A 72,089-nucleotide genomic window follows, 5' to 3' on the forward strand; every position below is an offset into this window, starting at 1 on the left:
TATCGTTTATCTTATGGGTAATAAGGAAGGGTATTGATTATAGCAATTAAGGTATTAGAATTTATCTAAGAGTAAGAGAATGGGGTTTTGGGTGAAGAAACACCATTAATGAGGGCTATGAAGCTTTATACCCACCAAATGTTTGATAAAATTCCTAAGTGACCAAAAGATGAGTATTTTTGCTAATACGGAATCCCTTTGACTTGTATTGATATAGATTAAAGTTGAAAGGGTTGGTAAATGTTGTATTACACCCAAGAGAAGGAAGTTAAGATATGTGAGACTAACTCTCTATGTTTGTGAATGTTAATGATTCTCCCTACACTATGTTTCTTTTACCACGTTACGAATTGCCTCAGAAATATAGTTAAGCTTAGTTTCTTGAATAGTTGCAGAATTTCTATTATCTAGCTTCATAACTCATTCATGACTTTCATTCTTAATGTTATGAGCTTCGTATATAATCACTATAGACTTGGGTTTGATGTCCATGAGTCTCAGTCTAGATTTCTCAGCATGTCATAAACAATTGAAGTTTTACTTTTCATAATTAGTTCAAGATACATGTCCAGTCTAGTCCTATGAGTATTCTAGTATCATGTAACTCAATATGATTTAGTATTTAAGAATCACATATTTGAGTATGATTCTCAGTTCCTGAATTTAAATTCTTGAATGTTGAACACCTGTATTTGGGCATGAGGCTATAGTTTATATGCTTTATGCATATTTGGGCCTGAGGCCGTAGTTTATGCTTTATGCATGTTTGGGCCTGAGGCCGTAGTTTATGCTTTATGCATTTTTGGGCCTGAGGCCGTAGTTATGTATATGTATACTTGGGCCCGAGGCCGTAGCTTGTGCACATATATATTGGTCCTGAGGCCATAACTTATCAGATAAATAGGTTGTTCATCAATTAGAAGAGAGAGTATTCATATTCATACTTCCTTTGTTCAGTTCAGTTATCAGTTATCATTTTAGTTATCAATTATCATTTCAGTTATCAGTTATCATTTAGCTATCATATCATTTATCATTTCAGTTATCAGTTATCAAATATCATTTCTGTTTCGGTCTCAATAGTTATCATTTCAGTTATCAATTATCAATTCTCAGTTGTCAGCTTAGTTTCAGTTTCAACATTTATAATTATTTTTTTCAGTTGCTTTACATACCAGTGCAATTCAAATGTATTGACGTCCCTTTTATCCGGGGCCTATATCTCATGATGCAGGTAATGATTTACAGGTTGGCGATTCAGAGCATTAGGATTCTCGTACCAGCTATTTGGTGATCCCTAGTTCTTTCGGGGCATTATCATTACCTTATAGTCTTTAGTATTTTCAGACAGTTAGTGTTTCAGTACTTCATTAGAGGCTTCATACACTAGAGTAACAGTTAGACAAAGTAGCAGGCTTTTCATGTTGAGCTATATTGGCTACAAATATATTTCAGAATTGTTTTAGTATTTCCACACTTTGATTTATATCATCCAGAGTTTCAGTATATCAGCATGTGTTAGTTTATCTCCCGCATTCAGTATGTTATGATATCACATGTTGATTCAGCCAGCTAGTTGGTTCGTTCGGTCACAGTAGTCAGGAACCGGGTGTCATATTACGTCCAGGCCCAGGTTCGGGGCGTGACAATCCTCCCCCACTTAAATATACGTTCGTCCTCGAACGTGCCAAGAGTCTCCAAAGCCATCAAATCGCCATGTAACCTTACTACGCACATACCCGAGGGTTATTCCATGTTACCCTATTCCATATAGGCCTCAAAATACAACATAACTAAAGATCATTACTTCAACCTTAGCTCGTAAACCACATAATCCAATTTCCAACGTCCGGAATTTCCTATAAGATCTGAATCTCGCATTTACACACTGTATAAGTTTGAACAAGTTGTATCAAGCCATAACCATAACCCAAGATTTAATCACATGATATATTGCATAACTCGCGTACTTGTAGCAATAAATTCTGACAATAATAACTGCTCAAAACAAACTCGGTACCAGTAATAAACCTCATATCAAACAAAAACTTGTTCTAAAACCTTCGTACATTGCCAATCATTAAAGAAACACATAGAAACTCATAACTACTTATCAGATCAACAAGTCATGGAGCTTCATCTCCTTCGACAAGAACTATAGCCAATATCTAAGCCAATCAGCGACATTATCCTTCCAAATATACCACAACAAATCTGATGGCTCCCACTCTAGGTCCAATGACCTTACTTTATCAAGCCCAACTATCCTATTGACATGCCACTCTAATACTACCTATAATCATGATCTGGTAGAACCACCACAACTGTAATGCTATGAACCCATCATACATGGTAGAACCAAAACTCACGAATCTAACACAAAGGATCATATCCCAACTTAACTTTGCTGCAATGCATGACCCCATCCAAACACTGGTCCACATGCAATACCTCAATCCATAATACTCACAATCAATAACCACGCCCAATTTGTCATCAAGTACCCAATGTGCATGACCGTAACTAGGGAGAAGCAAATAGAACAATATACCACAGTCTAGAGAGAGTATAGCCAAGGTGCAATCAACCATTCAACACCCTAATATCCATCTTGCTCGAATTCCACTATAAGACCTAAATAGGACTGCACCATGTGTGCCAATAACTAATGGAACCCAACCCCTCGTAGCATAGAAGGGTAACTCATAGAACATCTCAGAACATGAATAAACTCAACTCTAACCGAATGGCACATCCCTCAACAACAGTTGTACCGAGTCAACCAATCCGACCCGGTGTCGAATACACATCCTCATTGGGCCTGCTAATGTATCCCACATCCACTCTTGTCACCCACAAATAGATACATAACCCTATAAAAGTCCACCATGCCTAAACCATAACACATACTATCATCTGGCTAGCTTCGACCACATCTTCTCATTCCACAACCACGAAATAATTTATTTCTGAGAACTCCTAGTCTCAAAATTCATAGAACACACGAATCACCATAGCTGCTCCCAACTCCACCGCCCGAATGTCTAACACATCTCCCATATACAATCATCCCATGAGGAACACTTCCATAATTCTTCCGTTCCATATAGCAAAATCTGAGCAGTTGATCAATCAGGCGAGTACCCCAAAAGTATTCTCTCTTAAGCACCCCAAAAGTACCACAACTGAGATACCCACTCTGAAGAGACCTTCAGTGAATCTAAAGTCGTTTCTTTCACCTTCTTAATACTGAAATGTAGAATCCATAAGGATATAGAAATATCGCGAGTTTCAACACCACCGAATGTAAATCTCAGTTTTTAGCCATATACCAATCCACAAAATTCTCAATTTCTATATATAAATCTTGATCCATTAGAACCTTCTCAAGATCCATCAACTCTGCTCGATCCCCAGTTGCACCGCCCAACCAAACAACCTGTACCCCATTAGCTCAATAACACCCAAAGAAGTAATATGCACCTCTAAGCAACCAAGTGAGTCCCTTTACTTAGTACATTAGATCTATTATGAACAACCCTAGATGATTTCCATGACTCCCATATGTCCATAAGGTGTAATACATCAAGCATCCAGAAATTTCCTTGCTTAAGTCATCCTTAAAAACAGTCTCTGCAAGTCGTAACCAATCCACAAGTATGCCTCTGACCGAAACTGATACAACACATAACCGTGCAATCAACTCGTCGATAGCAGACTCTCCCACTTGGTTCAAAGCCATAGGACAAAACACTTGACAACTCATAATGTCCATACTTTATTACTGATATGATCCCACACCAAAATTCAAATCAATCCTTCATAAGCCCATGTAACACAAACCTTCTAATACCTCAAATTATCTACAAACCTCGTATTCATCCTCGTGACGGTCAGGTAAACTATTACAACCGACCCAACTCAAATCGCACAACTACAACCCACTAATAGAATAGTAAGCCTCCACACAACATCATAAGGATCACATATCCGTAGATTACCGCGCAATTTATAATCCACCTGCTTAGCCTCAAACTAACATCTCTTTATACCCTTTCATAGTCATAACTACTATGCAATCACTCAATCTTCCTGAGTCTAAACTCATAACAAGACATGAAAATCTACTTTGTTCCACAGTTAACCAATATGAAAAAAAATCTTTCAACACACTCATAACTCGAGAATATACGTCACATCAAGACAGAAATCAAGCACTAAATAGTTCTTTTAACATCTCAAGAAATCTCTTTTCGCCACATTCAAACCATCTGAACACATCACGCAATCACATCATATCCATCATATAGCCATCCAACCACTCATCGACCCATAAATTTCACTCATAGGAACACTACTAGACTTATAAGTCCAAAAATACATTCCCACACAACCAAAATCCCCGTGTTCAAGCTACAGCTAAAACCCGGCCAGAAGTCCTCCTGATTGGCCCATCATCTCGCACCTCATCCATGAAATCACAAGCCGTCGATGTATAACTGATATTGAGTGCTCACATGCACATACAAATGCGTGGACAAAACTGAAAGAGTTATGCTTCAAGCTGAATCAATATTGCACGATAAGCAAAGAAAGATGGGAAATTTATCCCAAATGCCCTGTAGCCTCTCGTAGATAGGTATGGATGTCATCATACCGATCCGCAAGACTCTAATAGACACTTGCCCATGACTTGTAGAACCTATGAATCTAGAGCTCTGGTACCAACTTGTCACGACCTAAAATTCAACTAGTCGTGATGACACCTAACCCAACCTACTAGATAAGCCAATTGACAATGAACCAGTTCCAATGAAATTTAATAAGACAATAAATAGAAGAAAATATCTAAATCTTATACATTTTTAAAGGACTGGTAATACAAATCATGAGCATCTACGATTTTAGATTTCTTTACAAAACGGAATTGAAATAATTACAACATCTATATAAAATGTAAATGAATAGAATTCGAATCTAATGCTACCAAGAACTAGTGATAGCCATAACTGGAATGCAAGTACATCTTCCATTCCAGCTCTCGCCGTACGTAGCAACATCTGCACGTAAGGTGAAAAAGTGTAGTATGAGTACAACTAACCCCATGTACTCAATAACAAACCTAACCTTAAGTTGGAAGTAGTGACGAGCTAGGACAAGGGTTAAAGTCTAACTCCAATACCCAGCAACAGTTCATAACAGTATAATAAAGATGGTACATGAAATAACTCAGCTCGTTCACAATTATAGAAAAATAGGCATGCTTTTCAAGTATACAGTAGATTCCAAATATTTCACCGAAAACCCCCAAGATATATGAGCAAGTTTGAAAACTGTGATTTTTTCCAAAAACCTTTCAACAATTGATAAGATATTTTATTTTCAGATAGCATGAGGAAAATACATCTCTATGCCTACATGTCAATATATAGGTAAAATCATGAATGTCATAAAATATTGGGTAGTAGAAGAAAATGCATCTCTATGCATGTATTTCAAGTACGCATGTCAAATTATATGCATCTCAGTGATGAACTTATGTACTCAAACTCTCAGAGTACTTAATCACTTAGCACTGTATGGGGTAGGTCCAGCCCAGGGAAGATTCATCCCTCAATATAAATAGCAACTGATAGTTAGTCACTCAATATTGTATAGGGCAAATCCATCCCAGGGAACTCTATGCCCAGGGAACTCCATTCCAAATGTGAATATATAGGTCATTCCTTGCCCAGGGAACTCTATCCCGAATATAATATCCACTGCGTTCACTATAGGTATGCAGACTTCGGAGGGGCTCTTTCAGCCCAAGTGCTATAATAAGCCAAACCCAAGAATAAATAAATAAAAATATGTTGCGGCGTGCAGCCCGATCCGTTAATTATCACTCACAATCAGGTCCTCAGCCTCACTCAGTCAATAATCTCTCCAGTCTCTCGGCTCACAATGCTCATGCTAAGCAGCCCTAATAAATGATATGGGATGTGACAACATACGATAGCCTTGGGGAACAAGAAACTCCAGTAAATAAAAGAAAGACAATAAGAGTCCTCTCAATAGCCGAGGGCCCACTTCCCTATATGCGCTTACGAAAAGGGAAAAACTTGATTCTCATAGGTTAGACAATACATATGTGCAAACAAGAAAATCAAACTATCTTCTTATTGATACAGAGAATGAGATATGATATGTAATGATGAATTCGACTGATACATAACTAAAATTAAGCAAATAACTCAATAGCAAATAACAACCATTATGGGTCCCAATAATACCAGCATATAACCTAAACATGATTTCTAGCATCAATTATAGCTCAGGTGCTCTAAAACATAGAGTACAGTAAAAATATTCAGAGAAGATAGCTACACAGTTCTATGGAATTGACTAAATCACAATTCACATGGTGGACACACATACGCTCGACACCTAGCATGCACGTTACCTCAACATCCATCACATAACATGTAATTCGAGGTTTGATACCCTCAACACCAAGATTAGAAGTGTTATTTACCTCGAACAAGCTAAATCCAATACCGAGCAAGCCAAACGACGATCCAAAAATGCCATCCCAGGCATACCAACCTCCGAACGGCTCGAAATTAGCCAAAAGTAACTCAAATACATCAAATAATGCCAAAGGAAACAACCCAATCGATAAAGGTCGAATCTACAATCAAAAGCCCAAAATCAATCCAAAAGTCCAACTCGGGCCCACGCCTCACAACTCGACGAAACTTATATAATCTGACGACCCCTTCAATTACGAGTTTAACCATACTAGTTTCACCTAAATCCGACTTCGAATCGATGTTCAAAACTCAAAAACTCACTGTTACAAACCATATTCATGTATGTTAGCTCATTCCATAAGGTAGTAAACGTAAACCCATGAAGAGATTATCTTTGAGATGATAAGAAGTTAATCCTATTGGTCTTAAATGATACAAAGGTGTATAAGGGTGGTTAACAAGTATTAGAAGTTAAACGAATCAAGGATGTTGTCAACCGTATTTTCGAATAAACCTAGAGGTGCTTAATACACTCAAGAGGTAGTGTTTTAAGGTATTTGAATCATATAATATCCGTATTATAAGTCTTGAAGTCAAACGAGTTATGAGACAAAAGTTGTCACAACTTAGGTTCATAATTTTACTTAAACATTAGGTCAAATGTTACTAAGCTTTTCTCCCAATTTACTTATAATTATGGGATAATCTATCCACAAAATTGAAGATCTATGAGTCTAGTTTCCAACGCATTAAACTGTTCATCGATACGGTCTCGGAGTAGAGAGATATTTGCGTTTTCGTGAGACTACGCCAAGCACCTCTCTATGGGGCCCACTTAGGCGGTTTAAGACATTTGGGTATATATATGATGCCTCCAACCCTTTTTAAGTCATTTGTTTCACGATATTCAAACCTTAGAACCCTAGGAACACCCTCTCAAGGTTCTCTCAAGATTCAAGACCCAAACAAAGGGCAAACAACACAAATCAAGTGTCGGGAATCCCGTGACGCTAGTAAGTTTCTTTTTCTTCTTGTTGTTGCTCATTTTTGTGTTGTTCTAGCTCGTGTGGGAGGTTGTTTTAAAAGGTTTATGTTCTGTAAATACTCCTTCAAGTTCTTAATATCAACCCTAGGAGATTTCAAGCCTTCTACAGTGATTGTAGTGCCGAAAAACACTAATTGATTGCTAGTTTCGCTTTCTTGTTGTTGTGGTAACATTGGAGGGATATTTCATGGAAAATTAAGGTCAAATTGGAGTTGTTATTTCTGTATAAAGGTAAGGAACCTCTTACTCTGTATGTATTTAAGATTATCCAAGTTGTGGCTAAGTCATTGAAGCTATAACTTGTGGAATATATATCAAAAGGCTTGGTAGTAATGTTATCGGTTGGTGGACTATTTTGGGAGGTTCAATATGATTAACATTGATTTTGTTTGGTCTGTTTGGTGATTTTTTCACTTGTGGAAGTCATGTAAATAGGGGAGGTGTTGTCCGTTTCATCATAAAATAGGTTGTGGTCGGTACATAATAGTTACGACGCTTAAATGTTAACGATAGTGTCATTTCTCCTATTGTAAACTAAGGATTCTTGACATTTGCATAGCTTGAGGTTAGGCAGTACATACAAGGTATGTGAGGCTATCCCTTTCCTTCTTTTGCACGACTCCAATTATACATAATGTAATGAACAAGCTTCCTAAGATACTCTACTTTTAGAAGCTAGCAGTACTTACATTATTTCCACTCTTATGGAACGATTAATGTTGATGTTGCTTCTCTCATTCTTATATTATCAATGTTGTTGGTACTTCCTTATTCTTATACGGTTCATAGTGAAGAGTTAGTCCTAATAACATGTATATAGGATACCGACCTTACGTCATTCCGAAAGGTTTAGAACGTGATTCCATGAGTCGGGCATGCAATATTATATATGTATTTATTTTACTCTACCGAGCCGCTCTATAGTCGGCCGAGTACGACACCTATTATGCAACCACTGATCAGTTGGGTTTTACCGAGCTCCACGTGGCCGGATACGATTCTACCGAGCCTTATGATGGCCGGATACATTTTTACCGAGCCTATTACGGCCGGGTATGATATGATGATGATGATGCCCATAGAGGTGTATGTTTTAAAAGTTTATGCATATATACATATGTATCATGCATTGCATGTCAGTAGCCCTCAGAGGTTCCCAGACGTTACAGGTTGTATATTCTCTATCCTTGCTTACATTACTGTTCGTACTTATGGTTCCCTGCCTTACATACTCAGTACTTTATTCGTACTGACGTCCTTTTATTTGTGGACGTTGCATGTTGTGCTGCAGGTCCTGATAGACAGCCAGGCACAACTCCCCCACCACAGTAGGCGGTCCAATTCAGCGGTGATTGGCGAGATCCCTTCTTCGGACTAGCCGTGGTCTTGGTATGCATTTTTGTTATAGATATTATGGGTATATCGGGGCTACAAGGAGATTCTGTGATTGCTAGAAGGGTATATAGAGGCACTATACTAGTTTAACCATACTAGTTATAATACCTTAAAACTTATATAATCCGACGACCCCTTCAATTACGAGTTTAACCATACTAGTTTCACCTAAATCCGACTTCGAATCGATGTTCAAAACTCAAAAACTCACTGTTACAAACCATATTCACATATGTAACTCATGCCATAAAGTAGTCAACGTAAACCCATGAAGAGATTATCTTTGAGATGATAAGAAGTTAATCCTATTGGTCTTAAATGATACAAAGGTGTATAAGGGTGGTTAACAAGTATTAGAAGTTAAATGAATCAAGGATATTGTCAGCCGTATTTTCAGATAAACCTAGAGGTGCTTAATACACTCAAGAGTAGTGTTTTAAGGTATTTTAATCATATAATATCCGTATTATAAGTCTTGAAGTCAAACGAGTTATGATACAAAAGTCGACAAAAGTTGTCACAACTTAGGTTCATAATTTTACTTAAACATTAGGTCAAATGTTACTAAGCTTTTCTCCCAATTTACTTAGAATTATGGGGTAATCTATCCACAAAATTGAAGATCTATGAGTCTAGTTTCCAATGCATTAAACCGTTCATCTATACGATCTCGGAGTAGAGAGATATTTGCGTTTTTGTGAGACTACGTCAAGCACCTCTCTATGGGGCCCACTTAGGCGGTTTAAGACATTTGGGTATATATATGATGCCTCCAACCCGTTTTAAGTCATTCTTTTCATGATATTCAGACCTTAGAACCCTAGGAATACCCTCTCAAGGTTCTCTCAAGATTCAAGACCCAAACAAAGGGCAAACAACACAAATCAAGTGTCGGGAATCCCGTGGTGCTAGTAAGTTTCTTTTTCTTCTTGTTGTTGCTCATTTTTGTATTGTTTCAGCTCGTGTGGTAGGTTGTTTTAAAAGGTTTATGTTCTATAAATACTCCCTCAAGTTCTTAATATCAACCCTAGGATATTTCAAGCCTTCTAAAGTGATTTTAGTGCCGAAAAACACTATTGATTGCTAGTTTCGCTTTCTTGTTGTTGTGGCAACATTGGAGGGATGTTTCATGGAAAATTAAGGTCAAATTGGAGTTGTTCTTTCTGTATAAAGTTAAGGAACCTCTTACTCTATATGTATTTAAGATTATCCAAGTTTCGGCTAAGTCATTAAAGCTAGAACTTGTGGAATATATATCGAAAGGCTTAGTAGTAATGTTATCGGTTAGTGGACTGTTTTGGGAGGTTCAATATGATTAACATTGATGTTGTTTGGGCTATTTGGTGATTGTTTCACTTGTGGAAGTCATATAAATAGGGGAGGTGTTTTCCGTTTCATCATAAAATAGGTTGTGGTCGGTACATAATAGTTACGACGCTTAAACGTTAACGATAGTGTCATTTCTCCCATTTTAGGCTAAGGAGTCTTGATATTTGCATAGCTTGAGGTTGGGCAGTATATACAAGGTATGTCAGGCTATCCCTTTCCCTCTTTTGCACGACTCCGATTATACATAATGTAATGAACGAGCTTCCAAAGATACTCTACTCTTAGAAGCTAGCAGTACTTACATTATTTCCCCTATTATGGAACGATTAATGTTGATGTTGCTTCTCTTATTATTATATTATCAATGTTGTTGGTACTTCCTAATTCTTATACGCTTCATAGTGAAGAGTTAGTCCTAATAACGTGTACAGAGGATACCGACCTTACGTCACTCCGAAAGGTTTATAACGTGATTCCATGAGTCGAGCATGCAGTATTATATATGTAGTTATTTTACTCTACCGAGCCACGCTATAGTCGGCCGGGTACGACACCTATTGTGCAACCACTGATCAGTTGGGTTTTACCGAGCTCCACGTGGCCGGGTATGATTCTACCGAGCCGTATGATGACCGGGTACGTTTTTAACGAGCCTATTACGGTCGGGTATGATATGATGATGATGATGATGCCCACAGAGGCGTATGTTTTAAAAGTTTATGCATATATACATATGTATCATGCATTGCATGTCAGTAGCCCTCAGAGGTTCCCATACGTTACAGGTTGTATATTCTCTATCCCTGCTTACATTACTGTTCGTACTTATGGTTCTCTGCCTTACATACTCAGTACTTTATTCGTACTGACGTCCTTTTATTTATAGACGCTACATGTCGTGCTGCAGGTCCTGATAGACAGCCAGGCGCAGCTCCCCCACCACAGTAGGTCCAATTCAACGGTGATTGGCGAGATCCCTTCTTCGGACTTGCCTTGGTCTTGGTATGCATTTTTGTTATAGACATTATGGGTATGTCGGTGCCCTGTTCCGGCAATGTTGCAACACCTATGTTCCTTTAGAGGCTCATAGACAGGTGTCGACTCATGTATAGTTTGGTATGCTTTGTTGGTTGATTTTTGTTGTATAGTCTTTCATGGTAGCGTGGTAGCTCGTACCTTATATATAGTTTCTTGATTGTCTGGTCATCCCATGTTATATATGTTTATGTCATCATCTTTTGTTGTTAGTTGTCCATGATCTATGTCTACCAATTATATTGATCTCGTCGGTCCTAAGAGATAATAAAGAAGGTTAGATAAAATGTACGTTGGTGCTCGGCAAGTATGGCTGGGTGCTAGTCATGGCCCTTCAGTTTGGGTCGTGACACTCACTCTATGAAACATTAGGCTAAAACCCCCAATTTCTCTTTAAAATTCATAATTCAATTACCAAATATGAAGATAATATCACGAAATATAATCAAAACCAAGTATAAAACACTTACCCCAATCCTTGTGATGAAATTTCTCTTTAAAGTCGCCCAAAACCGAGCTCCAAGTCTCAAAATGAGAATAAAATGACCAAGCCTCGAAAATATAGATTCTGCCCAGCGATTTTTCGCTTTTTGCGAACAAAGGGCCGCTTCTGCGGCATCGCCTTTGGGATAAAATTCCCGCTTCTACGGAAAACACTGGAGGTTTGCTCTTCCGTACTTACGCAACATGCACCTCTTCTGCGCGAGCGTAGGTGAGAGCCAAAATACGCTTCTGCGCACTTACCCGTTTTTGCGATCGCAGCTTCAGCTTCTGCGCACACGTAGGTGCGCCTCTTCCTCTGCATTTGGGATGATCCCTAGCCAAGCCTTCTTTCGCTTCTGCGACCAAGTGTCTGCATCTGCTGACTTGCATCTGCGTCTATTGTTTCGCAGATGCAAAAACACCAGAACCAGCAGCCTTAACCAAATGCAACATGTGACGAAATGGTCTGAACCACGTTTGAAACTCACCGTAGGCCCCTCGGGACCCCATCCTAATATACCAATAAGTTTCATAACATAATACGGACCTACTTGAGGCCTCAAATCATGCATAACAACATCAAAACAACGAATCACACCTCAGATCAAAATTAATTAACTTAGAACTTTCAACTTCCAAAACTCGTGCCGAAACATATCAAATCAACTCGTAATGAACTCAAATTTTGGACACAAGTCCCAAATGACATAACGAAGCTATTCCAATTCTCGGAACAACAATCTGAACCCGATATCCACAAAGTCAACTTTCGATTAAACTTATGAACTTTTAATTTTCGCCTATTAGTGGCAAATCCTTCTAGAAATATCCAAATGCAAATATGGGCATACGCCCGAGTCCAAAATCACCATTCGGACCTAACAAAACCATCAAAACTTCGTTTAGGGGTCAAATTCACAAAAAATCAAACTTAATCACCTCTTCCAACTTAAAACTTCAATCATGAAATTCATTCTTCAAAATCGATTCTAAATAACCTGAAAATCAAAACCGACGATTCACACAAGTCATAATAACATCATACGAAGCTACTTATGCCCTCAAACTACCGAGCGAAGTGCAAATGCTCGAAACGACCGCTCAGGTCGTTACAAAAACTGATTAAGTGCATATTTGAAGAATTATTATATTAAATTAACCGCAAATAAAAGAGAATAACAAACTTAAGGCACTAACTTTGTCAGATTCTCAAAAAAAAAAGGGGGAAGAAGAATAAACTTCCAAAAAAAAAAAAAAAGAAGAGAAAGAAAAGGAAAGGAACGAACTCTTATCCTAGTTATCCAAAAGTTCACGCTGAAGTTTCACTTACAGAGACTCCGAAAGACAATCAACAATCAGCGAAAAAGAAGAAAGAGTGTTTCTCTTTGCGTTCCAGAATGACGACAGCATTCTCGCATGCAACTCCAATCCGTTCGCTGTACCAAAAGCCCAATCCTCCCAAACCCCTCATTTGCTTTCAAGGTATCCATCTTTTTCCTCTTGTCTTTCTCTATGACACGCCGGTTGTAGCATTTCAACAAACACCTTGCAGATGATTTTCGCACTTCTGGTAATGGGGTTTCTTTGACGGCGTCTGTGAATTATGTGAGCATACGTGTCGGAGCAAGGAGATTGCAGCCTGTTAAGCTATCTTGGGTAAAGAGGCAAGTCCAATTCTATCTCTGCCGTTACGCCTGTTTTTCTTTCTTTCTATATTTTGTATGTCAGTTGAAAATGTGAAGTACCTACTATACACCCTTAATTTATTATTGAATATTGGAATGCAACGGGTCCATATTTGGTGGAATGTATATTGAGGAGTTATATAGACGACACCAACTAGTTTGGATTTGAAGTGTATTAGTAACAATTTTTGTTGTCGTTGTTCTTGCTGGTGCTTGCATTTGTTTACCGTGTTGACCTGGTACAAATCCAGGATTTGAACTTTATTGGTTCATGTTCAAACTTCTACTGCAGCCATTTGATTTACTGAATTAGAAATCTATTATTTGTACCTATTTAGTGGATCTTTTAACACATTTGTATGGTCTGAGTCAAAGTTACCGGGTTTGGATGAAACCATAACTAGTACACTAAGTCCGCCCTGTTGTTGAGTCTCCATGTACATAACTTGGGCTTGATTTTTCAGAAGAGGAACTGTGAGGTGTGCAACCATTGAACAAATAGAAGCGGAAAAAGCTGCGATTGAGAAAGATGTGGTGGGTATAGTGATTTTTGTTTTCATTATGAAAAGCTATGGCAACTCATTTATTTTCCCTTTTCATATAACCCTTTTATTTTACTTCAGAAAGAAAGGATGGAAAAGACAATTGAAAATGTTAGGTCAAATTTCAATTCTATAAGGACGGGACGAGCTAGCCCAGCTATGCTAGATAAAATTGAGGTAAGACGTTTTGTAGTTTTTTCTTTTCAGATGACATTATGCTTCAATACTTATGATTAACATGACAAATTATTGAGAACCATCATATTTGATTCCGTAGAACATAATGGAGACCCCACCCGTGGGATTATACTGGGTATGTTGTTGTTGTTGTTTTCGAACATAATGGAGGGCTTACAAAACCATTGAAATCCTATCAACATATTTATAACTTATAAATGAATTGAAAGTCATGTTATTGTAGGTGCCACATTGACATTGACATTATACAGCTAAGCGCATTCTGCAAATTTGTTAACTGACATGTTTTCCTGTAAATTTTTCTTCGGGTCTGCCTAGAGTAACAGTTCCTTTTGTTTTTTCTTGTCAATTGCACCATGTCCCTTCCCCTCTGGTGTATTATGACTTTCGAGTGATATATACATGTTCTTGCTTAGAGGCTGCTGCGTCTTTCTCATTACTTCACTGCAAGCCCCAAATATTTCCTTAGTATTTCTCATGTATTCATACTTCATAATAGTTATCTGGTTGTAGAAATGTGTTGTCTGAGATATGATAGGCAGTGACTTCTATGCTTCTTGGGTAATTTAATTCCAGTGGCAAAATATATCGCTTTGTTTCTTATATGCAAGATGTCTAAGTACAACTTTTCTTTTTTTTCATTTTAATTGCTGATACAAGGTGGATTATTATGGCACTCCAGTCAGCTTGAAAAGCATAGCACAAATAAGCACTCCTGATTCAAGTTCTATCTTGGTGCAGCCCTATGACAAATCCAGGTTGAACTTCTGAAACAATTTGAAAAAAAAAAAGAAAAAAGAAAATTACCTCGGCTAATACTTTGGATGTGTGACCATTATCTCTTGCTTTCTTGATATTAATACTACTTGTAGATTCTTAGATGCATTTTGAAGTAGGGTGAGCAAAAGAGTGAGTTCTGGAATTTGGATGTAGCAAAAAATAGGATGTCAACTTCATCAGACTCATTGCCTTTGTATACTGTTTTTCTTGTATAATTTACACGATAACAAGTCATAGAAGTTGTTTCCATTTTTAAGCCTTAGGCTAATGAAAGTGTCCTCGTGAGAGATTTCTTAGAACCATTATGATCAACCAATGCATGTATTTGCTCTGCACTCAGCTTTACTTTTTGACTTAATTTTCAGTTTAAAAGCTATAGAGAAGGCTATTGTCGGCTCTGATCTTGGTATGACGCCAAATAATGATGGAGAAGTAATAAGAATGTCTGTACCCCAGTTGACATCCGACAGGAGGAAGGTATTAAGTTTTCCCGTGCTCAGTCAGATTTGTTTCTTCTAGATGCCAACTTTGAGCTTGAATTTAACTGTAGCCATTTATGATGTAACCCCCTATGCTATGGGTTGGATGGATATTATCTCCAATTTATTAACCCTGCTGTCGGTTAAGTCATGCTTTCTCGTCTTGTATCTTGGGAAATATTTGTCTATTGTTTCTGATAATACCCAATTTCATGTTCTCATTAGTTTGCCACTAATTACAGACAAAGTACCTGCGTTTCATTGCATATCTCTTCATCTGCTTTGTGTTAATATCTTGTATCATTGTCATTAATTTTCTGAAAGTCTTTTGTTTCCTTTTTTTTTTTTGTGGTGTATGTGACATCATCTAGTAATATTGACTTGTTTATTTTCAGAGGAGCAGATGACTGGTGATTTTACATTCTTATAGGTCATATGGAAACAAGAACATTAGGGGCACTAGCTACACTATGCAGTTTATCTGAAATGACTGGATATCTAGGTTTAATAACTGGTTGGGAGTGAACTTGTTTAAATTAGAGGACTGGCAAAATTGCATTGCACCATATCCCAACTAGAGGTGACTTTTTGCTATTCAAGCTATGTGATTGGCGTACACTCGGGGCGCACAACGTCTTGCTGCCATATTGACAGGCAGCCATTCTGTTATTTGATTGATAACATTTGTCCTTTTTGCTTATGAAAAATAAAAAAAATTTGGCTTACAATAGCATGTTTTTATGAAAAAATGTTGTTACAGCTTTTGATCTAATTCCAGCTTATGTCTACTTCACCCTGTGGGTTTTCCCGAAGTTTATGATTTGGTAAATTTGTGAATAATTCAGTACATTCAATTTCTATTTGAGTTTGCATTTTTACTTCTCTTATTTTTATTCATTTTATGCAGGAGCTATCCAAAATTGTTTCTAAACAGGCAGAAGAAGGAAAGGTAAGTCTTATCTATTTTAAAAGCATGCTGTAACTCCTTTCTATTTCTTTTCTGCTTTTAAAAAAAATTATCCTCTATTCATAATGTAGTGGGATCTACTGTCAGAAATAACTCCAATTTATCCTTTGGCGCACCTGATGTTTTGGATTTACAATTGATCACGACTGTGGTAGTTATACCTTTTCTCTGGTGTTTGTAGATGTACCCTATCCATGGTCCTTATGGTAGCAAGCAGTAAACTTGGTGTTAAACTGCTCAATAGACTGAATTATGATTGCAGTCAGTGTATGACATACACAAAGTACTTTTTCATATTTCCTATCCCAATTTGTGATACACAATTACGATGGAAATTCAAATAACTGCTCTCTGTACAGGGTTTTCCTAAACAAAAGTAGCCTTTCAATTTAAAGAATGTGTTGAATATAGTGCTGTTATTCCAATCTTAAATGTCCTATATCAATTTAACGCTTAGATAGCTTGACCCACTATGAATCTTTCATTTGTTTAGGGATGGAGTAGTTAGTGTGTTTATATTGCCTATTAATCAAGTCTACTGGATACTACTAGCTCTTTCTAATGAAACACTTGCAGGTAGCTTTAAGGAATATTAGAAGGGATGCCTTAAAAGCATATGAAAAGCTTGAGAAGGTTTGAGTTCTTGGCAACTTTTGGTCCTTATCTTTCGGATGTTAGATATTGAGGAATCTTACCTTTTTCAGGAGAAAAAGCTTTCTGAAGACAATGTGAAGGACTTGTCTGGTGATTTACAGGTACCTAATAAAGTTTGGTGTTCATGGCACAGAAATTCAGAAACAAAAAGTGTATCCATAATTGTTTGAACAATTGTCTCATAAATCGTAATTTTAAACTGTAAACTACTGCTTGGTTGTTTCGACGCCTTGGATTCTACTGGATGAGAGAAACTAAAACTGTTTTCTGGTTTTGTCGTAATACCTACTTCTGCTCTAATTTCTCAAACCTACTGAAGGAAATAGCTCAAATGACTAATAATTATTACTATAGAACAACCTGAAGTCTGCTTGTTATGACATTCTTCCTGTTTTGATGCAGAAAGTCACAGATGAATATATGAAGAAGATTGATACCGTCTTCAAGCAGAAGGAGAAGGTATGTTAATCAAGAATACTCCCGTGGTCTTTTGAGATTAAATATGCACAAAAATATGGGTAGGCTCCAAATTCCCCGAGTTCTTTATCTAATATAAGTAATAAACTAGCAGAAAAACTGAGTACCAACAGTTAAGTTCTGATAGGGGACCTAAAGAAATATTTTCTTCCCCATCCTTTTACCATACCATGCTTCTATGCAGCCTTTCTGCTTCACTAGGCCCTTTCATATACTGTATGTTTCTCTATGCACATTGACTATGCTCTGAATAACGGGAATTGAGTCAAGTTTCACCTTGTGGCTGTTTACAGGAAATCCTTTAATGCAGATGGAACCATTAACTTCATGCATGCACACACTGAAGAAATAATTTTACTATTCATATTTTTCAAATTTTCTAGATTTGTGTTGTCTAGCAATCTTCCTTTTGCTCACCAATAAATAGGGAAAAGTTGGTCATCTTCTGAGAAAGGGTTCCTATGGAGTGGCAATATTTTATTCTAATTGTTTCAATTTATATTCCATAGCTGCAGCTGAAGCTGCTTTCCCCTCCCATTTACCTTAACCCACCTCAATCTTACCCATAGGTAGTTTGATCGTAGTTCCTTATCTCTCCATTGTTTTCCACTTCCTCGTGAGGTTTGGCTGCTCACTAGTTTACCATGCTTTACCTTTTAACTCGCTTATGCGTCCATTCTATTTATCCAATGAGGGTTAGTGGAATTTTTATCGAACACATCTACTTTCGACTCTCAGGAACTGCTGACAGTTTGACTACAGTTCCGTGCAATGTGTACATGGAGTTAGTGAAATGATGAAGTTTTTCTTGGAAGGTTCATCTGGTGCATAGGCTTGTTACATGTCTTTATTTTTCTCTTAAAATGATGTCAAGAGCAGTCGGGAACTGGAATGGTCCCAGTTAATTTTGTTTGAATCTGTTGTTACTGGAAAGTATTGCTTAAAGAAGTGAATATGCTTGTAACAACCTAATTTGAGCACCCATCTTCAAGTTGAGGCTGCTGGGTTTTGTAACTATAGCATCCAGAGGGGAACGTACTTGTTGATGGTCAAAGATCTACTGTCGTTGCTCTTCTTTCTCTTTATTTTGTGGGGCTCTATAATCTATTTGTTTGACCTAAGTTGTGGACATCTTGTTCCTATATGTTTATATATATACTCTATTGAGAATCATTGCATTACCTGACGCCAATAGTTTTTGCAAGTTTTCTGTGTCCGGGTAGTGCATTTGATTTGTGAGCCTGTCTGTGCATATACACAAGTGTATGTTTACCAGCTAATTTACTTGTCTAGCAGCCGTAGTCTTCTTAACCCCTTATATTGTTTGATATAATGGACAACGAGGTAGCATACATCAAACCGTTTCACTTGGCAACTCCCATTCCTTGCCTTTTAATATTATCTTCAAATTACTTTCAATCAAAGAACTCATAGAAAGCAACAACAGCACTCGTTTGGTTGTCAGCATTCAAAAGTGGTTATATTATTAATTTGTCAAGATTTTTTGCATTTTGATGTCACTCCGGTTGTGTTGTCTTTGAATAATTGCTTATGCGAATCTAAGCCTCCCCCTTTAAGTTCAGTTGTCTGTCTGCTTGCATGTCACTCATTCAATTATTTCATTTTATTTTTCAATATAAGTGATTGCCAAAATATAATATTATCTCGTACCTGTGGTTTTATCCGATTCCAGATGTTGGTGGTTTTCTTTCACTAAGAACTTGAGGTAAGGATAAAACGACGTGAAAATAGCACGGGCTAGCCAATTTTCGGACGGGTAATCGAAAAATATCTAGCGTTTGTAAAGTCATTAAAAAATAGCCGTTATTTTGGAAAGTTCCAGCATAATATACTGAAAATTGGCGCACATGTGTATGAACTTCCGTCATATTATGCTTGAACTCTAGCACACGGAAAGTTCCAGCATAATATACTGGAGATTGGAGCACCCGTGTATGAACTTCCAGCATATTATGCTTGAACTTCAGTATATTGTGCTGGAACTCCAGTATATTATGCTGGAAGTTCACATGTAAAAAATTCGAACTTCAATATATTATGCTGGAATATTTTTTAGATTTTGAATGTGTTTTCGTTCAGATTTATCTTTACATGAAAATGGTTAGTTTCGATTACTTTTGAAACTGTGGCTATTTTTCAACTATCACTTATAAATCTGGCTATTTTTGAATTTCACCCTAAAACAACAGGTAAGTGATAATATTCAATAAGGGCTCGTTATATAATAGTCGTACATAAAGATTTAAAAAAATTATAGAATTTAAAATATAAAAAAGGAATTAATTTTTTTTAGTGTAAATATAGAAAGTGATCTTCTAATTTTGGAAACAAAAAGTTTTATATTCAAGATACAAACTACTATAGATTCTAAAGTTTTAAAGTTAAAATTACTAGGAGAACAGATTATGGTAGGTCGATAGTATAAGAATATCACGTGAAGCATGGCGCATTGAAAATTTAGGCTTAATCCGGGTCGTTTGCAACAGAGAATCTATACTATATCTATATCTATATCTATATCTATCTATATCTATAGTTTATATTAAAAGGAGAGTAGTATGCATTGTGGTTAAGCCAAGTGGCAAGCTAAAATGAAGTCACTTGGCAATTTTAGGACAACATTAATAATTAGAAATTATATATAAAAACATAACTAATGGAGGTAATTTAATGAATCTTATATATAATCTAAATAGATCTAGACAAATCTAATCTATATATATATATATATATATATATATATATATATATATATATATATATATATATATATATATATATATATATATATTATATGTATATTTGTATCAATATCTATATTTATATCTATATATTGATCCACTCATAAATTTTCTTCTATGTTAGCTAGAAATATAGAGGTAAAAAATTAATTAAAAACTATAATAGAAAAAAATATATAAAGACGTAAATTGGGATAACCTATGACTATTTATATTTTGGAGTAAGTTAAAATATAAAATAAAACTAAAAATTATTTAAGATATTAAAGATTTATTGAGTTTAAAAAGTAAAAAATTCAAGCAGCAAAATAAGAACTTACATAAAGTATACAAATTAATTATAAGGTAAGAGAAAAATTAAATAATCAGCAAAAGATATTTTAATAACAAGAAAAATAAATTCATATTAATATTGATAAATCGTGCAAACGAATATTTTATACGTAAATATTACTACAACATTTAGATATAATGTGTTCAAACAATTAAGAAAATAACTTATTCAAGACAGATATGGGCTAAACTACTGTAGTGGATAGGTGAACCTAGACAAATATCTACATGGGATGAAGAACTTAGCTGGGTGACCAAAAGAACAAAGGGAGGCAGAGCGAGGCAAGAAGTGGTGAGATGGTTGTTTGCTGCTACTGTATACCACGTTTGGCAAGAACGGAACAATCGAAGATTTCAACAGGAAAATAAAGAAAGTGACTACAGGATAAGAGAAATTATCCTCCAACTACATATTAGAGGGCAGAGGTATCACAAATGGCAGAAACTATTAGAGAGTCTAAACAGTTTTCCTATATAGATTCAACAGATTAGTAGATGATATGTATAGGTGAGATATTGACTGTAGAGAACTAATCCTAGAGTCCAAAAGGATTAGCAGTTGTAAATATACACAATTGGTTGAATAAAAAATTTTATTTTGACAAAAAAAAATTAAGAAAATATTTTTCTATGATTAATATTTGAATTGAGTTTAGTTAGTTTAAGTTTGAAAGCATATCATAAGTTTTTGAAAATATGGTCCAACTAAGAAAATATAATGATAAAAATTATTTGAATTTGAGATGAGAAAGTATTTTAATTTTTATCTATATAATATTAGAATGAGTGTGGTAAAAATAGATATTAAATTCAAACAGGCTAATAAAAATTCACATAACAATGTAATTATATTAGGTATTGAATAATATAAAATCAATAATAAAGAATAAATAGAAAAAAAACTAAGATTTTTTATCCTAGGAAAAAGTGTAAAACTTATTTAAATTTTCGAGAAATTTTTTTAAAACAAAATAAATATTCATTTTATAATTAAATATTATATATTTATCTTCTATTATTAAATAAAAGTAGTTGAGAATGATATTAAATAAAGTTACAAGTTAATGAAAACCACATAAAATGTAATAAGACTATATATCAGATTAAAAAAATAGAAAATTTATGCAAAATTATTAAAAATTTACTATTAGAAATAAAAAAAAGACTATTTGAATTTAAGATTACAAAGTTCTTAAAATTATGATACGAATGCTCAAATTATGAATAATACTACGAAATTGGAGTCTTATTTATGAAAAATAAAATAATAATAAAAAATAAAATTTTAAATTACAAATAAATTTTTAATATAGGTAATTTTACAAAAATAAATTTGTATCTTAAAACAAAAAAAGAAGAATAATTTATGTAAAGAAGTAAAATGACAGTGAAAATATTACTACGATATTTAGATATAATATGTTTAAACAAATAAGATTTTTTTCTAGGATTAATATATGAATCGAGTGCAGTTAGTTTGAGTTTGAATGCATAGCATAATTTTTTGAAAATGCGGTCCAGTTTAGAAAATAAAATGATAAGAATTATTTAAATTTGAGATGACATTTTTTTTGTTTTTGAAAATATTACGTAAAGAATTTAAAATGACAGTAAAAATATTATTACAATATTTTGAAATAATCTATTCAAAAAATTAAGAAAATTCTTTTCTATGATTGAATAAATTTTTAAAAATACAAAATAAATTTCTAATATTGGTAATCTTACTAATGAAAATTAAAAATTAAATTGTATTTTATAGCTAAAAAGGAAAAAAAATTTATGCATCTAATACAAAATAATTATAAGATAACTCAATACATTTAAAATATGATAATCAAATAACTTATGTATTAATATTTTAGACTAATTAAAAGTTACAATTTAAAACAAAATATCACATTATATTGGTTATAAGTAAAACATTAATATAAAACTAATTAACATTTATAGTAAGAAGAGAATGTATATTAAAAAAAAATAGAGGTAGTGTGAGGATACTTATACTTTAAATTAATTAAAAAATATAAAATAAAATAATTAAATTATATTTAAAAATATTACTAATAAATTCAAATGATTAAATATTATGAATAAGAGGATAAAAGCATAGAAATATACCAAATTTCAAGAATAAAACATTTATTTTTATTAAATACTATTAAAAGGATAATAAGCAAGACATTAATTTAATTATAAGCTAATAAAAAATTATATGATAGTATAATAATATTAAATATTAAATAATACAATAACTATAAGAAAAGAACAAATTTTGTTTTACATAAAAATGATGTGATGAATAAAAAATATTTGACTTCCAGATAAAAATAAAGTGGCAGTAAGAATTTTGTTAAAATAATATGATCTAATGTGCTCGAACAAGACAAATCACAATATGATATGTTTAGTATTCTTTAATATCGACAGCGGAACGAAATGCAAGTACTAAAATCAAGGGGTTAGGTTGCTACAAATATTTATTAAATAGATTGGTTGTCTACTACGAGATTTGATCAATGATTTTATATGATTTGTCCGTGCATCGCGCGAGTACTAATATTAGTATATATATTAATGGAATAAAGTTAACAATATATTTGCATTATAGTTAAGTCAAGTGGCAAGCTATTAAAAAGCCACTTGACAATATTAAGGAGAGTTTGTAAGGATATTGTCAAATAAGAAAATATATCTTCTATATTAGATAGAGAGAGATAAAGAGAAGGGGGGGGGGGGAGATAAAATTGTTTGAATTGAGATAACTTTTTTTTGAAATAAAAAAGAATATCAATTTTAAATTTTGCATCTAAATTCTTGGATCTAGGATAAGATAAGCGTAAACAAAAATTGAAAAATAATAAAATTAAAACTCCATATTTTATGCTGAAAATAAAGGAGAACGAAAATTTAAGCTTGAAATAGCTACATATGCGCTAAGCTATATGTTTTAGATTAATGTATCCTTTTCTTATGTGTAATAAGAAAATAATAATCAATATATCTTCTATATATTTACTTTGTTAAATCAAATCATATTCAAAACTTATCCAAGCTTTTGAATTGAAAAATAAAATGAATCAGATTTTATCCAAGTTTTTGAATTGTAAAATAAAACTCCAAAGACAAATTAAATACCTTGAGATTTTGGTAAAGTATAAAGTATAGGCATATGCACTTTTATTTATTTTGTATATTATTGGATTAAACACTAGATGGAATAATTATATAAAATTTATAATAGAAGAAACTAATACAGGGGAACTAGATAGAGTGTGAGAGAATTTATACTTTGAATTAATTTAAAAATAAAATAAAAATAATAGGTAAACATATTCAAAAGTATTATTGATAAGTTTGAATCTGAGCAATAGAATAGAAGAATAAAAGTATATGAAAAATTATTACAAGAAAAAGAATATAAAGAAAAATTTTCTATAGCGTGAAAAAAAAGAATAATATATATATATATATATATATATATATATATATATATATATATATATATATATATATATATATAGTAACGAATTGTATTTTAGAAATAGAATAGAATTTCTTATTGAATAATACAAAAATATAAAGATATTATTAGGATATATATATACATAAGATTTAACATAAGATAAATTTTATTAAAACAATATGATATATCATATATAATCTCATAAGACTAATACTCTTTCAAAATATACGCGTATCTCGCGGGTTCTAACATTAGTATAAGAGGATATCACTTCAATCCATGCTACTTCTACTTCAGACTAATAATCTGTATTAGCTCCAACGTACAAGCAAATTGGCTCATAATTGAAAGTACGGGAATGAATTGTCGACTTTTTTTTTTATTCTAAGTAGTTGACTAATTGATCAAGCAGTCGACTGAAAGTAGAGGCAAGATAAAATTAAAGACAGGATGTAAAATGTAGAAATTAAATAACACGCATAATTTTTATACTGGTTGGGATTAAATGTGAATTCTACTCCAGTTCCCTTAGTTGTAAGAGTGTTCTCTCTTCAAAGCTCCTTGAATAACTTCGTACAAATATGTTGATGTTATCCCGAATACCAACTCTCTTTTGGTTCTAAGTACACTTGTAGTAATTGTGATACAATGCCTCCCCAATGTTTCTCTCTCTTTCTTCTCTCTACTGGTTACACAGTAAGCTATACTTAAATTACAATGCTTGTTTAGAGTAGAACAAAAAGCAAGAAGTTAGTTTTGTTAAATATGAGTTTCAATAATGAAAAATAATATATCACATTTTGTGCAGGATCACAAGGAATAAAACAAAGGAATCAAGAAGCCATATCATTCTAGTATGGATTACAGAAACAATCTATCAACGAGACCTCTAGAAGCAAATCAAATGAAAAGTATCAATGATTAGAGATGAAAAAAGAAGAAGCAACGGAAATCTAGAAGAAGAATCAATCAATGATGATTGATGGAAGCTATTATAGGAAGGTCCCAAATCAAAGGAAAACAAGATTGTGAAGCTCTACACCGAAGATTGTTGAAGCTTGAAATCAAGGGATCCATCGTTGATCACTCAAGTAACAGAAAAGATCTGCCTAGCAGATGAACAGCCTGTCAAGACCACAAGTCAAGAAAGATCAACGAAAAATTGACCTTATTTGGAAAGAATCAATTTATGATTCCTTTCAAGGATTAACTCCCTTACGTTTGAAATCTCTCAAGATTCACGTCAATCAGGAGTCAAAAAGACCTCACGAAGTATATATACATCTGTTCCAGTCTTGAAGCAGACATACTTTGAACGAACCATTATCACTTTTTTTGTTCTACTCCAAACAAGCATTGTATTTCTTTTTAGATCTGTGGTATAATTAGTGAGAGAAGAAAAGAGATAAGCACTGGTGAGACATTGAATCAAGAAGGAAAAAGTGACATAAAAACTGAGCTATTGGTGTAAGGCTACATCAACCATCTTGTACTCGAGATACTTCAAATACTGAAAGAGATCACCCTTGCAACCCAAGGGGACTGGATGTAGGATTCACATTGAATCCGAACCAGTATAAAAATTCTGGCATTTTTATTTCCTACTCATCATTTCTGCATTATTATTATTATTCTATTTTTATTCATTTCTACTTGACCATGGCTTTACAAGAGGTAAAGTAGACACTACATTATTTATCAAATGATCATCAGGAAGTAATCATATTATTCAAGTCTACATTGATGATATTATATTTGAAAGTACTAACCCTCTTTCATGCAAGGAATTCACTAGTCTTATGCAAAGTGAGTTTGAAATGAGCATGATGGGAGAGCTTACGTTTTCCTTGGACTTCAAATTCAACAATCTGAAGAAGGAACTTTGTGTGCCAGACGAAATATACAAAGGAATTAATTCAAAAGTTTGGCATGAGCAGTGCTAAAGCAATTGGTACACCAATGAGCCCGTGAACAAGTCTCGACAAGGACGAAAAAGGAAATCCAATTGATGAAACTAAATATCGTGGAATGATTGGCTCTTTGCTTTGCTTGACTGACCAGTTGACCAGATATTATGTTTAGTGTATGTAAATGTGCCAGGTTTTAGTCAACTCCCGAGGAATCGCATCTGATTGCAGTAAATAAAATAATCTGTTATCTCATCGGAACTATTTCTTATGGACTATGGTACCCACGTTCTAACAATTTTAAGCTTGAAGGTTTTTTAGATGCTGATCGTACATGTGATAAAGAAGATAGAAAAAGCACCAACTGAACATGTCAATACTGGGAAAGGCATTAATATCATGGAATAGTAAGAAACAAGGCTCAGTTGCATTATCCACAACTGAGGCAGAATATATTGCCATTGGGCAATGCTGTACATAGTTACTATGGATGTCTTATTAACTGGGTGACTATGAACTATTTTTTAAACCTAATCAAATATTTTGTGATAACTCTAGTGCTATATGTCTCTCAAAGAATCCTGTGCATCATTCTAGGGCTAAGCATATAGATATTAAACATCATTTCATTAGAGATCATGTCCTTAAGGGAGATATAGAATTATCATTTGTTGGCACTACTGATTAATTAGTAGATATTTTTACTAACCCTTTACTTGAAGATAGATTTTGCTCCCTAAGAGAATTACTTGACATTATTTCACTTGATTATAAAAATTAGGACCTATGTGTTAATTTTAATTCTTGCATGTCTAATGTTTTCAGTTTTATTTTCTCTATAAGTATGCATTAATTAAGCACCTCTTATTTCCCTCTCTTTTCCCATCAGTTGCAGATTTCAAGTAAGGAAAATCAATCATCATGACCCTTCACTGACACCCTTTCCTTTCCTGCACTCAACTATCAAAATCCATTCTTTTTAATCCTTTGAACCATTCTCCCTTGTCTTCATTGTTTTTATCGCTTAGAAACCCCTCTTCAAAATTCTCCAATGGCTAAACACTCCAAGAATTCTTCTACCTCCACTAGAAAAAGTACTCGTTCTTAGTGAAAACCCTCTTCTCAGTCTCCAGAACAAGTAGACCTAGGGTTTGACCACTCAGAAGGGTTTGCCTCTTTCCAGGCAAAACCATCTGACCACTCTCACCGAATAGGAGAAAAAGCTCTTGGCAAAAGGCCCATGGAAGACCCCCTTGAATCTTTTACCCCCAAGAAATACAAATTAGACCTCTCGAGCTCTCTAGAGTCCGACCTCAATTTCTGGGATACCCCAAATAGTGATTTCTTTATTTCTCTCAAAGACAAGCCCATTGCTCACGACAGAGTAATCGATCTTGATGGCATGGAGGCCCTTAATTGTAAAGTAAATGATTTGTTTGTTTTCAAGGATTGTCTAAATTCCTCTCTACGCCCCTCCCAAAGTTTATGAACCTTTAGTGAGAATGTTCTATGCCAATCTTCATTCTAGCAAGCCTGATAAGTTTGAATCCCTAGTTCTATGAAAACGCATTGTTCTTGACTGTGCCATGTTTGACTCAATTTTTCAGTGTAAGTTCTCCGGCTTTCCCATGCTTTTCAAAAATACTTGGCCTGATGATTTTGAATTTTTTTGATCAAGCAAAATGTTGTATTATTGAGTGTCCATCTGATTTTCTTCCTAACGAGTTAGGTCCAGTGATGTTAGTTTCGAAACCCGAGTTCTGACCCACATTATTGCAACTACTCTTCTTCCTTGCACTGACTTATTCTCAACCTTCTCTCAACGAGTCACTTTTCTTTTTTACTGCTTTGTGACCAAACTTAAGGTTAAACTGTCCTCATGGGTCATAAACTTCATGGTTGAAAATGCTGATGATCCCACTAGTCTATCCTATGGTATGACTATCACTCACATATTGGAAGCCCACAATATCTCTATCTCACAATAACCCTTTGTTTCAGTTTTAAAGTCCTACAACTCTAGAGCCTTTGCCAATATGGGGTATGTGTGTACTAAGGGTTCCTGGGTGAAGAAACAGGAAGGTGCAGTCAAGAATGTTCAGCCTGATTCTAAGATCAAAGCCTCTGTTTCCCATCATAGTGTAGGTGATCCTGATCTTGTAGAGAAATTGACTGCTATTGACAACAAGTTGACCATCATCAAGTACCTTCTTATTGCAACTCAATCAACGGTTGGGGACATCCATGCCATCTTCAAAGAGACTAGGTCCGACGTTTCAAAGATAAGGGTCAAAATCATTAAACTTGCAGAAAATGCAGTCAAAGCCTTCAAGGAAATACATGACAGGATTGATGGGATGACAGCTTCAGCTAATGCCAGCTTTGTGCGTCTAAAGGAGGCGATTTGCAACACTCTCATTTATTTCTTGCGTCATTAGTTGTGGTTATTTCAGACAATATTTTTTGCCATTTTGCTATTTTGGACTAGATAACCAGTTTTGCTAAATTCTGCATGTCTATAATTTGCAAATATTTGTCTATGATGTGCCTGTTTCTATTTAATTTCAACTTTATATATAAATGTATATCCCCTCTTTGCTGATGTCAAAAAGGGGGAGAAAAGATAGTCACACATTGCAGGACAAATAGTAGCACCTATTGAAGGGGAGTCGACTGAGGTATATGCAACACCCATTGAAGGGGAGTCGACTACAATTGAGCAAGCCAACAGGGAAGTAACCTATTGTTTATATATATTATTTGTGTCATCATAAAAAAGGGAAGATTGTTAAATGGGAGTTTTAATGAGGAAAAATAATATATCATATTTGGTGCAGGATCACAAGGGATAAAATAAAGGAATCAAGAAGCCCTATCATTCAAGTATGGATTAAGAAAACAATCTATCAACGGGAGATCTAGAAGCAAAGTAAAGCAAAGAAAAATATCAATGATTAGAGATGAAAAAGGAAGAAGCATCGGAGACTCGGAAGAAGAATCAATCAATGATGACTGACGGAAGCTATTATAGAAAGGTCCCAAATAAAAGAAAAACAAGATTGCGAAGCTCTGCACTGGAGATCGTTGAAGCCCAAAATCAAGGGATCCATCGTGATCACTCAAGTAAAAGAAAAGATCTGCCTAGTAGATGAACATATTGTCAAGACCACAAGTCAAGGAAGATCAACAGAAACTTGACCTTATTCTTGAAAATAATCAATTTATGATTCCTTTCAAGGATCAACTCCCTTGGGTTTGAAATCTCTCAAGATTTACGTCAATCAAGAGTCAAGAAGGCCTCACGAAGTATATATACATCTGTTCCAGGCTTGAACCAGACATACTTTGAATGAACCATTATCACTCTTTTTGTTCTACTCTAAACAAGCATTGTATTTCTTTTTAGATCTATTGTATAATTAGTGAGAGAAGAAAAAGAGATGAACACTGGTGAGGTATTGTATCAAGAAGATATAGATACTAAGTCGTTGGTGTAAAGCTATATCAACCATCTTGTACTCGAGATACTTTAAATACTAAAAGAGATCACCCTTGCAACCCAAGGGGACTAGACGTATGATTCACATTGAATCTGAACCAGTATAAAAATTCTGGTATCTTTATTTCCTGCATTTTTATTTCTGTATTATTATTATTATTATTATTATTATTATTATTATTATTATTATTATTATTATTATTATTATTATTATTCTATTATTATCTCTAAGTAGACTAATTGGTAAACTAGTCAACTACTTAGAATACTGAAAAAAAATTATCAATTCACACCCTCTTGTACTTTCAAGTTTGATCAAAGTATATCTTCTCTTCCTTGATGTTGTACAATATATACACTTTGAACTTTGCTTTGATTTGATTGCTGTAGATCTTTGAGAGATTTGCAGTTCCAAGAAAATTGATTATTGGAGTTGAATCAATTTTGATTCATTCCATGAATAAGTATGGAGCTTCCTGATTTTGGATCTTGATAGCCAATCTTGAGATTATATCTTTCTTTTGCGACGCGTATCTTCAATAGTCTTGGCAGGCAAAATTTTAGTAGCCTAGAGCTCCTCTAATCTTGATCCTTCTGTTCTTATTCTCGGTTATCTAGGTTCTTAGATCTTTGCATATATATTCTTTCCTAGAGCTCCTCTAATTTTGGGCCTTCCTTTCTAATATCCATTGTCAGATCTTTTCATATATTTTTCTTTATTTGCTTTTACGCTTCTAGAATGGTCCTACAAACAAAGATATATTATTTTTCATCATTGAAATATAGAGCTGACAATATCCCCCTTTTTGATGATGAAAAAATAACATATAAAAGCATTTAACTTCCCTTTTTAGTTGACTCTTTTCCTGTTGTAGTTGACTCCCCCTAAACTGAATACCATGTGTCCATCAATTCCACAGTCATAGTACATATGACTCCACAGTCGACTCCCCCCAATCGGGGGAGCCATACAATGTGTGTACTCGCATTACCTATTTTATTTATTTCTCCCCCTTTGGCATCAACAAACAACATTATACTGACACTAATAGATTGACAAAAATAATAGTCATGCAGAGATAAAAACATCAATAGAGATAGTCATGCAGGTGCAGTGATTGTCCTAACAAAATAGCCAAAAACTAGAAAACCAGTCCAAAACAAAACAAACAAAAAGATTGTCTAAAACATCCACCCATTCACAACTTAGCAATGCAAAAAATAAGTGAGAGTATTGCAGATAGATTCCTTCAGACGATCAAAGTTGGCTTCACAGTAACAGATATCCCATCTATCCTGTCATGCACTTCCTTAACTGCTTTGACTGTGTTTTCTACTAAATTGAGAATCTTGACCCTTATCTTTGGTACATCAGAGCCTGTCTCCTTTGAGATGTCATGAATATCTCCAATGATTGATTGGGTAGAGATAAGAAGATCCTTGATGATGGTCACTTTGTTGTCAATTATAGTTAATGTCTCCACAAGTTCAGGATCATACATAGTAGGATGGGAACCACACAATCTAACTTTGATTTAGTTTGAATAGCCTTAACCTTTTTTTCTTGCTTTTTCACCCAAGTACCTTTCACACAAACATACCCCATTCTGGCAAAGGTTCTGGAGTTGTAGGATCTGGTGATAGAGACAAAAGGGTGGTTGGAAATAGAGATATTATGAACTTCGAGGTGAAGAGTGATAACCATACCATAAGGAAGGTTTGTGGGATCATCAACACTTTCAATCATGAAGTTTATGACCCAGTAGGACAATTTGACTTTATGCTTGGTCACTATATAGTAAACAAGAAAGGCATCCCGCTAGGAAATGGTGTAGAACAAACCAATGCGAGGGAGAAGGGTTGTTGCCACAATGTGTGCTAGGACTCCGGTTTCTAAGATAGCATTATTGGGACCTAACTAATTTGGAAGAGAATCATAGGGAGACCTGGCTATCCAATATTTTGCTTGATCAAAGGAAATTTCAAAGTCTTCAAGCCAGGTATTTTTGAACAACATAGAGAAACCAGAGCACTTACACTGAGAAATTGAGTCAAACAGGGCACAATCTAGAATAATGCGCTTCTCTAGAACTAGAGATTCTAACATATCAGGATTTGGGGAACGAAGATTTGCATAAAACATCCTAACTAGGGCTTCATAGACTTTTTGGGTAGGCAGTTAAAGAAAGTTTGACCAACCTTGGAAATCAAAAAGTTACTTTACCTTGCAGTTGAGGGCTTCCATGTCGTACAAATCGATCACTCTGCATGGGCTATTAGCTTGTCTTTGAAAGCAATGAAGGTGTCTCTGTTTGGTGTTTCCCAGAAGTTGATGTCAGACTCCAAAGAACTCGAGAGGTCTACTTTGGATTTCTTTGGGAAGAAAGATTCAGGATTTCTTCCACGGGTCATTTCCCAAGAGCTTTCTCGTTCAGGCTACACGCATCGTCGAAGAGTTCTGCCTGAAAAGAGGCAAAGCCTTCAGAGTGATTTGAACCTAGATCACTGGTTCTGGTCTTGGGGTTGTGTAGAAGGTTTTTCCCTGGTACGAGTGCTATTTCGAGTAGAGGTAGAGGGATTTTTTGAGTTTTTTGCCATTGATGAGTTTAGGGAAAAAGTTACTGAGCGATAGTACCAATGAAAGAAGAATGTGAGTGGTTGAGAGGGTTAAAAAGAAAGGTTTTGACAGTTGAGTACAGAAAAGGAAAAGGCGTTAGTGAAATGACATGATGTTTGATTTTTCTTTCTGGAGAGTTGTGACAGACATGAAAAGGAGGGGAAATGGAGGCGCACAATTAATGACTTCTTACATACATAAGGAAATAAATAATAAAGTATGATAGAAAGAAATAATTAGTAACACATATGTCCTAATTTTTGGTACTAAGTAAAATAATGCCAAGTAATTCCCTTAAAAACAAAATCTACCTTCAAGCAAGGGTTTTGTGAAAATGTCTACTAATTGGTCACTAGTGCTGGCAAACATCAATTCTATATCTCATTTAAGAACATGATCTCTAACGAAATGATGCTTAATATCTATATGTTTAGCCCTAGAATGATGCAGGGTTCTTTGAGAGACATATAGCACTAGAGTTATCACAAAATATTTGATTAGGTTTAAAAAATAGTTCATAGTCACCCAATGGATGAGACATCAAGAGTACTTGAGCACAACATTGTCCAATAGCAATATATTCTACTTCGATTGTGGACAAGGCTACTAATCCTTGTTTTTTCCCGTTCCATGAAATTAATGCTTTTCCCAACATGTTCCCCTAATGCTTTTCCTGTCTTCTCTATCCCCTACAAAATTAGCATCTGAAAAACCTTCAAGTTTAAAATTATCAGATCACGGATACCATAGTCCATAAGAGGTAGTTCCGATAAGACATCGAATTATTTGCTTTACTATAGTCAAGTGTAATTCCTTAGAAGCTGACTAAAACTTGGTACATTTACATACACTAGATCTAATATTTGGTCGATATGACGACCCAGCCAGTCGTCTCATGAATTACCACTCCGTTTTCCCCATTTCTGCTTTTTATACTTCGTTATCCGTGTTTTGTGGTATCAGGTTGGTTGGATCGAGTTCGGAATGGTTTTGATAAGGTTTGAGACACTCCGTCTCTTTTAAAAAGGCTTAAGTTGGAAAAGTCAACCGGATATTGACTTATATATTAGAGGGCTCGGATGTGAGTTCCGATGGTTTATTAGCTTCGGAAGGTGATTTATGACTTAGGAGTGTGATCAAAATGGGTTTTGGACGTTCGGAGTAGAATTAGGCTTGAATTGACGAAGTTGATATTTTGGCGATTTCCAGTTGATAGACGAGATTTTGATATAGGGGTCAGAATGGAACTCCGAGAGTTGAAGTAGCTTCGTCGTGTCATTTGGGATGTGTGTGTAAAATTTCAGGTCATTCGGACGTGGTTTGGTTGGATTTTTGATCAAAAGCGTATTTCGGAAGAATTTTTAGAAACTTAGGCTTGAATCCGATGTGATTTGGTATATTTGATATTGTTTGAGGTGTTTTGATGATTGGAACGAGTTAGAATAAGGTATTGGGTTATGTTTGTGCTTTTGGTTGAGGTCCTGGGGGCCTCAGGATGATTTCGGGTGGTTAATGGAGAAGTTGGAAGGTTATTGCAGCTGCTGAAGTTTGCTACTTCTGGTGTTTTTGCACCTGCGGTTTGGGGACCGCAGGTGCGTTAAGTGTGCCACAGAAGCGGAAAGGCTGAGGGATGTCTGGAATCATAAATGCGGTATGGGGGCCGCACCTGCGGAGCCGCAGATGCGACGATTGGACCGCAGGTGCGGTTTAGGCTGGATTAATGAATTTCCGCAGAAATAGAGGTTTGACCGCAAATGCGGTACCGCAGAAGCGGTTGGTAGGTCGCAGATGCGACAATGTCTGGGCAGAATGTATATAAGCTTGCCTTCGCGATTTTTGGAAGGTTTTCACCATTTTGACCTCGGCTTGAGAGCTTTTGGACGATTTGGAAGGGAGGTTTCAATGGAACTTCGTTAAGGTAAGGATTTTGGACCTAAAACACATTTCTATGGTTGTATTTCATGGATCAAGACTGAAATTAAAGGAATTACAAGGCTAAAAATGGGGGATTAGGGCTTGAGTTTAAGATGCCTTAAAATGAGGATTTGAGGGGTCATTTGAACTTCGATTTTAGTATTCTTTATATGCATAGACTCGTGGGGAGATGAGGAATCTATTGATGTAAAAATTTCTGATTTTCGAGAAGTGGTTCCGGGGGTCGGGTTTTGGAAATTTCGGGATTTGTGCCCTTTGTTGATTGTTTTTGCTTGGGCTTTGTTCCTTTAGCATGAGTTGACGTACTCGCTCTGATTTTGGATAGATTCGACACACGTGGAGGCCGATTCGAGGGGCAAAGGCGTCGCGAGCTAGAGATTTAGCCGGTTCGAGGTGAGTAATGATTGTAAATGATACTCTGAGGGTTTGAAACCCCGGATTTGCACATTGTAGTGCTATATTAAGGTGAGGCACACGCTTGATGATGTGCGTGGGGTCGTGCACTATTGGGTATTGTGACTTGGTCCATCCCAATTGATGATTTTACCGCGTATTTGAATGAAAACTATTTGCTATCCTCATTACTTGGGCTGAATGCCATATTTGGGCCTAGTGCCAACTATTTGAACCCTTCGGGACTTTTTATTGATATTTTCTCACTGTTTTGACTTTATACTTGAACTCAGTCATGTTATTTTCCACTGTTTTTCATACTCAACCATGTTTACTCCGTTTTTAAGACATAAATGAGATTTTATATGATGTTTGGGCTGAGAAACACAATTTTACTATTGCCCGAGGGGCTTGTAAGTAGTTTTGACTGAGTAAGGCCGAGGGCCTAGTTGTGAGGAAACATTGATACTAATTTGTGGTCGAGGGCCTGAGATATATACGCCACGAGGTGGCTTGATTGATATAAGGTCGAGGGCCTAGATTTGATGCCACGAGATGGCTTGTTATTGCGCTTGGGCCATAAGGGCCCCCTCCCGGAGTCTGTACACCCCTAGTGAGCGCAGGTACCCATTGTGATGAGAGATTGAGCCCGGGGGGCTGGTATTGTTCTAAGATGTTGCCCAAGGGGCGGATTTGTGGATACTGTGCTCGAGGGGCGAACTTCTATTCGTTTACTTTATCTTAATTATCTGTCATTTACCTGTTTACTAGTTGGAAGAGGATTTTACTTGATTTTTACTAGTTTTACTGATTTTAAGTGATTTTTTTACTGTTTCATTATAGAATGCCTTTTGTATTATGTGTTTTCTTACTTTCAGTCGTTATTTACATTTGTTACTCACTGAGTTGGAGTACTCACCTTACTCCCTGCACCCTGTGTGCAGATTCGGGCGTAGCTGGTTCCGCTTTGGAGTGCTGATTTCCTCCAGTTCTAGGCGGGCCTTTCAGAGATTACGAGGTAGCTGTAGACGTCCACAGCCCCGTGTCTCTACTCCTCTATCATTTCTGTTCTTCTTCAAACATTTGTAGTAGTTTATGACTTTAGCACACTAATATATGGTTTAGAGATGCTCGTGACTTGTGACACCCCGGTTAGGGCTATGTTGGGTTGTACTTCCGCACTTCATTGACATTATCCGCTACTTAGAATTGCTATATCATGTTTTAGACTGCATTTATGTTATTTAACTATTTTAAAAAGTGAATTGGGTTTAATTAGCTGGCCTTGTCTTCACGAGAGGCGCCATCATGACCGGGTTCAGGGTTAGGGTCGTGACAAGTTGGTATCAGAGCCTAGGCTACATAGGTCTTACGAGTCATGAGCAGGTTTAGTAGAGTCTCACAGATCGGTACAGAGACATCTGTATTTATCCTCGAGAGGCTGCAGAACCTTTAGGAAAAACTTCATATTCTTGAAATTCTTGTCATGCGAACTTGTTGATCCGAGTACTAAACTTCTGTTATTCTATTCTCTCATAGATGGTGAGGACACGAGTCACCGGATAAGGTGGACAACCACCAGTGCCACCAGCTGTGCCACCAGAGGCCGTGGATGCGATCATGGTCGTGGTAGAGGCAGAGTAGTGATGGCAGCACCTGTAGATCCACCAGCTGCCCCAGCTCAGGATCAGGCTCCAGCTATAGATGCTCCAGCAGCACTAGTTTAGGCATCAACTGTGCCTATCATGATTTCGGGTCTTCAAGAGGCCTTGGCACAAATCTTATCAGTTTGCACTGGCCTGCCTCAGGCGGTTTCAGCCACTACAGCCGCATCTACTTCACAGGCCGAGGGAGGCAACCGAACTCTCGCTACTCACACACCTAAGCAGGTTGTGCAGGGGCTTTAGACGTCGGGGTCACCTCCAGCCCAGCCGGTTGCACCAGCTCAGGATTTTGTGGTACCAGTTATGCCGGATGATGAGGATCATCGACTTGAGAGGTATGGTAGACTCCAGCCTCCGACATTCAATGGTGCAGAGGGTGAGGATGCCTAGGATTTCTTGGATAAGTGCTAGCGGGTGCTTCGTACAACAGGGATTCTTGGGACAAGTGGTGTGGCATTTACTACCTTTCAGTTTTCTGGGGCAGCCTTCACTTGGTGGGAGGCGTATGAGAGGCGTAGGCCTATTGGTGCAGTTCCCCTTACTTGGCAGCAGTTCTACATTCTCTTCTTGGAGAAGTATGTGCCGTAGTCCCGCAGAATGGAGCTGCGCAGGCAGTTTGAGTGATTGCAATAGGGGATATGAATGTGTCACCGTATGAGTTGAGGTTTTCTGAGTTGGATCGTCATGCCATCTGGTTGGTTCCGATAGATAGAGAGAGGATTATGAGGTTTGTTGATGGTCTTACTTATCATCTCCGTATTCTTATGACCAGGGAGAGGGTGACTAGTGCTACCTTCGAGGAGGTTGTGGATATCGCTCGTGAGATTGAGATGGTTTGCCGTCAGGAGCGAGAGGAGAGGGAGGCCAAGAGGCCTCGAGGATTATGCAACTATAGTGGTGCTCTTTTGAGGGGACAATTTCAGCACAGCAGAGGCCATTCGTTCAGCCCTGCTCAGTCAGCTCGCCCAGGTTATCCTGGGGCATCTTCGGGTCATGGTTATCATGGATCTCAGCAGGGCCAGTCATCACTCAGCGCCCTTCCAGCCTAGAGTTCATCTCATGCTCCATCAGTTCAGGGTTCTTCAGTTCCCTTCACCAGCACCTAGTTGGCCGAGGGCCTAGTTGTGAGGAAACACTGATACTGATTTGAGGCCGAGGGCCTGAGATATATACGCCACAAGGTGGCTTGATTGATATAAGGTCGAGGGCCTAGATTTGATGCCACGAGATGGCCTGTTATTGCGCTTGGGCCATAAGAGGCCCCTCCCGGAGTCTGTACACCCTCAGTGAGCGTGGGTACCCATTGTGATGAGAGATTGAGCTCGAGGGGCTGGTACTGTTCTGAGATGTTGCCCAAGGGGTAGATACTGTACCCGAGGGGCGAACTTCTATTTGTTTACTTTATCTTAATTATCTGTCATTTACCTATTTACTGGTTGGAAGAGGATTTTACTTGATTTTTATTGGTTTTACTAATTTTAAGTGATTTTTTTACCACTTCATTATATAATGCCTTGTATATTACGTGTTTTCTTACTTTCAATCATTATTTACATTTGTTACTCACTAAGTTGGAGTACTCACCTTACTCCCTGTACCCTGTATGCAGATTCAGGCATAGCTGGTTCCGCTCCGGAGTGGTGATTTCCTCTAGTTCTAGGCGAGCCTTTCGGAGATTACGAGGTAGCTGTAGACATCCGCAGCCCTGTGTTTCTACTCCTCTATCATTTCTGTTCTTCTTCAAACATTTGTGGTAGTTTATGACTTTAGCAAACTAGTATATAGTTTAGATATGCTCGTGACTTGTGACACCCCGGTTAGGGCTGTGTTGGGTTGTACTTCCGCACTTTATTGACATTATCCGCTACTTAGTATTGCTATATCATGTTTTAGACCGCTTTTATGTTATTTAACTATTTTAAAAAGTGAATTGGGTTTAATTGGCTTGTCTTGTCTTTACGAGAGGCGCCATCACGATCGGGTTCGGGGTTAGGGTCGTGACAGTCGACTAGAAATTAAATAAAGCAAAGATCCATTCATCCCATGGTGCTTCATTTCATCCACTGGATTTTCCTTCTCATTTTTTCAAGATTTGTTGAAGGACTTATGGGTGTACCAATCAGTTTAGCTCTACTCATGCCAATTTTTTGAATCAACTCCTTTGTGTACTTGGTCTGACAATAAATGTGCCTTTCTTCGATTGCTGAATTTGGAGTCCAAGGAAAAATGTGAGTTCTCCCATCTTACCCATTTCGAACTCACTCTGCATGTGATTTGAAAATTCTTTGCACAAAAGGGATTTAACACTACCGAAAATAATATCATCGACATATATTTGAATAATGAGATTACCTTCAGTGGATTTTTTGATAAATAATGTAGCATCTACTTTACCTCCGGTGAATCCATGATTAGTTTGGAATGAGCTTAGCCTTTCATACCGAGCTCTAGGTGCTTGCTTGGGTCCATAAAGGACTCTAGTCAACTTTTACACATGGTAAGAAAATTATGTTTTTCAAATCCAGGAGTTGTTTTACATATAACCCGTCATCAATAAAACCATTTAAGAAACCACTCTTAACATCCATTTGAAAATGTCTAAAGCCTTTAAAAGTTGCATATGCAAGCAATATACGAGTTGATTCTAATTACGTTACCAGAGCAAAAGTTTCATCATAGTCGACTACTTCCTATTGTAAGTAGCCTTGAGCCACCAATTTGGATTTGTTCTTGATTACCTTTCCATCCTCATTCAACTTATTTCTGAATACCCATTTGGTTCCAACGATTGTAGCATTTTATGGCTTAGGCACTAACTTCCATACTTGATTTTTATCAAATTGATCAAGTTCATCTTGTATGGCTTGTACCCAGATGGGGTCCGTTAAGACTTCATCAACCTTCTTTGGTTCAATTTGAGAGATAAGTGTGATGTTGGCCTTTTTCTTAAGGACTCCCCTGGTTTTCATTCCATCGTTCAGATTTTCTATAATGAGCTTATGTGGATATTCAAGTTTACTCCTCCATTCATTTGGTCTTATTTTAGTAGATTGAGTAGTTGACTTCTTTTAAGGTTCAGTCTGGTTACTGATAGATTCATTAGTTGACTTTGTAAGTTCACTGTTGTTGTTAGTAGATTTCTATGGTTCCTGAGACTCAGTTGTCTTTGGTACACCTTGATTTGTATCTTCGTCACCTACAATGATTCCTTTCTCGGCAATAGAGTCATTATCATCAAAGATAACATGAACTGATTCTTCTACACATAGTGTACGTTTGTTGTAAACTCTAAAAGTTCTACTGTTAATAGAATAACCAAGAAATATACCTTTATCACTCATTGGGTCGAACTTACCAAGGTTGTCCTTACCGTTGTTATGAATGAAGCATTTACTTTCGAATGAGTGAAAGTAACCTATGTTGGGATTTTTACCTTTCCATATCTTATATGGAGTCTTCTTTAGAATTGTCTATATGAGACATCTATTAAGGATATGGCATGATGTGCTGACTGCTTATGCCCATAAATGGTTTGGCAGCCATAACTTATGCCTTACAATAATCTCAAAATTAGTGATAGAAACTAAGCATCCACCAAACTGTATAGAGAACCAGTTCCTACCGTAAGCAACAGACTGTAAAACCAAATAGTATAGGGAACCAGGCTCCATATTTGTTCCCACAGTAAATCGACAGTAAATAAAGAACACAGAGGAATTTTACGTGGAAAACTCCCAACTCAATGGTATTAAAACTACGACCTACCCTTGTATGATTTCAACTTCACTATTGAGTAATATTTAGATTACAACCTATTGTAACCTAGGAATTAACCTCTTAATCCCTCACTAACTTGTAACTACACTATTACAAGCCACTTTGTGATAAGTCTATTACAAAGAATTAATCACTCACTAACTTGTAACAACACTATTACAAGCCACTTTGTAATAACTTTATTACAAAGACTTCACAACTCGACTAACTCTAGCCAAGACACAAACACAAGGGTTTATGATTTACAAAGGGTTTCCTACACAATGCTTCTAACTAAGCTAAGTAGGAATTACAAGTAAAGAACAAAATAATAAAGACTCAACAAACCTAAGGACTTAAGATATCCTGAATCTTTGGATCTGGTCCTCGAGGTTGCAGTAGCTTTGCTCTTGAGAGATCTGGTAGCTAGCACTTGAGAGAATATTTTTTTTGATTTACTAGTGTTCAAGTGATTGTTTTACCTTCCTTGATGTTAATAATACATGTGTGACATCACTAACAATGATATAAGCAAGGTAGGTAAAAAGCTTTCCACAGAAAGTTGACTGCTGCACTATTCCTGTACTGTAGCGTGTGCATGCAATAACTTTCAAGCTAGAGAGTTGACTTGTATAGTTTCCTTGGGAACTGGTAGAGACTTGTTCCCTCAGCTCTTCCTTCAACTCTGAAGAGTTGAGCCATATCTCAAACTGGATCCCAACCTAGAACCTTGTGATCTTAAGGTCTTGAGAAAGTTTAAAGCTGTAGAGTTGACTATTCAACGACAAGGGGAACCGATTCATATCTGTTCCCTATGTTGTTCCCTTATATGATTTTGTTGAGAATTGAACCAGATATCTGACTGGTTACTCTGAATGCAAGAGAACTAGTTGTATCAGGTTTCTTATCTGGTTCTCTCATGAAGTTTGTCAAATCATCAAAACAAAAGATGCATAACTTATCAATTTTCCCCTTTTTGATGATGAAAAACTTAGAATTGATATTCCCCCTGAGAACCATATCTCCACATTGTTCCCCCTGCAAATCAGCAATATTCCCCATGAGAACCAAACCAAAGGAACTGTTCACAACTGGTTCTTCAAGATTGTTTGGCAAATCATCAAAATGCAAAATAACATAACTTATCAATTTCCCCCCTTTTTATGATGATAAACCCAAAATTAATGTTCCTTTTGAGAACCAGATTCCTCACATGTTTTTCTACGGATTAGTTGTATAATGAACATGTTATCAGCAACGTTCAACGTACCCCCTGTGAAGATGAGCTATCATTCATGCACAACACAACATATCAATTCTATTATGTTCTCCCCCATGTTGACACCTATATAACTTCGCCCTTTTGGCATCATTGAAAAGAATAACAGAAGAAGCACAGCCAAAAAGAAGTTCAGTAATATTAACTCATACCACTTGGGCAACACATCATAAACAATAACAAGAACAACAAGTGAATGTCATTGCACAAAATAGAATAATTGCCCATAGTATAGTAATTATAATAAAAGCACAATAGTTTCAACAATACATAATATGATGATTTAAACAACTAAAGTACCAATGTCATCAAACATAGGGATCAAAAGAATGTCCCCAAGCTTCTCCTAATCCATAACAAACTCAGTTCCATGCACATATAACATCAAAGTATCACAATAACATAGAAGTTTTTACTTCTTCTTCATAAATGTTGAGACTTGGAGGAACAAAGAGGTGATTCTATTTTTTTGGAACTCAACAATGTCAAGAAGTTCCTCCATTTTTCAGCAATATTAGAGTCAACACTCTACCTAACAACATTTTCTGAGACTTCAGAGTCTTCTACCTCTCCAAACCCGATAACTCAACCTTTTTGCTTCTGTAAGGAACCAGGTTCCTCACTCACACTACCCTTTCTTTCCCTGAGCGACCTTGCTCCCTCTTCTTCTTCTTAATCTGTTCACCCTTATCATCTGCTGCATCTTTCTCTGCCAACTTTCTTTTCTTCATTTTTTTGAATTCTTTCTCACAAGGGAAGATTTTTCCACTTCATACTCTCTTCCACAATCACCACATCAGTAGGTCATACCACTTCATTATCAATCTGCCTACTTTTCATCAATCCTTTTTTCACTGAATTGGAGGTTCATTTAAGCACAGAACCCTTGAGAAAAAGATCATCGTCAGAATTAACATCCTAAGAAGGATTTGAGGGACCTCATTCAATTCCCCCTTTTCCAGCAGATTCACCGATTCCTCCATCATTCAAGTCATCTACAAACCCAACAACAATTTCAGCCTCACTCTCGAGAATATTAGATCTACCCCATTCTTTTTCAGTTAAAGTCCCATCAAAATCTACCAAAGACTTCTTGGGTTTCGATTCATATAGAGTTAGGATTTTGGAAGGCGATAGAGTTGGATTCACTTCTTTCATATTTGGAGAAAAGGATTCTTTTTCATATAAGGTTGATTTAGTTTAGAAGAAAAGAATCGATTTTGGTTGGGTGTGAGAGAAGGAAATGGTTTTTCGAGGCAACAAGTCAATTCGGAAAAGGTTTAACATTTCGGACATCAAAATTTTTGAGAGAGATGAGAATAAATTAATGAAATTACACTTCAGCATTTTAAAAATGCATATAAGTATTGAAGAGACTACTAACCTGAGTCACAGGAACCAGGTTCCTTGACAGGTTTTGAAAATTGAGCAAAAACTCCTAGAAGAGCAATGTCACTCTTACTTTTTTTATCCTGAAACTGCCATGTATATATACCAATAACAGTATAGATTTGAGTTAAATGTCGCCAAAAAACACTTTTTAGCATTGTACCTTTCCTTCTTAACATAGTCAATCATCGAGGGACCAGGTCTTTAGTTAAGCTTGATCAACCCCAACTCCAGACAATTTCTTTCGAAGTGTTCACTGCTCAGTGCCTAGGTGAAGATGTTTGCTACTTGGTCCTCCATCTTCCAGAACTTTATACAAATCAGAACCTTTTCAACATTATCCTTACAAAAAGTGATGTCACACATCAATGTGCTTTGTCCTCTTATGTTGCACGTGGTTCAAGCTATAAATACACCAAAGTCTTCAAAATATTTCTTGATATGTAGTAGTTGAGCACAACAAGAAGCAACAACCACGTATTCAACTTCAACAGTAGAAAGAGCCACACAGTTTGTTTCTTTGTATCCCATGAGATCAAGCATGACCCTAGAAAATGTGCCATTCCAGATGTGCTTTTTCTATACCAGATATTCAACATTATCGGCATCAACATATCCAACCAAGTCAATAGAATCTCCTGAAAAATAGAGGAGGACAAGGTCCTGCGTTTCCTTATGATACCTCAAAATTCCCTTGGCACCCTTCAAGTGAGAGTGTTTTGGACCAGGTTCCAATCACTATTCTATGAAGGCGTAGGGACCAGGTGCCACACTTGGTTCCTCTTAACTGATGGAGTTCTTTTTGCATAACAGCTATCCAGTTAGCTTTTTTCGATGCTTCTTTGATGTTCTTAGGCTCTATTTTAGATGAGAGCTCTGAGAGGGAAAACATGTTCCTTGGCTTAGAACTAGGTTGAATACCAGAGTCTAAGGATGTGATTACATTTTAAAAGGATGTGAACTCTTTTGCTTCTATTTGGATACTTGAACTTCAGAATTTGAAAGACTAGGTTCCTCCATATGTGAATCATCATTGACATCAACAGAATTATGACTTCCAATCTTTTGTTCTACATCAGGAGTACCTAAAGCATCAACAACCCTATGTTCAGCTTAAGTCGAGGTGATAGAGGGACCGTGTTCCTTTGTGCTTTTTGGAGATTTTACTGCATCTCCTTTATCGCTCTACTTGACTTGACTCATCAAATCAGTCTTTTTATTTGCAATATCTATAGCTTCATCAGGAGCATTTGTGAATTCTCCATCTTCATCTTCTTCGTTATGTGACCCTTTGCCACCATTGTTTAGAATAAAGCATTTGCATCTAAAGGCTCTCGGGTAAGTCAACTTGGCTTTCTCCCATTAAGCAGTTCATAGAGAGACTTCTCGAGAAGGGACATGATCACGCACTTTTTAATCAACTAGCAAGCAGTGTTGACTGCTTTAGCTCATGAACCAGGTCCTCCATAACCAACTTGCTCAATAAATAAAAACTCACATGCACCAGTCATATTTGCCATAAGTCAGCATCATCATCAATGACACTCAAGCATGTTAGATCACCACCATGTAGAGACTTAAAATCAGCAACGTAAACATTCCTGTATCTTTTGGCCACACACACTAGCTTACAAGTCACAAGATTTGTGAATGTTCATATCTTGGACAAGAATTCCACTTTATATCCCTTGTCACATATTTGAGAAACACATAAGAGACTGTACTTCAGGCCATTGACATAGTGCACATTCTCAATTGAGTGAGTGGCTTCTCAATCCTTCCAAATCCTAGAGTGTACCCCTTTTAGCTATTTCCAAAGGGTACACTCTCTCCTTGCAGGGCCTTAAGTGAAAAGAAATCATTTGTCTTTTCAGTCATATGCTTTGAGCATCCGCTATCCATGTACCATTAAAGGCTGCTCCCTTTCACAGTTCCCTGCACAAGAAAATCAGGAGTTAGACTTAGGAATCCAAATGAGTTTGGGTCCTTTGTAATGAGGAAATGGGTGAATTAGGGATCTTTTGGTCCAAGTAGGCATTGTTGATACCCAATTTTTCTCAAACTATTTTTAAATTTGCATATATACCTTCAAAATCACTTTTTATAATAATTGGTATTTTTCCATAAATTTTCATGTTATTAATTTATTTTTTTAATTTATTCTGTACTTTATATCCAATAATTATTCATAAATTACTTTACTAGTAATTTCAAAGTATTTCTTAGCTCAATATATCATTTTTAATCTTATTAGGATTTATTTATTTCAAAAATTAGCCAATTTGGCATTGTTTGGCTATAATTACAATAATTTTGCAATTATAGCCTAATTGTACACTTTATACTATTTTAATTCAATAAACAGTCATTATATATTTTAAATATTAGTTAATTACCTTAATTTCACCTATTTAGCTTTAATTTCATTTTATCTAATTATTAGTTATTTTATTAATAATTTATCTAATTTTGATGAGCATTTAACAATTAGCCATTCTTATTTAAATTATAGCCTAATTAAACATGGTCCAAATTAAATAGCCCGCCAGACCCAAAGCTAACACACCATACCACCCGACCCAATCCCTCACTCAATCTGAACTGTTGATTAATTTCAATCAACGGTCCAAATCCCCCTTACCATAATTAAACCCTAAGACTACCCCCTCTCCCTCTTTCATTCTCTCTCAACCGGTCTCTCTATCTCCCTCTCTCTATCTCTGGTTCTCTCTAGAACTTTCTCTTATCCCCTCCTCTCCGATGGACTCTGTCCACCTTCTCCGTCTACCTACCTCGCCGGAAACCATGGCCTCTCATCATCTCCTGGCCTCTGCCTCACCCCACGCCGGTTTAACACTACCTTGAGGTCCTCAGGTGAACCTGGAGCGGTTCAACTCCTACCCATGGTCCTTCATGCCATTTTTCAGCCACCTCCGGCCATTTGAGTAAGATCTATGACTTTTCCGGCTAAAACCAGTAACATTTTAAGGTTTTCTCATCTTCCCTGAGTTCTTTGAAACCCTAACTCTTAAGACTTTCCGATTTCTTTTAGATTTGTGTATATTATGAGCTTTTGTTGTTTTCCTCAAAGGTTTTTCCGATTTTTCTAAAGTAACTCTTCATCTTCGAACTAGGGTTCTTAAACACCTTTTCAAAAACGCTTTCTTCTGATTTTTTTGGTATTAATCTACGACTCTCACTGTGTTTAAACGTTTGTTTGAGCCTTCTCCTTTATCCGAGTTATTATTTTGAAAACCCTAATTTTTGGCTTTAGGTTTGGATTCTGAGTTTGTCTTTACTATTTGTTCATTCGATTCGTCTGTATGTTTGATTCTCATGAATATGCTTTGATTAATTAGAGTATTTTATGATTTTCACCCTAGTAATGTCTTATTAAGGTTTCCGATATGGTTATTCCTATTTATACTCCATTTATTGGTTTATTCATGGAAGTCTATACTATTTCCCTTAATATAGTACCATTTTTCGATTCATGAATCCATGATTTACTGTGTTGATAACCTTATACTGATTTTGGCTATTCTTATCCTATTTTCATAACCTTTAAATTATTTTTTTACTTATTATATGGTTGACTGTATTATTAACTAATTCCCACTGTTATTTCCTTAATTAGACCCTTATGTATCTATCCCTAATTACATATTATGTACCTATGTTGTTTGAATTCTTTCTTTATTTGTTGCTTGCTTTCTACCGTTGGTAAATTACTCCTTAATTAAGGGATATTTGGCCGATTTTCGTTCTTAATTGATTCTGCAGTTCTATAACTGCTGAACAATTGATTCTTGCCTTATTTAACTAGCTTTCAAACTATTATATATACTCTCTTCTCTTTTCATTACGCACACGAACACAGTAGTTCAGAAACCCTCTCTCACACAAAAGGAAAACATTCTTCTTCTCTTTCTTTTCTCTGGTTATTTGCTATTGTTCTAAGTCAGCCGGCTGCAAGTCAAGGCTGATTACTCTACTCCCTTGCCCCCTCACTTTGTGTTTACTTCTTTATGAGTATGTTTTGATTTCAATTCAAGTTTCAAAACAATGTGTTTCTTTTACTGTTTCATTTCATCCTGTTTCTAGTATGTTTTCACTTATGGTTCTGTTGATTCAACTTGAAGTTGATATGTTTACTTCATCACTCCATCAGCATGCTTCTGAAGGTCTCCTCTCCCTTAGACTCATCATGTTTAAAAAGGGCCATTCCCCCTCTTGATATACCCCAATATGGCCTTTCTTTACTTGTGTTTACTTTGATTTCTAGCATGAACATCTCTGTGCAAAATATAGTTGGCTATCCTCAAGTTACATGATTCTGTGTTCTCTAACTCTTCAGCATATTGCTGATTCTATACTTGAGCACTCCTGCAATTGTGTGTTTATTTATGTAACCTATGTGTCCCCAAACCCCACTACCCCTGTTTGTGGTTTCTGAACCTGCCTTGGTCCTATGTTCCTTGATTATGTGTGAACCTATTTTGTTTGTTGTGTTTGAACTATTACTCTACTCTCTTTTCAAAACTGCCCTATTCAACAACTTCCCCCTGTTGTTTTACAAAACTGTTTCAAACAAGTCTTTCAAACTGTTTTCCTGCTTAAATCTTTTCAACACTGTGATAAGCGCTCTCACTCTACTCTTAGACCACTAAGTTCTGCCCCTTTTGTGTGAGCCTTGCCTTGGGACCCTTAAGCTCCCTCTGAACTTAGACACACAAAAGTTGGCCTTTCTGCACTGCACTCACCCTGTCTTGGCTATGAAATTTGGGTGTGAGCACTGCCCGGGATCCCTTGAGGTCCTTAAGGAACTCTGACACACCCAGATAGGAGAAAGGATGTGGTACAATCTTGGCATTTGAGGTGATTTATTACATAACTAAGAGAGGAAGTCCTAATCAGGTGCTGGAAATCTGGCCCTGTTTTTTTTTTGGCAAACCTCTAGGCAAGTGCCTAGGGCTAATTTTTTATATATAAAAGTAAAAAATAGAGTATTACAACTATTACAAAATTCCGGTGGTCTTAAACGATGAAAGAAGTAAAAAATAAGATGCACATACATCCTATTACCAATGTTAAGTAGAATACTCATCATTGATAGTACAAATTGTATACTAATAATGCGCCTAATGTGATGATGTATAATCTGGAAAATTATACTTTGTAATCTTAGTAGCCACCTACGAATACAACACACTTGATAATAAAATGATTGTTGCTCCTTTTGGCTTGACGAGCGCGTTTGAAGCAAAGCATGTTCAGTACGTGTGATATCTCCCTGCTTTATCATGTTCTCCTCCATAAGGATTCGAACATGAATATTGCCTGTTCTTTGAATGTCCCAGCGTCTGCTTTTGTTGCTTCCTTCACATGAATGCAGCCGCCCCGACTTGTCATATGAGGTAAATGAGCATCCCTTTTTTTTGCCATACAAGCACTGTGTTGTCGCTGGTATATTGTTGTACCAGATTTTGTGTGTACGATTGGTTCTACTCGTTTTGCTGCATTGGTCGTGTAAATTATAGTAGGAATCGAATCCCAGATTTGAGCCACTACCTTGTTCCCACAGTTCTGGAAATGGCATCATGAGATGGTCCACAGATGTAATAAAAAATTCTTGTTTAGTTCTGCCCCAAACATTATCTGTGTATGCATAGATTTGTTGTCCATTTTCTTGTACCCATGACTCGATGTTTGTACTGGGAGTCGTATTGTGTATTTGCTGTGAATTTCTGGCATCACACCTGCCCATTGGCCTTGTCAAGTATATGTTTACTTCCAGTTTGTGCACGAGCTGACATCCTTCCTGCGCACGAGCCAAACTGTGTGAGCTTATTGTAATTTTTGCTCCGACCGAAAGAACATTATTTGGTAACATCCCCCTTTGACTTCCAAACCACAAATATGGTATAAAAATTGTTCCTGCAAAAAAGAAATCAGAGTTATTGTAAAATTGTAATCTTTCAGCAGTCCCCATCTCCTTTGTCTTGCTCATCCTTATTGTCTCGCAACTTTCACCCTTAGATATGGGCATTGTAATTTGTCATTATTGACAATTCTCCTGCCTTTTGTATCCAGTTCCTGAAAACTATGTGCTTTGACATTGCCCATGTCAAGTGCTTGATACGCCAGATGGTCTACCAAGCAATTCCCTTCTCTCAAGATATGTGACAGATTCACATGAATTGTTGACATGATCTTTGCAATATCTTCTACATATTCTGCAATGACCCAAGGAACATTCCACAGTCCTTCTATAGTGTTCTTCAAGAGTAGCGAATCAGTTTGCAAAATAACTCTGTTGAATCCTTTCTCCTCATAGCATTTTAGAGCTTCCAAAATTGCCAATGCCTCTGCCTCATTGTTTGTTGTGTCATGTATCAACTTTCCACAAGCATACTTTATATTGCCTTCATCATCTCGAAGTGCATATCCAATTGAGCTCCTGCCCGGATTTCCCCTTGATGCCCCATTGCAATTAACTTTAATCCATCCTTGTGTTGGTATTTCCCATAAGACTTTCGTAATCTTCAATTTAGGCGTGTACTGTTCCATGATTTGCAAGATGTCTGGCCAGTTATGAGGAATGTTAGCCACTACAGGTTTCCTTAATCTAACAAGCGATTGAATGGTTGTGGACACCTGATAAATCACCCTTCTAATCGTCACTGCTTCCCCATGTTTGTAACTGTTTCTTCTCTTCCACAGCTCCCACATAATGATGGCAGGAAGTGCTTGAAAAATTGGCTGCAATCTTGATATTACTCTAAGTGTCCAACACTTCACAATTGCCTGGTGCATAGACAACCCCTCTATTTTAATTCCAGCATGTATTAGGAAGTATGACCACACTTTTTTTGCAGCAAACAATGTAAAGAAAAGATGCTGTAACGTTTCTTCTCCTGGTTGCACACGGCACCAGCATCGAGAAGGCATTGCGTATCCCATTTTCTTCATATGGTCGTCTAGGGGTAGTTTTGCTTTCCATACTTTCCACATAAAGAACGATATCTTGAATGGTAAACCCTTTACCCACATCTTTATGTATGCTGCCCCCGTGTCCTTTCTTTGTCTTAAATACTCCCACGCTGATTTCACTGAAAAATTACCTCTAGTCTCAAGGCACCAGTAAGGTATGTCAAGCAATTGGTGCTCCCCTGGTGGTTTGATATTGTCGATAATGTGTGCTGCATATTCCTCAGGCAGAATGTTGGTTAACTTGTCTGCATCCCAAGCTCCTGTATGCATAACATCAGTAACATTGTTAACTGATTCATCAATGTAAAAGTCATCAGGTGTGTTGAAGTATAATGCTCCCAATCCAGTCCAGTTGTCAAACCAAAAGAGCGAAGATCCCATTTTCAGATGCCACCTAATTTGATGTTCTATAATGTCCTGACATTCCAGCATTCGTCTCCAAACATGCGAACCATTTTTCCAAGGTACTACAATAGGATTTAATTTTTTGCAGTATTTTTGGGACATGAAAGAGCTCCATAAAGTTGGTTTTGTCCTGAAGTTCCACCAGAGCTTACAAAAAAGAGCTTTTGCAACATCGTGTAGAGATCGAAAACCTGCTCCTCCTTCTTCATAAGGTCGACATAGAGTACTCCATGATGCCCAGTGCCTACTTTTGCCACCAATAGAGCTACTCCAGAAGAATAGTACGAATATCTTGTGTAGCTTATTAATGACAAATGGAGGTGGATTCATTGTCAATAAGAGATGGATAGGCATGCTTTGTAGGACATGTTTGATTAAAGTCGCCCTACCACCAATCGATAATAATTTTCCTTTCCATGCTTGCAATTTGTCCATGACTTTATTGATCAAACCCTCATAGTATTCCATTTTCCTTCGAGTGTAGAAAATTGGGCATCCAAGGTATATGAAAGGGAATTCCAGCTTGCAAATACCCGTGATTCTTTGAACCTTATTTACAACATCTTCAGGTGAAGACTCATGCATGTAGACTGCTGATTTGGACTTATTAATGAGTTGTCTAGAAGCTCTTTCATATGCTGCCAAAATCCCAACTAGCAGCTGCAACGACTTAGCATCTGAAGAAGAAAAAATTATAGTGTCGTCGGCGTATGCTAGATGGTTTATTTTTGGACTCCACTTTGGCATTCCAAAACCACAGAAGTATAAATTAAGGTGCAAATCATTTAACGCCCTTGAAAACGCCTCAGCTGCAAGTATGAAGAGGGTTGGTGATAGAGGGTCTCCTTGCTTGACGCCCCTAGTAGACTTGAAAAATCCATGTGGCTGACCGTTGATAAGAACGGTGTACCAATTTTTAGACACAATTCCATATACCAAGTCAATAAATGTTTCACAGAAACCCATCTGCCTCAGGACTTTAGTGAGGAATAACCAAGAAAGACGATCATAGGCTTTCGTCATATCTAGTTTAATCACTACATTTGGTCCGGGCTTCGATCTCAGTCTAATATCAGTGATTATCTCTTGAGTGAGGAGCACATTTTCAACTATGTTTCGACCCTTTACAAACCCCGCTTGTTCGTCAGAAATAAGAGTAGGTAGTAGACTAACTAGCCTCTCGTGGATGACCCTTGAAATAACTTTGTTGATGAAATTGCTCAGGCTTATTGGACGTAGATCTGAAAATGTTTGCACATCTTTCTTCTTTGGTAATAGAACTAGATTTGTATGTGTAACATATCTTGGTAGTTCATGACCATTGAAGAAACTCTTGACCATGTTAAAGACATCGTCACCAATGATATCCCAACATGAATGAAAAAAAGCTCCCGTGAAACCATCCGGGCCAGCTGCGCTTTCTCCATTTAACCCCATCGTAGCCTGTTGGACCTCATCTTTTGTGGGCTGCTTCATCAGCTGAATGTTCTGCTCCGTTCCTACTAATTTTGGAACATGACCTATAATATCAAAATCAGATGGGCATCTTTCTTCATGGAACTGTTCTTTAAAGAAATGAACTGCTTCTTCTGCGATTTGAGTATTGTCATCTATCCAGATTCCATCGCTGTTTTGAATCCCTCGTAGTTGCAATCTCTTCCTTCTGCCGTTGACTTGAGCATGGAAGAATTTAGTGTTTCTATCTCCATCTTTGAACCATGCCATCCCTGCCTTTTGTTTCCAAAATTGTTCCTCAAGAGCAAGAAATTTGATAAGTTGTGCTTGAACTTTGCACAGTCTTTCCCTATTTGCCCGAGTTGGATTTATTTCAAATTGAGCCTCATGAACCTTGACGACCTCTTCCAAACTAGATATCTTCTTGAAAATATCTCCATATGTCGAATTGCTCCATTGTGACAGTCCTTTTTTCACTTTTTTCATTTTGTGGTTGAATAAAGTGAAAAGATTTGCTTCAAAATCTGCGTTCCAATTTGCATTGACCACATCTTTAAACGTCGGATGTTTTGTCCAACAATTGAGAAATCAGAAGGATTTCTTTATCACAGTTGATTCAAGATTACATTTTAGCAACATGGGACAATGATCGGATCCAGTATTTGGTAGATGAGTGACTTCTATTCCAGGAAACATTTGTTGGAATTCAATGTTAGCCATACATCTGTCAAGTCTCTTGAAAATACAATCTTCCTCCGCTCTTCCATTCCACCAAGTATATATACTTCCCTTGAATCCCAAATCAAATAGATTACAGGTGTTCATGCAATGTCGGAAATCGTCGACTTTATTCAAAGTCACTGGACGTCCCCCAAACTTCTCCTCATCATCCCATATGACATTGAAGTCACCTCCAACAAGCCAAGGAACATCCATATCTGCTGCCATTGCGTATAATGAATCCCAAAGCTCTATTCTTTCTATTGCATCACACTTGGCATAGACCAAAGTAACATTTTGGACAATGTGTGTTTCTGTATGAGTCATTTGTAATGTCAGCTGCTGCTCCATGTCATATAGAATTGTGACGTCGTACAGTTCGTCAACGAAAGCCCACACCTTATTTGAAATGTTAGAAAATGCTTGAGAAAATCCTATTTGTCTTCTGTATAATTCCAACTTTGAACCATCCTGCATTGGTTCCATGAGACCAACAAAATCGAAATTATGTTGTCTATGCATTTTTACGAGCCTCTCAAAGGCTCGTTGCGTATTGACGGATCTAATATTCCAAATAATTGCATCCATTAACAATTATTTGATTTAGAACAACCTCGTCGAGTTTGGATCCCAGTAGTAGGCATGCCAGAATTGTTTCTGTTAATCTTTCCTTTTTTTCCTTTTGCAGCAGATTTAACTTTGGCTATATGAGTTGGAGAGATATCACCTTTTCTTGCCACATTGATGAAGTTTTGAGTTGTGGATTCCTCATCTAAATCTCTACCATTTCCCAAAATGTTTTCCTCTTCTTTTTCTTGATTAATAACTGGTCTTGCCAATTCATGAGAGGGACAACGAGTCATTACGCCTTTGGTATCATTATACTTGAGTATCCTCACCCTACTGTTATGACCAACCTCTTTTTGATTGTCATTTTTTTCACTCATCCCTTGTTCCCCTTGAGCATTGAATTTTAATCCATCCAATTTATTATTTTTGTCCAAGTGCATTGATGCGCCTGTATTTGTTGTAGCTGGTTGTTTCCTGGCTTCACTGCAGTCTGCAACATTATTTTCCTCCTCTGGTATGTTTTTGGCCTTTTCTCTGTTTTGAAACAGAGTATTTGCTCTGTTTGGATCTCGAGTATGTTCTGCTACAATAGCTGCATTATCATTTACACTTTGATTTTCCTCCTCTATGACCTCCTGATCAGCTTCAGCTTCTTCATTTATTCCTTTTGGAATTTCTCGTTCTTTAGAATCCTCCTCAGCTTGATCGTCCCAAAGTTTGCCACTAGTCAGAGCTAGTCTGTCCTTCTCATTCACTTGTTCCGATAATCCATATGTCTCTTGAGATAGGATATCCTGACACGAGTGATTAGTGGTAACTAACTTGCTTCCAAAAATCTTATTAGCCCATTGTGCTGTGGACTCTTGTTTTGTATGCTTTTGATGCTCATTCTCTTTAGCAGAAAGATTAAAAGCCATAGCATTTGGATTTAACTGGTTTGTATCTTTTGAAAATTGTTTTGTACGAGCATCATATTTTGGAAGTTGAGTAATAGCATCTGCAGTTGCAGTCACATTGCCATTTGGTTCCATGTTAGCTCTGTTTTTGGCAGCAGAGGTTTCCCCTATCAACATCAGATTATTTCCTTCATTGTCATCAGGTTTTTCCATTCCTAAAACTGCAAAGCTATTCCGAATCTGGACATGGTCTGCCTGCTCATCTTCGATCTCCACCAATGCCAAAACATTTATCATCTTGATTCTCCTTGGTTGCAGCACTCAATGCCATAGTCTTATGTCCTGTTTTTGTTTGAAAACAATTCTCATTATTGACAGGCTTCACACGCTTATCCTTCACCTCTTTCCATTTTCCTCCTACATGTCCAGTAGGCTTTTGACCTGTGAAGATCGCCAGAGTTCCTGTAGCAATAGCCTTACCTTTAGACTTATTCTGAGTATGTGAAGTGTCATCGACCACTCCCTGCATTTTAGTCACATTGTCATTATCTTCCAGCTGATTGGCATCTCTTATTGCATTCAATAATTGCCTTGCATCACCCTGAAGCTGTTCAACACAATTCTCATCCAAATCAGGCTCTCTATAGTGTAACTTTTTATTTTTCTTTTCTACTTATGTAATTCATTTCAGTATTGATCTGTAATAATCTATTGTAAACAAGTATTGGGGCTGGCTAGTGAAAAGGGGAGGGTAGTTATGTATGCTATCAACATCAATGGGTAGAAACCATGTCTTAGGTTTACATTTCCTATATGTGCATTAGAATCCACGTGTAAGATCAACCCATTCAAAGCATGTCATGCATTAGATACCATGTTCTTAGGTTTACTATTTCAGCATCTCATTTTGCATCACTTTACCACTTAGAAATCCTGCTTTAGGCTAAATAACAACATCAACATAAAATTGTTGCTCCTGCACTTCTTGAGGTCATGCTGTAACTCTTTGGGCATTTAGAAATCATGCTTTAGGAATTCTGCAATCACTCTACATTTTCATATGTGCACGTTAGATACCCTGTTTTAGGATCTTGTTCGCACTCGCTCAGTCACACCTAGTTAAACTACTGATGCATGAAAAAAGACATAAAACAGTCTCATGTTTGATTATCCTGTTTAAGTGAAACTGGTCACAATCCCTGCATGTCTTTGCAATGTTTAGAACAACATGCTTTAGATAAAATAACTTCCAAACTATTTTTTAATAATTCTAGTAACGGCTGCATATTATTTTACGCTTAGGCAAGTCTTAGGTAATCAACTTTAAAATAAAACCAGAATCGTCTTTGTGATTAATGTTTAACTGTCAGCATGTTAAATTCAGTAGGCAAGCTTGATTAGGACTTCTTCTCTGGGTCAGGGTATAAATCTGACTCTGCTGTTATCACTTAGATGCCATGCTTAGGATCTGAATTTAGACCTTAGTTGTGTATGAGTCATGCTGTTTATGTGTACTGTGTGTGGAGGTATATCTGAGCCTTTCACTGGTCTTTCATGCTCCCCTTAATTGAAGTCCTACTTGTTTATTAAATGTCACCTTAGTATTTTACCTTTAAACTTGAGGGTCTACCTAGAACCCCCTTTTATAGGATATGAGTCCTAAATACCTCCGGGACTAATAGGAAGGGACGGGTAACAACATGCAATAGGGGTCTAGACCAACCCTCGCTTTAATTACCTTCACGGGGTAGGAAAGGGTAGATATGGATATGATGACTTGTGCGTTAATACCACGTGTAGCCCCTCTTTGAGGAGTGTCATACTGGGTATTGCATTGATGTGATCCATATTATAAACAAACCTAGGACACCCCCCTTTACATTCACAAATATGCTTAGATTGTAATTCTTTTAAAAATCTTGCTTTTCATTAATTGTTTTTTAAACACTTGTATATTGAAACTTAAATCCCCTACTATTTTAGCCATACTTGTTTATTTGCTAATTGTACAAATTTACAAAAATTGTTTGGCCGGGAACCACACTAGTGGATCCTGAGGGGTGCCAAACATCTTCTACTTAGGATAATTTTAAGCCCTTACCTTGTCTCTGGTTATCAAAAGTAGTCATAAATGAACCCTATAGGTGCCCTAACGCACCTTAAATTGTTAGGTGGCGACTCTTCAAAAAATACAAACCCCCTTTCCAAAAGGAAAGAGTTGTCCCAACCAAAATGTCATAAACCCGATTTCGCGAAAAAAGGGGGCGCGACAGCATGGCGACTCTGCTGGGGATATATAGGCTTTTACCATTTCATACCGTTTTTGTGAATTTGTACCCCCCTATGAGCAATTATTTGTTTAATTCCTTTAAGCGTTTAATTTCTTCTTCAAAAGCAAAACTGACATATCTTTCTTGTTTTCTTCCTTTATAACTTCTTTAAATTATAAAACTGTTGTATTTATCGCTTTCTTAACGTGCAAATACATGTCAACATGCTTTTAATTATTGCATAATCATGCTCAATATCATACTCCACTCATGCCAAACGAATACTGTAGCAACGCTTGATGAGTGGTTGCGCCCTTCCTATATCATTACCCCCCATAAATTCGAAAAGGCTTATTTGCAGTAAAACTAGTCGATCAACACCGCAGTCGACAGGTCTGCACCTTCCCCCTTCGAGTTGTCCGCTCAAGGGTACCAGTCTAAAACCCCGTAGGAACCTTACTCTGTTTAAATTGCGCATGGATCATGGTCAAACCTAGCCGGGTCAGTTATGTTGTCCACGTAATGATCCTTTAAGATAGCCTTGTCCAAAAGTCTACTGGGTTTCCCTAAACCAGAAAAAAAAACATCACCACGTTTTATGCATTAATTTGGAGAACTAAATGTCGATGTGTTGATCATAAATGTATAAACAGCCGAGTCCGGTGGGGGTAGGGTCTAACCCTTTTTTTTGCAAACAATGAGGTACGAGGTCCCTAGTTTTGGTATGGCTAGCACGCCCCCACTCTTACTAGACTGGTGGAGAAGTTTTCCACCAAATGACAAAATCAATGAGTGGAAAGAGAGGGCCGCCAAAGCTAGCAAAAAGTTAGAATATCTGGAATACAGTCTGCTGGAGTTGGAAGGAAAAGTGAGGAAGAGAGTCACCAACTGCCAAAATGCTGAGGGAAATAAAGGAGAACACCTGGCAAAGGCATTTTTACCGTTGAACCTATGCGAATAGGAGGATTTGATCAACGAGAGCATTCAACCTGAGGGAGGTCCTTCTGAGGCCAAATAACTTAGGTTGACTGGCTTTCCAAATGTAATAAGGCCAAGTGCCAGTAGTGACTTATTATTATCTTAGTATCATTTTGGGATTCGTCTATTTTATATTATAAAATGAAGCATTTATTAGCATTAAAAGTTCTCCAAGTCTATTTGTCGCTAGGCCTACCTCGGGCACAAAGAGATTCCCAAATTAGGACACGCATTACATTCCCGCACTATGTGTTTAAAATATTGCAATACTTTTTATAATCCTCACTAACTTGATTACCTTTTGTTTTATTTTTATTTTTATCATTCCCCTTCCCAAAGGTTAGTTTGTGCACTCTGGCATCATCATCTTATTTCACAAGATCTAGGGGCCCTCCACCTACTCCTCCTCTTAGTCCCTCTAAAGGCAAGAACAAAGGCTAGTATAAAATGGAAGATTTAGACAACATCAGGAAGGAGAACACAACTGAACGGGTAGAGGCCACTGATGGCCAGGGTATTCGGGTTCCTAACGAGAATATGTCACAACTTGAACAAAAACTGTTGAAATTCCAAGAAGAGCTCGATCAAGTTCGAAATCTGGCAAACCTGTCATTTTCCCTCAACACCCCAGATATGAACTTCCCCAATGCTCAAAACCCTACACCTCCTAAAAATATCCCAAAATAGCAGAATCATCCCGCGCCTCATCATCACGCTGCTCCACCAAAGAACCAATGCAACACCTGCCATACCCCAAACAACACTCCACTACTCATCCCAGAACCTCAGAACTCCACAAACGACCATTTCCACACCCATACACCAGGCCACCATATCACTTCTATCTACGTGGAGACCATGCCACACTCTAACCAACCTATATCATGCACACCTGAGTCTGATGAAAAGGATATGCTTATCAGGAACTTGGCCGAGGAACTTAAGAAAGTGACCAACCAGATTCAGAACGTTGAGGGAAGCATAGGAATCGAGGGGCTGAACTATGAGGACCTTTGCATACATCCTGATGTCGAACTGCCTGAGGGGTACAAACCTCCTAAGTTCAAAATGTTTGATGGTACGGGTGATCCAAGGGTCCATATGAGGACATATTGCGACAAGCTGGTTGGAGTAGGGAAGGGTGAAAGGATCTGTATGAAGTTGTTCATGAGGAGTTTGAAAGGAGATGCATTATCTTGGTACATCAGCCAAGATTCCAAGAAGTGGTCAAGCTAGGTAGGCATGACATCTGACTTTATGGACAGATTCAGGTTTAATACAGAGAACGCACCAAATGTATTCTATATCACGAATTTGAAGAAGAAGCCCACGGAGAAGAGGAGCAAATGAACAAGTTCTTTGTCCGGGCTCAGGACCCGCAGTACTATGAACGACTGATGATGATTGAGAACCACAAGTTCTCCGACATTATCAAATTAGGTGAAATTATTGAAGAAGGTATTAAAAGTGGTATGGTTACAAATTTTGAAGCCTTGCAAGCTACGAATAAGGCTTTACGGTCCGGTAGTGTGTCCAAGAAAAGGGACGTAGGGGTCGTGATGGTTTCACAAAGGAACAAGTCTCCCCTTAAATACCAAGCTTACGTAACACCTCCACTCATATACCAGCCAACCCCAAATTACCAAGCACCCTTATACCAAGCTCCGCTACCAACTTATCAGTCATCTCCACCTCCTACATATCAACCTACTTCACCCAGATACTCCCAACCCTTTCATGTCTACCATCTCCACCTCCTACATATCAACCTACTTCACCCAGATACTCTCAACCCTTTCATGTCTACCAAACTTATAATGCTCAACTATCCCACTATCAATCACCCCCTACACGCTAAAATTTCCCTAGACCCCGACCTAATTTTGATTGCAGAACTCCAAAACAATATACAGCCATCGCTGATCCGATCGACCAACTATATGAGAGGCTCAAAGCTACTGGTTATGTTGCCCCCATCCCTGCTGCAACCCCTGAATCCTTCTTAGTAGGTTAAATCAAACAAGTCCTGTGCATACCACTCTGGCATGAAAGGGCACACCATCGATGAATGCCGCTCCTTCAAAGATAAGATACAATCTTTGATTGATAACAAGATCATTGTGGCAAAGGAACCTGCTCCAAACGTCCGCAACAACCCTCTGGCAGACCATAAGGGTGGAGGTATCCACATGATTGAAGTAGATGATGATTGAGATCCCAAGGGATCAATCAGTTTGATCGTAGAAGGTGATGACCCGAAGAAACCAACAATTACTCTCAATCCAATCATAGTCCAGATCCAACCGTCTGAGGACATTGAGGTGAATATGTCTATAACTCTTAAGTTTGAAGCAGCGCCATCCGCAAAGGCACCGACACCAATTGAGGTTGAATTCGTGTCAACGGCAAATGCACCCCCACCATTTGAGGTTGCAGTCTTGCCACCTAAGGTACATGTTCCATTCGAAGTGAGGATAGCCGTGCCGATCCCAGTGGCAATGTCTTCCAGGCCACCCTTCTATACAAATGTTGTACCCTAGGACTATACATCCGAGGCGAGAAGGAAGGGCAAGGCCAGGATTGAAGAAACTGTCGCAACATAGGGTATGACAAGAACTGGTAGAGTCTATACCCCTGAACATCTGGTTGAATCAAGCAAGTAGGCCTCCAGTCGACCGCCCCTTATTGAGACAGGTCCGGATGACCTTTGAAGGAAAATACAGGCTAAGGAATATTCGGTCATCGACCAGTTAAACAAGATGCCAGCACAAATATCCATTCTCTCTTTGCTGCAAAATTCTAAGACGCACAAGAATGCTTTGTTAAAGGTTCTAAATGAAGCATACGTACCAAGTAACATCACTAGCGGGGAAGTGGCTACTATGGTAGGACAAGTTCTAGAAAGCCATAAGATCACCTTTTATGAGGATGAGCTACCACCTGAAGGGCTGGGGCACAATAAAGCACTGCACATCACCGTGCAATGCAAAAATTATTTCATCACCAGAATCCTGATCGATGGAGGTTCCAGTCCTAACATTTGTCCGCTGGTAACACTCAAGAAGTTGGGTAAAGGGCTGCATGAGACAAAGGATGGAGCAATCAATGTGAGAGCCTTCGATGGTTATCAAAGGTCCACCATTGGTGAGATTAGTCTATGCCTGCAGATGGGACCAACCTAGTTCGAGGTCGATTTCCAAGTAATAGATGTACCAACGTCTTACAACTTGCTGCTGGGACGGACATGGATTCACGTTACTGGGGCCGTAGCATCAACATTGCATCAGGTAGTAAAGTTTGAATGGAACCACCAGGACGTGATCATTCACGGCGATGGTAGCAACCCTATATACAGTCGCCAGACCATTCCAGCAATCGAGGGAAAAAGGAAGCTAGGAGGAGAAACTTACCACCACATTGAACAGGTCAATGCTATCGATAAAGACAAATGGTGGGATATCAAAATCGAGAGTAGACTAAGTTGGAGTGGGTATGAATCTGGCAAAGGGCTCGACAAGAACCTCCAAGGAATCTCTAAACCTATAAAACTCAAGAAACATGGCACTACCTTCGGTTTGGGATATGAATACACCTGGGAAGAATTCAATAGCTAGTCGCCACCATGGCGTGGTACTTACTACCCACTAGAGCAGTCGATACCGCATTTGGAGAAGACCTTCCAATAGGCCGGCATTATCTATAGGTCAGATGAAGAAGAAGCACTTGCAGCAGTGAAGAACTTGTTTATAGAGGATAGAGATATGGACTGTTGCATTATTCTCTAGGAGGAGATAGAGGAAGACCCTTTCATACAGGCTGTGAATAGAGGAACACATCTCAAGAATTGGACCATCAGGAAAACCAAAGCCCGACGAGCCTCGGGGTAGCAAGGCTAAAACAAGCATTATTCACTGTTTTACTTACTAAATGATTTTCTTTTTGCATTTTTTCAATTCCCATAATAAGATCTTCGATGTTTAAAACAGTTATTCAATTTATCAAAAGCATTTTGTTTTTATTTTTCTTACAAATTAATATTTATTGCTATCGTTTTTTCTCCTTGATTTACCAATACAACATTACTATTACTTGTCTTGATGAACCAATGACTGTGACATGTAATGAGACAACGCAACAAATGGACATGGATTTAGAGGAAGATGACATACCTAACGAGATTGTCAAAGAAGTTGAGAACTTTGAGAAAATACCTAAGTCCAACCTGGACGAGACCAAAATTGTCAACCTGGGAGATGCAGAAAATGTCAAGGAAACGTGAATCAGCATTTACCTATCGCCATCAAAGAACAAAAAATACACAGAATTTCTAAAGGAGTATGAGGACATATTCACCTGGTTGTATGATGACATGACTGGTCTGAGTACGTCTATTGTGGCCCACAAACTGCTAACCAATCCAATGTGTTCACCGGTAAAGAAAAAGCTCAGAAAGTTCAAGCCTGATATGAGTTTGAAAATCAAAGAAGAAGTCACCAAGCAGATCAACGTTAAGTTTCTCAGGGTAGTAGAATACCCGACATGGTTAGCCAACTTTGTGCCAGTGCCAAATAAGGATGGGAAGGTCAGAGTCTATATCGACTACCGGGATCTCAACTGGGCCAGTTCGAAAGATGACTTCCCTTTGCCAAATATACATATCCTGATTGACAATTACGCAAAACACGAGCTATAGTCATTCGTAGATTGCTTTGCTGGTTATTATTAGATCTGGATGGATGAAGAAGATGCTGAGAAAATGACTTTCATTACGCCATGGGGAGTGTACTGTTACAAGTTGATGCTATTCAGCCTGAAGAATGCAGGGGCCACTTACATGAGGGCCATGACTGCTATTTTCCATGATATGATACACAAGGAGATAGAGGTATATATGGATGATGTCATTATCAAATCCAAGAAGGCCACTCACCACATAGAAGATATGAGGAAGTTCTTCAATAGACTACGGAGATACAACCTGAAACTAAACCCTGCAAAGTGCGCATTTGGGGTTCCTGTTGGGAAATTGCTCATGTTTATTATGAGCCACCGAGGAATAGAACTGGACCCATCTAAGGTCAAAGCCATTCTAGAACTACCACCACCAAGGAACAAGAAGGATGTGATGAGTTTCTTGGGAAGGCTTAACTACATCAACCGATTCATAGCATAGTCTACATTTATCTGTGAGCCAATCTTTAAGATGTTAAAGAAGGACGCCGCCACCAAATGGACCGGTGACTTCCAAAAGGCCTTCGACAAAATCAAGGAGCCCTCATACTTGCAGAAATGGACGGGGAAGTCTGGCCAAAGCCGATCAATTCAGATGCAGTCAAGCGTTACTATGTGTAATCGTTATGCTTTCCTTATATGATGTAAATTGAACTATGCCTGACCTAATTCCCATTTAAGAGGGGATACGTAGGTAGCCCTATGGGTTCGGTCATAACGCAATAAAATTTCATTTTCCCCCGCAATTGGAAATTGGGGCATAATTTTGAGGAGGACCCTCAAAATTCCGAAGTAATTTCAGCCGATCGCCACACGAGCAATAGTTAGAAACGTCAACCCATCAAACTGGGGCAGAATTTTGAGGAGGATCCTCAAAATTCCGTAGTAGGAGAGGTTGCAATGTCCTGAACTACGTCACAGTCGTCAGTTCATCTAAAAGTTATTTTAATTTATGTCATACTTTTACAAAATCATGCATGTTATTATTGAAACTGCTTTGTTTAGCAACGCTACCCCAATAATACAGACGATATCACCAGATCAAAGTCGAACGAGTCAAGCAAAAGCCAGCGGGGATACGAACTAGCCTCCCACTTACAAAACTCACAATTTTTCTTTGGATGCAGGCACTAAGATTGTGAAATCATTAGACATACTGTACGCCCACGGGACAAACATTGTTTAAAATATGATTATCAAAACCATTGCACTTACCAACATTTGCTATAAGCACACACCGGTGATGTTCCGTATGTCACAATGTTCCCAGTAATCACAACGCCGCAATCTGCTATTAGCTAAGAAAACTCTACAATCATTTGTTATCTTATTTCTTGCATAAGGCTGTCATTCTGCCTTTCGATACTAAACGCTGTCTCCATCTGCATTTGCATTGCATAAGGCAACTATTCCGCCTTCCAATTTGCATAAGGCTACCATTCTGCCTTCCGAGACTAAATGTTGTCTCCATCTGCATTTGCATTGCATAAGGCTACTATTCTGCCTTCCAATTTGCATAAGGCTACTATTCTGCCTTCCAATTTGCATAAGGCTACCATTCTGCCTTCCAATTTGCATAAGGCTACCATTCTGCCTTCTGAGACTAAACGCTATCTCCATCTGCATATGCATTGCATAAGGCTACTATTCTGCCTTCCAATCTGCATAAGGCTACCATTCTGCCTTCCGAGGTTAAGCTCTACCTCCATCTGCATTTGCATCGCATAAGGCTACTATTCTGCCTTCCAATCTACATAACACTACCATTCTGCCTTCCGAGGTTAAGCTCTACCTCCACCTGCATCTGTATTTCATAAGGTTATTATTCTGCCTTCCAATCTGCATAAGGCTACCATTCTGCCTTCCGAGGCTAAGCTATGCCCCCAATCTTCTTCGAAACTAAGCGCTATCCCAAACACTATTTATCTCGCTTCTCTTGCGGGCTAAGTTCCTCCCTTCAATTCGCAAGACTGGGCTCCGTCTTGTCCGCACCATACTATTGCATCCTTCATGGGCTGAAATATCGCCAACTCATCCAAAGGTGTCATTATTCGGAGGCACCATCTTCATAGCTCGAGAACACCATGTCATAGCCTGAGGATCTCTTTCCATCTTTTACGTATCATTATTTAAAGGCGTCATGGTTCGGAGGCACCACCTTCATAGCCCGAGAACATCATTTCATGGCCTACGAATCCTGCATCAAACAACCCATGGCCCAAGACATCATGGTCTGAGGATGCCATTCCTAACCGTCCAAAGACAACGTTCATGGTCCGACGGAAATTTGCATCATGTTTAAATTTATGCACAATATACGCTTGTGTTTCTTCTATTTGCAGGTAAGACGACGAGCAGTGGCTATCCCAGCAGGAGCGATCCCACTCCAGTTCCCTTAAGCCATATCAAACCTAACCATTGCTGTAAACCGTTCACTCACCCAGCCCTAGATGGTGCGCCCATTCTTGAAATGGATTCATCGGTATACTCCATTGATGGATCCTGAACTACATACAACTTGATTCTTGTAAAACTAGTACAAATCTTTCATCCTTCCAAGGTAAAGATGGGCAGTTGTTGATACCCAATTTTTCCTCAAACTATTTTTAAATTTGCATATATACCTTCAAAATCACTTTTTATAATAATTGGTATTTCTCCATAATTTTCCATATTATTAATTTATTTTTTTAATTTCTTTAGTACTTTATATCCAATAATTATTCATAAATTACATTACCAGAAATTTCAAAGTATTTCTTAACTCAATATATCATTTTTAATCCTATTAGGATTTAATTATTTAACAAATTAGCCAATTTGGCATTGCTTGGCTATAATTACAATAATTTTGCAATTATAGCCTAATTGTACACTTTATGCTATTTTAATTCAATAATCAATCATTTTATATTTTAAATATTAGTTAATTACTTAATTTCACCTATTTAGCTTTAATTTTATTTTATCTAATTATTAGCTATTATTATTAATTATTTATCTAATTTTGATGGGTATTTAACAATTAGCCATTCTTATTTAAATTATAGCCTAATTAAAGCTAGTCTAAATTAAATAACCTACCAAACCCATGCCCAATGTACCATACCATCCGGCCCAAACTCTCACTCAATCTAAACTGTTGATTAATTTCAATCAACGGTCCAGATCCCCCTTACCATAATTAAACCCTAAGACTACCCTCTCTCCCTCTCTCATTCTCTCTCAACCGGTCTCTCTATATTCCTCTCTCTATCTCTGGTTCTCTCTAGAACTTTCTCTTCTCCCCTCCTCTCCGATGGACCCTATCCATCTTCTCTGTCCACCTCCCTCACCGGAAACCATGGCCTCTCATCATCTCTTGGCCTCTGCCTCACCCCACGCCGGTTTGACACTACCTTGAGGTCCTCAGGTGAATCTGGAGCGGTTCAACTCCTACCCATGCTCCTTCATGCCATTTTTCAGCCACCTCCGGCCGTTTGAGTAAGATCTATGACTTTTCCAGCTAAAACTGGTAACATTTTAAGGTTTTCTCATCTTCTCCGGGTTCTTTGAAACCCTAACTCTTAATACTTTTCGATTTCTTTTAGATATATCTTAGATCTATGTATATTATCAGCTTTTGTTGTATTCCTCAAAGGTTTTTTCGATTTTTCTAAAGTAACTCTTCATCTTCGAACTAGGGTTCTTAAACACCTTTTCAAAAATGCTTTCTTCTGATTTTTTTTGGTATTAATCTACGACTCTCACTATATTTAAACATTTGTTTGAGCCTTCTCCTTTATCCGAGTTATTATGTTGAAAACCTTAATTTTGGGCTTTAGTTTTGGATTCTGAGTTCGTCTTTACTGTTTGTTCATTCGATTTATCTGTATGTTTGATTCTCATGAATATGCTTTGATTAATTAGAGTATTTTATGATTTTTACCCTAGTAATGTCTTATTAAGGTTTCTGATCTGGTTCTTCCTATTTATACTTTGTTTATTGGTTTATTCATGGAAGTCTATACTATTTCCCTTAATATAGTACCATTTATCGATTCGTGAATCCTTCATTTACTATGTTGATACACTTATACTAATTTTGGCTATTCTATTCCTATTTTCATAACCCTTAAATTATTTTTTTACCTTATTATGTGGTTGACTCTATTATTAATTGATTTCCATTATTATTTCCTTAATTAAACCCTTATGTATCTATCCCTAATTACATATTTTGCACCTATGTTGTTTGAATTCTTTCTTCATTTGTTGTCTGCTTTCTACCGTTGGTAAATTACTCCCTTAATTAAGGAAAATTTGGCTGATTTTCATTCTTAATTGATTCTGCAGTTCTATAATTGCTGAACAATTGATTCCTGCCTTATTTACCTAGCTTTTAAACTATTATATACACTCTCTTCTCTTTTCATTACAAAACACAGTAGTTCAAAAACCCTCTCTCACGCAAAGACAAAACATTCTTCTGCTCTCTCTTTTCTCTGGTTATTTACTATTGTTTTAAGTCAGCTGGCTGCAAGCCAAGGCTGATTACTCTACTCTATTGCCCCCTCACTTTGTGTTTACTTATTTACGGGTATGTTCTGATTTCAATTCAAGTTTCAAAACAATGTGTTTCTTTTACTGTTTCATTTCATTATGTTTCTAGTATGTTTTCACTTATGGTTCTGTTGATTCAACTTGCAATTGATATATTTACTTCATCACTCCATCAACATGCTTTTGAAGGTCTCCCCTCCCTTAGACTCATCATGTTTAAAAAGGGTCATTCCTTTCCTGATATACCCCAATGTGGCCCTTCTTTACTTGATTTCTAGCATGAACCTCTCTGTGCAAAAAATATTTGGCTATCCTCTAATCCATGGCCTTCCGAGGTCATCGGAGACCTGTACCAGCCTTCCTTGGCTCCTATGTGTTTGTCCTTATGGTTTCAAGGCCAGACTATGCAGTGCTCTAGTCCAGTCTTCGTTCGATTTTAGTTCATGGCCCTTCTCCGGTCATCATTAACCTTTCTCCAGTCGGCCATGATCATTCGAGTTAGACCCTTGACTCTCCTGGTTAGATCGGTAACTTTCGAAGCCTTTCTCATCTTTTCTGCGTTTTCTGAAACCCTAATCTCTAAGGTCTTTCGATTTCTTTCAAATCTACTTTAGATCTATGCTTGATCTAAACTTTTAAGCATCTTCTCGAAATTTCTTCAATTTTGCTTTCAAAAATGACTCTTTATCTTTTTCCGATTAGGGATTTTCCTGTTAAGTTATTTCAAAATCTCTTCTCTGACTTTTAATATGTTTAAGATGTGCATTTGTTTGTTTAAAATCTTTCTTGACTCGTCTCTTTACCATCTTTCGAAATCGTTGTTGTTGAAAATTCTAAATTCTTGTGGGTCTCAGTCGAGTTCTAAAAGCTGTTTGTTAGATGAGTGTTCGTTTGGTTAAGTTTTCTTTGATCTATTTTTAGGGCTCGACTATTATTGAAAATCCTATGGATTTGGGTGTGAAACTATTTGTTTAAATGTCTAACTCGATTTGAAGTTCCTTGTTTCAGAATCCCTTTTCCTTTATGTGATTCCTCTGACTTTGGGTTTCTACTAACTTTAAAACTTGACTATGCCTGAAACCCTAACTTTTCAAAAGGTTTCTCATCTGTTACTGTGAGACCTTTGCATACTTCTGATACCCTATTTTTTCTTTACTATTGATTCAATGTGACTTGACCTGCTTGATTAATATGCTTCAAATGTTTGCTTTACTACTAGCTTATTTCTGCCACTATTTTGCATGTTTGTGATTATCTCTTTTGTTTGGCCTCGCATGTCTGATGATTCTGTTCACTTTATTTATATGCTGAAATTTCTTCCTTGATTAATCTTCACCCTGTGTTTGATTTAAAAAGTTTCCCTTTTATCAACCCTAATTTCACTCGCCCGTTCAAAATTGATTGACTTTTTTCACTTTATTGTAATATTTACCTTGCTGAATCTATTTCCAAAATAAGTATATTCTGTACTTAGACTTGATTACTTACTGAATGCTTGTACTACTTCTTTTATGGCAATAACCAGTCCGTGTCTAAACTGATCGCTTTCCTTATTTGAATCTGTTAAACAATGATTCCTTAATTAAAGGAAATCACCCGTGTAATTGATTCTGACCTATGATTGTTTCCATGTTTGTATCTTATTACTTTTCCTTCACTCGTTTTAAAAAAAAAACTATAAATACCCTACACCCCTATTTTTTCAAGGACAAACCAATTGAATTCAAAAACACACACTTCACTCAAACTCTCTCGCTTTTCTCTGTTACTACTTGTGTTGCTACCTTGTCTAGCTGGCTGAAAGCTAAGGCTGGGCTGTGGGAAACTTGCCTACTTTTTCTTTCTGCATTTGCTTTCTTTACTGGTATGTCCTAATTACTCTTCCAGCATCAACAACAGCATGTTTCTTTACTAATTCCTTCACTCTTACCTGTTTCCTGCTTATGTTTAATCGAGTTTCATTATCAAGCATGTTATGATCTGCCCTTTCCTTTTTCTAAATTAATGTTTTCTCATGTATGAACCCCAATACCCCATAACCCCTATGTGTTTGTATATTTGTTTGAGGGTATGTCAGCATCATACATTGCTGTGCACGACCTTAAACCTGACCCTCCTTGGGTCATATGTTCCACATCCCCTATGTGTTTGGTATCTTTGGTTGGCTTGGGGCATGATCGCATTGAACATTGCTGTGCATGACCTAAACCTGATTCCCTAGGATCATAACCTCCATATCCCTTCTATATGTTGTGTGTTCTGGTTGGTTTATAGGCATGACAACACCATCTATTACTGTACGTGCCCAAACCTGGTCCCTGCCTAAGGATATATGCTCGTTGCAATGTATTTCCAAACCCTGACCCCTTTGTGCAATTGTTGATTCTGTGATTTTAGCTTTACTGCTACTGTTTTCAACTCACCCGTCTCCCCTCTCCATTCTCCACTCAGTTCTAAATCTCTACTCCTGCACTTCCATCATATTCTTAGACTTAAGTTCTGCCCCTCTTATGTGTGCCTTGACTTGGGACCCATGATCTCCCTATGAACTTTGACACATAAGGGTTGACCCTTCCACACTACACTCGTCTCTATTTAGTTATGCAACTTGGGTGTGAGCACTGCCCGGGGTCCTCTTGAGACCTTTAGGGAACTTTGACACACTCATGTCTGAGAAAAGCTTTGAAACAATGGCACTTGAGGTGGTTTATTCCATAACTCAAAGAGGAAGTCAAGAATCAGGCTTCCTCTAGTTGTATCTTTTCTTTTGTGCTTCCTTGATGTAATTCATTGTCTAGTTTGCAATAATTTTGTAATAAACATTTGGGGGCTAAGCTAGTGAAATGGACTAGGTAATTATGCATGCTCAAGGGTAGATATCACGTCTATAGGATCTAAATTTCTGCATGTTTAATGCCGCAATTTAGATATCATCTGTTGTTTTGCATGTTTAATTCTACATCTAGATATCATGCCTATAAGATCCAATATACTTAAATTTATGAATGTTCTACATTTAGAGAATATGCCTATAGGACCTAACTTCTACATATTGAATTCCATATTTAGAGAACCTGTCTATAGGACTTGTCTTAATTTATGCATTACCACACTTAAACACCATTCTTACGAACTAATGGGCTAAAAATCAGATATCATTTTCAGTACCCCCTTTCGTAGAAATCATACCTATAGGGATGCTGCATGCTTTAATTCACGCTCAACTAGATATCATGTCTATAGGATTAAAAATGAGTAACACTAGATATCCTGCCTATAGGATCTGAAACCAATTTAAAATCAGTTTGACTCTGAATCAGTTTTAAACAACCTTACTCTTTACTTTAACGCGGTTTCGAAAGCATGCCTATAAGATCCAACTCGTTCATCTTCAATTGTTACTGTTTTGCTTCATTCTAAATAGATACCATGTCTATAGGATCTCTCCTAAACGCTTAGGCAAGCCTTAGGTGATAACAACCAAAAAATTGAATCCACCTTTGTTAATTGCTTCACTACCAGAAAATAAGCCTATTGCAATGCTTTTTTTTGCAATGACTTTACAACTGTTTCGATAGCATGTCTATTCCAATGGTTATACGCGTTACAATATACTTTAAGCCCTATTAAAACACTTCTAAAATAGAACTGTCGTGATAGTTGCTTAACCGTTGCCACAAATGTGTCTACTACAATGGTTGCAGTAACCATTGTAATAGATCTCTTTGCAGCGACAGTTTTCTTTAAAAAATTAGTATATTAGGATGCTTTTCATTTCCCTCCTTATTTTCCCTCTTATAATTTTCTTAACCCCAGCCTAGGTCCATCCGAACTTTTAAAAAAGTAAAGAACAATAAAACCTCCTCTAATTTTCCAAAGTCATTCTTGCCTAAAAGTCATCGAACCCCTAGTTCTCTATTCCTAAAAGTATTGTCCAAAAGATCCAATGAACTAGTCCCAATAGCTCTAGCGATGGCGATATCTCCGGCAAGGGCACAAGGCCACATCTCTGGCAAAGCACACGCCTTTCTAAAGCTTCCTCTCGTTAATATTGGCTACAAACCCTAACCGAAGTCACTGAATCCGGCAAATAGAGAAGACGCCGAGTCAAGAAAATACCCTTGCCACTTCTCTAAAACTTCCTCCTCACAGACAACAATGGGATCTTGTTAGAGTCGGACGAATGGAGAAAACCCAGTAGGAATTGCTTCTTAGATCGTCTGTAAAACCCTCGTCACTAGGACTTAGGGTACCAAGGTATTTTTCTCTATTCTTCATTGTTATTTTCTCTACGTCATTTTTAACTTTGTAGATCTTTGTACCTTGTGCTTGGTGTTTAGATTTCTCATTTTCCTAAGGTATTTTGTGTTTCTTCAATTACCGATAACCTTTGTTGGAATTTTTTGAAGTGAAATCTTCAATTTATGCTACATATATTTTCAGTTCTTTATGATTTGTTTGTTTTATCCTTTTTTGTTAGAGGGCGGAGATATTGCGGAATTGAATGCTTATGTTTCATATCTCGTACCATTTCATTTGAACAATATTTTTGAGTCTAATGACAGAATATTGTGCAAGGACCTCAATAGCATAGCAGCAAGAACAAATATCAAATTTAGTAAATTATTTTTTCTAAAGAGAACTAACTGAATATATGTCATGTTTCGTTTTGTTTTTTCTAAAGATTTACTTTTTATATTTATTTTTCATTCTTTTTGGTTCGAATTCCCTTTAGTAGAAGAGGCACCTAAGGTAATTTATAGGTCTAAAAATAAGAGATGATACAGGAATTGATTTAAGTCAAGTAGACAAAAGACCCTTTAAATATCTCAAGCTCTCACATATAGATACTTCTAAGTGTAAAGTATCTTACATGCACGAGCAAATTTATTCTTTATTTAACTTTGTGTAGTAGTTAAGATTGAATTGTCAGTCATGCATATTTTGTATAGGAAAAACATAACAAGGCTTCTAGATTTCTAATGGTAAAATAGACAAATTTTTTCAGTTACTTAAATTTATGTCAACTTCTCCTATATAATTCATGCATCATTTTCTATGTTTAAAAAAACAAGAATCGGATGCTAAAAGAAAACTCAAAATATGGAACCAATACACCTCTTTTGCAAGCTTATATTCCACTATTGTTAATTCTAGCACTAGTATTGAACTGTGAAGTAGGTGAAACTGTGATTTATTATGGACAAAATGGTCATGAAGGGACATATGTTTGCTCTATCATATTTTATTTGTTGATATAAGATTATATGTCAATTCATAAAATGTTTCTCAATTGTTTTCAAAATTTTTGAGCTAAATGTTACTTTTTTCTTTTGCTTTAACATATGAATGATATATCTGATTTGTGGAAATTAATATGGGACTAGGCCAAGCAGTAGCATATCAAGAGTACTAGAGAACTGTTAGTTATAAAGACAGCCATCCTGAAGCAAGGGATGTCTAACTCTGGAATCTCTTTGCTTATTTTGAATTTTGAACCTCAAATTATATAACCAATATTGTATATGTTCTACATTCTCTAACGCAGTAGCTCTGCTTGACTCAAAATCATTTTATATATTCTCTCTTTTGCTTGATGAAGAAATATTTAAATGTTATTGCTAATAAGAAAGAGTCTTCTATGGTCAGTTTAAGCAACTACTTAATGCTGAACTTCCATTCTCCAGGCTTGCCAAGAAAATTATCAGCAACTACGTACTCTTCTAGAAAGAACAATATCTCTTTCAAGTGATCCAATGGTGAACTTTCAAATAACTCTTTCTATTGAGTGTGCTCGAAGTGGAATAAAGTACATGTGCCAGTCTGTCCAAAACCTTTATTTTTCAATTTAGTTAGAGACACATAATTTGATTATTTAGTGTCCGACAACATCTATACATTTGATAAATATCCATAATTGTGTCCTTGTTAATAATTGAATCTTT

At 37.0% G+C, this 72,089-nt stretch overlaps 2 protein-coding genes across 2 annotated transcripts; one reads left to right on the forward strand and one right to left on the reverse strand.

Annotated features, from left to right (window-relative positions):
* The first annotated feature begins 13,063 nt into the window (after positions 1 to 13,063).
* LOC107825140 (ribosome-recycling factor, chloroplastic) lies at positions 13,064 to 18,638 on the forward strand. The gene is made up of 11 exons (XM_016651970.2): positions 13,064 to 13,284; positions 13,355 to 13,466; positions 13,952 to 14,021; positions 14,111 to 14,206; positions 14,888 to 14,985; positions 15,373 to 15,484; positions 16,394 to 16,435; positions 17,030 to 17,086; positions 17,158 to 17,208; positions 17,510 to 17,566; positions 18,323 to 18,638. The coding sequence occupies exons 1-11, from the start codon at positions 13,200 to 13,202 to the stop codon at positions 18,338 to 18,340; spliced, it is 798 nt and encodes a 265-aa protein (XP_016507456.1). The 5' UTR covers positions 13,064 to 13,199; the 3' UTR covers positions 18,341 to 18,638.
* A 33,387-nt stretch (positions 18,639 to 52,025) lies between these two features.
* Positions 52,026 to 52,679, reverse strand: LOC142176115 (uncharacterized). The gene has a single exon (XM_075243185.1). The coding sequence runs from the start codon at positions 52,677 to 52,679 to the stop codon at positions 52,026 to 52,028; it is 654 nt and encodes a 217-aa protein (XP_075099286.1).
* Positions 52,680 to 72,089: the final 19,410 nt, after the last annotated feature.

Source organism: Nicotiana tabacum, chromosome 22, assembly GCF_000715075.1.
Source record: "Nicotiana tabacum cultivar K326 chromosome 22, ASM71507v2, whole genome shotgun sequence".
In the NCBI taxonomy this organism is placed as follows: domain Eukaryota; kingdom Viridiplantae; phylum Streptophyta; class Magnoliopsida; order Solanales; family Solanaceae; genus Nicotiana; species Nicotiana tabacum.

Bases quoted from the DNA above. Each gene is read 5' to 3' on its own strand.
- LOC107825140 (XM_016651970.2), top strand. From the start codon at position 13,200: ATGACGACAGCATTCTCGCATGCAACTCCAATCCGTTCGCTGTACCAA. The intron at 14,022-14,110 runs GTGGGTATAGTG...ATTTTACTTCAG, and splicing joins CTGCGATTGAGAAAGATGTG to AAAGAAAGGATGGAAAAGAC. The intron at 14,207-14,887 runs GTAAGACGTTTT...TGCTGATACAAG, and splicing joins CTATGCTAGATAAAATTGAG to GTGGATTATTATGGCACTCC.
- LOC142176115 (XM_075243185.1), bottom strand. From the start codon at position 52,679: ATGCATAGACAACATAATTTCGATTTTGTTGGTCTCATGGAACCAATG.